Source organism: Chanodichthys erythropterus, chromosome 3 (genome assembly GCF_024489055.1).
Source record: "Chanodichthys erythropterus isolate Z2021 chromosome 3, ASM2448905v1, whole genome shotgun sequence".
Taxonomy (NCBI): domain Eukaryota; kingdom Metazoa; phylum Chordata; class Actinopteri; order Cypriniformes; family Xenocyprididae; genus Chanodichthys; species Chanodichthys erythropterus.
Genome location: NC_090223.1, coordinates 57,240,027 through 57,312,115, shown reverse-complemented (window position 1 = coordinate 57,312,115; position 72,089 = coordinate 57,240,027). Strand labels below are relative to the sequence as shown.

At 39.6% G+C, this 72,089-nt stretch overlaps 1 protein-coding gene across 1 annotated transcript; it reads right to left on the bottom strand.

The window, feature by feature from the left end:
- Positions 1 to 33,109: 33,109 nt before the first annotated feature.
- On the bottom strand, positions 33,110 to 57,721 carry LOC137013651 (B-cell receptor CD22-like). Its single transcript, XM_067377610.1, has 10 exons — positions 57,706 to 57,721; positions 57,489 to 57,545; positions 55,968 to 56,309; positions 55,623 to 55,871; positions 43,283 to 43,537; positions 43,076 to 43,169; positions 35,638 to 35,677; positions 35,346 to 35,423; positions 35,194 to 35,271; positions 33,110 to 34,525 (listed from the first exon to the last, which is right to left on the bottom strand). Exons 2-10 carry the CDS (start codon positions 57,541 to 57,543, stop codon positions 34,502 to 34,504), a joined length of 1,215 nt encoding a protein of 404 aa, XP_067233711.1. The 5' UTR covers positions 57,544 to 57,545; positions 57,706 to 57,721; the 3' UTR covers positions 33,110 to 34,501.
- Between the last annotated feature and the right edge of the window lie 14,368 nt (positions 57,722 to 72,089).

Here is a 72,089-nt window from a genome sequence, read left to right as displayed (position 1 = left end):
AAGAAATTTCAAGTTCGAATCTCTTTTCGTCAGTTTCTGGCATCGTATTAATGTGAAATATGAGCGGGAGTTTACTCAGGGTGATTATTTTGACTTTATTTTGTATTTCAGCTGCACGTCTTGGACGCGGCGTCCGTCAAAAATATCTTTAGCGAAGCGGCGCGGTGAGCCGCTTCTGGGACGCTTCTCAAACGCACCGCGGCGCGGCTGGTGTAAACACGAGCATTGACTAGAGTGGCCGCGTATCAGCTCCGGTAGCCGCGTCGCAGCTGTAACGCGCCGCACGCGTGTAGTATAAACGAGGCTTTAAACGAGGTTTTAAGCTACTGAATAGTACAACACGCTCAGCAGGTGTGATGCGTCACGCGTGCGAGACTGCGAGTGGACGAGACGCTGCGCATGACATGTGACATGCTTTATCAAGGGCCCGACCCGACCCGGCCCGAGGACGGTGGCGGGAAATATCGTCCCGACCCGGCCCGCGGGTCCGAATAGGGCTTATGACCGCTCTGAAGCAGGAAAGTCTCGAGAGAAGCCAGGTTATCCCTATTTTCTGTTGATATGAAAATTTTTGTAGATTTATCAATATAGTGAGTCTATTACGATGTTATGATGAACTATAAGCCTATCTTTGCTGACATTCAGAGTTATTCAAAGCGTTTGGGATACTAAGGATACTGATTGTTAGAAGGCAGCTGTCTGACTCTGTCTGAAATTAAGTACAGGAACGGTGTGTGTAACATTAAAGGGATAGTTCACCCAAAAATGAAAATTTGATGTTTATCTGCTTACCCCCAGTGCATCCAAGATTTAGGTGACTTTTTTTCTTCAGTTGAACTCAAATTATGATTTTTAACTGCAACCTCTGCCGTCTGTCAGTCAAATAATAGCAGTAGATGGGAACTTCAACTATAACAGTAAATAAAACTTGCTTAGACAAATCAAAATCAAAACCTGCGGCTCGTGACGACACATTAATGTCCTAAGACACGAAACGATCGGTTTGTGTGAGAAACCGAACAATATTTATATAATTTTTACCTCTAATACACCACTATGTCCAACTTCGTTCAGCTTCCTGTTAGTGAGGTCAAAAAACGCGTTCTGGTGACGGAAGTGATGTCTCGCCCATATACTTCAATAAGCGCGAGACATCACTTCCGTTGTCAGAGCATGATCCGACCTCACTAGCCGGAAGCTGAACGAAGTTGGACATAGTGGTGTATTAGAGGTAAAAAATTATATAAATACTGTTCGGTTTATCGCACAAACCGATCGTTTCGTGTCTTAGGACATCAATGTGCCGTCACGAGCCGCAGGGTTTAATTTGGATTGAAGTAAAGCCTATAAAGTCCATGTTTTTGTCCTTTTAAATATTTTAAAACATAGTTAAAACAATATTGCTCTTACCGTGTGCGTGTGACCGTGATTCATGTGCATATGTCAGTCAGTGTTGAATCGCACATCAAGTTCTGAGAGAGCTATTCAGTCCATTATAAATTCTGAGTTTGGCCGCCTCTGGAATGGATCAAACCATAGATATTAGCCTACCTGATGAGTTCAAATAAATATCCGTGCTCATTCAAGGATGTGCATTTACAAGGCACAAACAACAAATTGCTCGTCAGGCATCACTACAGCAACAGTAGCCTATATTCAGAGCCATAGAGAGAGAGAGTTGTAACAACGGAAGTTCAAAACGCTTGATTGTCACGTGATTCGCGCACACTTCAGCAGAGCCATAGAGAGAGAGTCTGCGTGCGAAATCGCATACTTCCCTACTATATAGTATGCGAAAAACAGTATGAGAGGCGAGTAGTATGTAGGCAAGAAGTATCCGGGTGACCTACTGCTTCCGCCCGAATTCTGTAGCAGGCATACGATGGATACAGGAGAGGTTTCTTCATATTCGAAAATGGCGGCTCTTTTCAAGAAAAACGTTTATTGTGGTTAAATTGCACTTGTTTAACATAATGTAAGTAAACAGCTGACTTATTGAAAGTTTAAACAATGTAAATCGATGAGAAGATTTTGAGAGTCGGCTGTTAAAAGATGTTTAATCACTATTACTGACAGCACATCAAGCTAATGAACAGATCGAGTTACATCAGCTTGTTAACACTGTTTTATTTAATGGAGACGTTCGTTGTTAAGCAGTTTAATGAGATTAGACAGCAACATTCAGGCAGCAGTAGTAGTGCTCAGTTTGCAAATAGTTTTTTTTAGAATATATATATATATATATATATATATATATATTATTATTATTATTATCATCATCATCACTGTATTTATTTATGTACTGTATAATATTTAGGCTATGATTTTCTCTCCCTCTCTGTCTATCTAGACATTATTTATAATGTATTGTTAAAGTTCAAAGTTTGTTTATTAAGTTGGCTTGAAAAAGCCAACTTACTGATCTACGTCTTAAGCTTATTAAGTTGGCTTGAAAAAGCCAACTTACTGATATTGTACTTAAGCTTATTAATGGTGCTTGCCAAAGGCAAAGCTCCATTCTTATTCTTCTGCATACTTATTATTAATGGTGCTTGCCAAAGGCAAAGCTCCATTCTTATTCTTCTGCATACTTATTATTCTTCTTCTTCTTCTTCTGGACACAATTTCTGCGCGCTACTCCTCCCGCAGTTTTTGTCATAGACCCATGAATGAGGTGTCAAATCGACCGGCTCATTGAGGACAGGTGTGCTATGACTTTTATAAGCGATCGGGTGTACGATGTTCGTCCGGCGGGCGAAAAAGTAGCGAAAAAAATCCCATAGACTTTGCATTGGGACAAACTTTGATGAGTAATAGCTCCTAACGAGAATTTCATAGAAACATGTGGGTTACCACGTTTGAAGAGCCTGATAGGCTCTCTCAGACCATACCTCAAAATGGGGTGTAAGTTGTACCCCTGGGGCGCAAGAGCTGCCCAAAGTTGCCCCATAGACATACTATGGTGAAGCCGTGCCCATGAACCAGGAAGTACTGTGTTTTTCCTACTATGGGAAATTACATAGGGATTTTGTATTGAACATAACTCTGGATCACAATGTCATAGAGACAAGGGGGTGGGCTCATTTTACTCAGGCAACCAATCAGTCTCTCAGGATCATTGTAAAGCTATCAAGCCACGCCCTAGCAACCATATAGAGAACCATAGCAACAAGTTCCATAGACTTCCATTGAAAAAGATCAAAGGAATATCTTTGGATAGGAGTGTCATAGAAACATGAGGGTGGGCTCATTTGACTCGAGGCAGCAAACCGCCAATCACAAATCACCTTAAAGACATCATAGCCACGCCTTAGCAACCATATAGAGCACCCTAGCAACCCAAAGCATAGGCAGATATCTTCAAATCTGAATATCATAGAGGCATGGGGGTTGGTTTATATCATTCATACTGGCAAGCAGCCTTTGGTGTATCATCATTGGTAGCTGCCAAGCCACTCCTTAGCAACCAAACAGAGTACCCTAGCAACCATTTTGCAAGATCTATATCTCTGCGTCAGAACATCGTACAGACATGGGGGTTGGTTTATATTGTCAAGCAGCCTTTGGAGTATCATCATTGGCAGCTGCCAAGCCACTCCCTAGCAACCAAACAGAGTACCCTAGCAACCGTTTTGAAACACCTATATTTCTGCATCAGAACATTATAGAGACATGGCGGTTGGCTCTTTTGACTCATGCTAGCAAACTGGACTTCCACCATGCTACACATGCTAGCAGTGAATAGCTACATGCTAATAGTGATTAGCTTAAGGTTTAAACATGACACAAACTAGTAAAAATGTGTTAGAATAATGCTAGTGGCATGTTAATTGTGTTAGCATGATGCTAGTAGCATGATAATCATGTTAGCATCATGTTAGCAAACATGCTAATCATGTTAGCATCTTGTTAAATACATGCTAACAACATGGTAATCATGCTAGCATCATGCTAGCATTATGCTAATGATGTTAGCATGTTGCTAGCATTATGCTAACATGATTAGCATCTTGTTAAAATCATGCTAGCAACATGGTAATCATGCTAGCATCATGCTAGCATTATGCTAATCATGTTAGCATGTTTGCTAAGCATTATGCTAACAGGATGAGCCTCTTGTTTAAAACATGCTAACAGCATGCTAAGGGTGTTAGCATCATGCTAGCAACATGCTAATCATGTTAGCATTTTGTTAAAATTATGCTAAGATGATTAGCATCTTGTTAAAATAATGCTTAGCAACATGGTAATCATGCTAGCATCATGCTAGTATTATGCTAATCATGTTAGCATTTTGCTAGCATTATGCTAACATGACTAGCATTTTGTTTAAAACATGCTAGCAGCATGCTTAGGGTGTTAGCATCATGCTAGCAACATGCTAATCATGTTAGCATTTTGTTAAAAACATCCTAGCAGGACGGTAATTATGTTAGCATCATGCTAATCAAGAGTGCCGAGTTTTGCCACTGCAAGCACCATTCACATTTTCTTCAGGAAATGTACATTCTAGTATTGTAATTACTATTCACCTAGACAAAACTTCGGCGCGTAACTCGTCCCGCACCGTTTGTCGTAGACCCACGAATGAGGTGTCAAATCGACCGGCTTATTGAGGAGAGGTGTGCTATGACTTTTCTAAGCAATCGGGTGTACGATGTTCGCACAGCGTACGAAATAACGGCTGAAAAAACTCCCATAGACTTAACATGGGGGCCAAATCTGTGAGATCATATCTTTGGTTTAGAAGGTCATAGAGACTTGGGGCTGGGCTCTTTTGACTCGGCCTATCACGCCGCCAATAAGTAGTGACTTCATGGCCACGCCCTAGCAACCAATTACAGCATCCTAGCAACCGAATGGTGAATTTTGCCACTGCAAGCACCATTCACATTTTCTTCAGGAAATGTACATTCTAGTATTGTAATTACTATTCACCTGAACAAAACTTTGGCGCGTAACTCGTCCCGCACCGTTTGTTGTAGACCCACTTATGAGGTGTCAAATCGACCGGCTTATTGAGGAGAGGTGTGCTATGACTTTTCTAAGCGATCGGGTGTACGATGTTCGCACAGCGTACGAAAAAACGGCTGAAAAAACTCCCATAGACTTAACATGGGGGCCAAATCTGTAAGATCATATCTTTGGTTTAGAAGGTCATAGAGACTTGGGGCTGGGCTCTTTTGACTCGGCCTATCAAGCAACCAATAACTAGTGACTTTATAGCCATGCCCTAGTAACCGATTACAGCACCCTAGCAACCGGGTTCTGAATTTTGCCACTGCAAGCACCATTCACATTTTCTTCAGGAAATGTACATTCTAGTATTGTAATTACTATTCACCTGAACAAAACTTTGGCGCGTAACTCGTCCCGCACCGTTTGTCGTAGACCCACGAATGAGGTGTCAAATCGACCGGCTTATTAAGGATAGGTGTGCTATGACTTTTCTAAGCGATCGGGTGTACGATGTTCGCACAGCGTACGAAAAAACGGCTGAAAAAACTCCCATAGACAACATGGGGGCCAAATCTGTGAGATCATATCTTTGGTTTAGAAGGTCGTAGAGACTTGGGGCTGGGCTCTTTTGATTCGGCCAGCCAATAAGTAGTGACACAGCAACTTCATAGCCACGCCCTAGCAACCAATTACAGCACCCTAGCAACCGAGTCAGGTGTTTTGCCACTGCAAGCACCATTCACATTTTCTTCAGGAAATGTACATTCTAGTTCTTCTTCTTCTTCTTCTGGACACAATTTCTGCGCGCTACTCCTCCCGCAGTTTTTGTCATAGACCCATGAATGAGGTGTCAAATCGACCGGCTCATTGAGGACAGGTGTGCTATGACTTTTATAAGCGATCGGGTGTACGATGTTCGTCCGGCGGGCGAAAAAGTAGCGAAAAAAATCCCATAGACTTTGCATTGGGACAAACTTTGATGAGTAATAGCTCCTAACGAGAATTTCATAGAAACATGTGGGTTACCACGTTTGAAGAGCCTGATAGGCTCTCTCAGACCATACCTCAAAATGGGGTGTAAGTTGTACCCCTGGGGCGCAAGAGCTGCCCAAAGTTGCCCCATAGACATACTATGGTGAAGCCGTGCCCATGAACCAGGAAGTACTGTGTTTTTCCTACTATGGGAAATTACATAGGGATTTTGTATTGAACATAACTCTGGATCACAATGTCATAGAGACAAGGGGGTGGGCCCATTTTACTCAGGCAACCAATCAGTCTCTCAGGATCATTGTGAAGCTATCAAGCCACGCCCTAGCAACCATATAGAGCACCATAGCAACAAGTTCCATTGACTTCCATTGAAAAAGGTCAAATGAATATCTTTGGATAGAAGTGTCGTACAAACAAGAGGGTGGGCTCATTTGACTGGAGGCAGCAAACCGCCAATCACAAATCACCTTAAAGACATCATAGCTACGCCTTAGCAACCATTTAAAGCACCCTAGCAACCCAAAGCATAGGCAGATATCTTCAAATCTGAATATCATAGAGGCATGGGGGTTGGTTTATATCATTTATACTGGCAAGCAGCCTTTGGTTTATCATTACTAGCAGCTGCCAAGCCACTCCCTAGCAACCAAACAGAGTACCCTAGCAACCGTTTTGCAAGATCTATATCTCTGCATCAGAACATCATAAAGACATGGGGGTTGGTTTATATTGTCAAGCAGCCTTTGGAGTATCATCATTGGTAGCTGCCAAGCCACTCCTTAGCAACCAAACAGAGTACCCTAGCAACCGTTTAGCAAGATCTATATCTCTGCATCAGAGCATCATAGAGACATGGCGGTTGGCTCTTTTGACTCATGCTAGCAAACTGAACTTCCAACATGCTACACATGCTAGCAGTGAATAGCTACATGCTAATAGTGATTAGCTTAGGGTTTAAACATGACACAAACTAGTAAAAATGTGTTACATCATGCTGGTAACATGCTAATTGTGTTAGCATCATGCTAGTAGCATGCTAATCATGTTAGCATCATGCTAGCAAACATGCTAATTATGTTAGCATCTTGTTAAAAACATGCTAGCAACATGGTAATCATGCTAGCATCATGCTAGCATTATGCTAATCATGTTAGCATGTTGCTAGCATTATGCTAACATGATTAGCATCTTTCTAAAAACATGCTAGCAGCATGCTAAGGGTGTTAGCATTATGCTAGCAACAAATGCTAATCATGTTAGCATGTTGCTAGCATAATGCTAACATGATTAGCATCTTTCTAAAAACATGCTAGCAGCATGCTAAGGGTGTTAGCATAATGCTAGCAACATGCTAATCATGTTAGCATCTTGATAAAAACATCCTAGCAGGACGGTAATTATGTTAGCATCATGCTAATCAAGAGTGCCGAGTTTTGCCACTGCAAGCACCATTCACATTTTCTTCAGGAAATGTACATTCTAGTATTGTAATTACTATTCACCTGAACAAAACTTTGGCGCGTAACTCGTCCCGCAACGTTTGTCGTAGACCCACGAATGAGGTGTCAAATCGACCGGCTTATTGAGGAGAGGTGTGCTATGACTTTTCTAAGCGATCGGGTGTACGATGTTCGCACAGTGTACGAAAAAACGGCTGAAAAAACTCCCATAGACTTAACATGGGGGCCAAATCTGTGAGATCATATCTTTGGTTTAGAAGGTCATAGAGACTTGGGGCTGGGCTCTTTTGATTCAGCCTGCCAATAAGTATTGACACAGCATCTTCATAGCCACTTCCTAGCAACCAATTACAGCACCCTAGCAACCGGTGCCGAATTTTGCCACTGCAAGCACCATTCACATTTTCTTCAGGAAATGTACATTCTAGTATTGTAATTACTATTCACCTGAACAAAACTTTGGCGCGTAACTCGTCCCGCAGTTTTTGTCGTAGACCCACGAATGAGGTGTCAAATCGACCGGCTTATTGAGGAGAGGTGTGCTATGACTTTTCTAAGCGATCGGGTGTACGATGTTCGCACAGCGTACGAAAAAACGGCTGAAAAAACTCCCATAGACTTAACATGGGGGCCAAATCTGTGAGATCATATCTTTGGTTTAGATGGTCATAGACACTTGGGGCTGGGCTCTTTTGGCTCGGCCTATCAAGCCGCCAATAAGTAATGACTTTATGGCCACGCCCTAGCAACCAATTACAGCACCCTAGCAACCGGTGCCGAATTTTGCCACTGCAAGCACCATTCACATTTTCTTCAGGAAATGTACATTCTAGTATTGTAATTACTATTCACCTGAACAAAACTTTGGCGCGTAACTCGTCCCGCACCGTTTGTCGTAGACCCACGAATGAGGTGTCAAATCGACCGGCTTATTGAGGAGAGGTGTGCTATGACTTTTCTAAGCGATCGGGTGTACGATGTTCGCACAGCGTACGAAAAAAATGGCTGAAAAATCTCCCATAGACTTAACATTGGGTCAAAATCCGTGAGATCATATCTTTGGATCAGAAGGTGATAGAGACTTGGGGCTGGGCTCTTTTGATTCGGCCAGCCAATAAGTAGTGGCACAGCAACTTCATAGCCACGCCCTAGCAACCAATTACAGCACCCTAGCAACCGGTGCCGAATTTTGCCACTGCAAGCACCATTCACATTTTCTTCAGGAAATGTACATTCTAGTATTGTAATTACTATTCACCTGAACAAAACTTTGGCGCATAACTCGTCCCGCACCGTTTGTCGTAGACCCATGAATGAGGTGTCAAATCGACCGGCTTATTGAGGAGAGGTGTGCTATGACTTTTCTAAGTGATCGGGTGTACGATGTTCGCAGAGCGTACGAAAAAACGGCTGAAAAAACTCCCATAGACTTAACATGGGGGCCAAATCTGTGAGATCATATCTTTAGTTTAGAAGTTCGTAGAGACTTGGGGCTGGGCTCTTTTGATTCGGCCAGCCAATAAGTAGTGACACAGCAACTTCATAGCCACGTCCTAGCAACCAATTACAGCACCCTAGCAACCGGTGCCGAATTTTGCCACTGCAAGCACCATTCACATTTTCTTCAGGAAATGTACATTCTAGTATTGTAATTACTATTCACCTGAACAAAACTTTGGCGCGTAACTTGTCCCGCACCGTTTGTCGTAGACCCACGAATGAGGTGTCAAATCGACCGGCTTATTGAGGAGGGGTGTGCTATGACTTTTCTAAGCGATCGGGTGTACGATGTTCGCACAGTGTACGAAAAAACGGCTAAAAAATCTCCCATAGACATAACATGGGGGCCAAATCTGTGAGATCATATCTTTGGTTTAGAAGGTCATAGAGACTTGGGGCTGGGCTCTTTTGACTCGGCCAGCCAATAAGTAGTGACACAGCAACTTCATAGCCACGCCCTAGCAACCAATTACAGCACCCTAGCAACCGGTGCCGAATTTTGCCACTGCAAGCACCATTCACATTTTCTTCAGGAAATGTACATTCTAGTTATTATTATTCTTCTTAGACTAAATTTCTAAATGCATCTCCTCCTAGACTGTTCAAGCTACAACCACCAAACTCGGACTAGACCTTCAGACTGTTCTGACTTAGTGTGCTATATCTTTTCAGACTGATCCAACTTACGGTTTTCCTAAAAATGCTGATTAAACCTGGAAAAAACTCCCATTGACTTTCATTGAACTGCCTTGGCTGATCTGAACATTCCGTCCAACTGTCAAAATTCAAATTCAAACACACAGACTCAATTAAACTGCCATTCCTATTTCCAAGCCATTTAAACTCATTCAAACTCATTCAAACTCATTCTATCTATCTATCTATCTATCTAAATCTAACTCTATCAAACTAAATCTATCTATCTATCTATCTATCTATCTATCTATCTATCTATCTAAATCTAACTCTATCAAACTAAATCTATCTATCTAAATCTAACTCTATCAAACTAAATCTATCTATCTATCTATCTATCTATCTATCTATCTATCATCTATCTATCTATCAAACTAAATCTATCTATCTATGTAAATCTAACTCTATCAAACTAAATCTATCTATCTATCTATCAAACTAAATCTATCTATCTATCTAAATCTAAATCTATCAAACTAAATCTATCTATCTATCTATCTATCTATCTATCTATCTATCTATTTCTCTTTCTAATCTATCTATTTATCTATTTCTCTTTCTAATCTATCTATCTATCTATCTATCTATCTATCTATCTATCTATCTATCTATCTATCTATCTATCTATTTCTCTTTCTAATCTATCCATCTATCCATCTATCTATCTATCTATCTATCAAACTAAATCTATCTATCTATCTATCTATCTATTTCTCTTTTTAATCTATCTATCTCTATCTATCTATCAAACTAAATCTATCTATCTATCTATCTATCTATCTATCTATCTATCTATCTTTCTTCTCATCTATCACTTTTCATCTATCTCTCTTCTCATCTATCTCTCTTCTCATCTATCACTTCTCATCTATCTCTCTTCTCATCTATCACTTCTCATCTATCTCTCTATATATCTATCTATTTCTCTTTCTAATCTATCTATCTATCTATCTATCTATCTATCTATCTATCTATATATCTATCTATCCCTTCTCATATATCTATCAATCTATCTTTCTTCTCATCTATCACTTCTCATCTATCAATCTATCTATCTATCTATCTTCTCATCTATCACTTCTCATCTATCTCTCTTCTCATCTATCACTTCTCATCTATCTCTCTTCTCATCTATCACTTCTCATCTATCTCTCTATCTATCTATCTATCTATCTATCTATCTATCTATGATCACCTGTCATAGCAACCACCCAAACCAACCTAGCAACCACCCAGAACACCATGGCAACTGCATAGCAACCACACAAATCACCCTGGCATCATCCTAGCAACCAGCCTGGATACAATAGCAACCACATAGCAACACCATGGCAACCACCCCGAGTACCCTAGCAACCGCATAGCAACACCCTAGCAACCGCCCCGAGTACCCTAGCAACCGCATAGCAACACCCTAGCAACCACCCCGAGTACCCTAGCAACATCATAGCAACACCTTAGCGACCACCCCGAGTACCCTAACAACCACCCAGAGTACCCTAGCAACCGCATAGCAACACCCTAGCAACCACCCGAGTACCCTAGCAACCGCATAGCAACACCTTAGCAACCACCCCGAGTACCATAGCAACCGCATAGCAACACCCTAGCAACCACCCCGAGTACCCTAGCAACCGCATAGCAACACCTTAGCAACCACCCCGAGTACCCTAGCAACACCTTAGCAACCACCCCGAGTACCCTAGCAACCGCATAGCAACACCCTAACAACCACCCGAGTACCATAGCAACCGCATAGCAACACCTTAGCAACCACCCCGAGTACCATAGCAACCGCATAGCAACACCTTAGCAACCACCCCGAGTACCCTAGCAACCGCATAGCAACACCCTAGCAACCGCATAGCAACACCTTAGCAACCACCCCGAGTACCCTAGCAACTGCATAGCAACACCATAGCAACCAAACAGAGTGCCCTAGCAACCAATTTGCAAAATCTATATCTCTGCATCAGAACGTCGTACAGACATGGGGGTTGGTTTATATTGTCAAGCAGCCTTTGGAGTATCATCACTGGTAGCTGCCAAGTCACTCCCTAGCAACCAAACAGTACCCTAGTAACCATTTTGCAAAATCTGTATCTCTGCGTCAGAACATCTTCCAGACATGGGGGTTGGTTTATATTGTCAAGCAGCCTTTGGAGTATCATCACTGGTAGCTGCCAAGCCACTCCCTAGCAACCAAACAGAGTACCCTAGCAACCGTTTTGCAAAATCTATATCTCTGCATCAGTACATCGTAGAGACATGGCGGTTGGCTCTTTTGACTCATGCTAGCAATCTGGACTTCAACATGCTAGCAGTGAATAGCTACATGCTAATAGTGATTAGCTAAGTGCTAAAGTGGGCTAAGAACATGCTAATAACTCTATAAAAACTCCATAGTATCCATCTGTGACAATTACCAATCTATCTATCTAATAAAACTTAAACTTTCAAACTTCAAACTTTTAAAACTTCTTCAAACTTTCTGGCTATGCTTTTTCAAGCCAACTTAAAGTTTGTCCTCAAACTTTTTTATCTAGTTATTATTCTTCTTAGACTAAATTTCTAAATGCATCTCCTCCTAGACTGTTCAAGCTACAACCACCAAACTCGGACTAGACCTTCAGACTGTTCTGACTTAGTGTGCTATATCTTTTCAGACTGATCCGACTTACGGTTTTCCTAAAAATGCTGATTAAACCTGGAAAAAACTCCCATTGACTTTCATTGAACTGCCTTGGCTGATCTGAACATTCCGTCCAACTGTCAAAATTCAAATTCAAACACACAGACTCAATTAAACTGCCATTCCTATTTCCAAGCCATTTAAACTCATTCAAACTCATTCAAACTCATTCTATCTATCTATCTATCTATCTAAATCTAACTCTATCAAACTAAATCTATCTATCTATCTATCTAAATCTAACTCTATCAAACTAAATCTATCTATGTAAATCTAACTCTATCAAACTAAATCTATCTATCTATCTAAATCTAAATCTATCAAACTAAATCTATCTATCTATCTATCTATCTATTTCTCTTTCTAATCTATCTATCTATCTATCTATCATCTATCTATTTCTCTTTCTAATCTATCTATCTATCTATCTATCTATCTATCTATCAAACTAAATCTATCTATCTATCTATCTATTTCTCTTTTTAATCTATCTATCTCTATCTATCTATCAAACTAAATCTATCTATCTATCTATCTATCTATCTATCCCTTCTCATCTATCTATCAATCTATCTTTCTTCTCATCTATCACTCATCTATCAATCTATCTATCTATCTATCTTCTCATCTATCACTTCTCATCTATCTCTCTTCTCATCTATCACTTCTCATCTATCTCTCTATCTATCTCTCTATCTATCTATCTATGATCAACTCTCATAGCAACCACCCAAACCAACCTAGCAACCACCCAGAACACCATGGCAACTGCATAGCAACCACACAAATCACCCTGGCATCATCCTAGCAACCAGCCTGGATACAATAGCAACCACATAGCAACACCATGGCAACCACCCCGAGTACCCTAGCAACCGCATAGCAACACCCTAGCAACCGCCCCGAGTACCCTAGCAACACCATAGCAACCACCCCGAGTACCCTAGCAACAGCATAGCAACACCTTAGCAACCACCCCGAGTACCCTAGCAACACCCTAACAACCACCCCAAGTACCCTAGCAACCGCATAGCAACACCCTAGCAACCACCCGAGTACCCTAGCAACCGCATAGCAACACCTTAGCAACCACCCCGAGTACTATAGCAACCGCATAGCAACACCCTAGCAACCACCCCGAGTACCCTAGCAACCGCATAGCAACACCCTAGCAACCACCCCGAGTACCCTAGCAACAGCATAGCAACACCTTAGCAACCACCCCGAGTACCCTAGCAACACCTTAGCAACCACCCCGAGTACCCTAGCAACACCCTAACAACCACCCCAAGTACCCTAGCAACCGCATAGCAACACCCTAGCAACCACCCGAGTACCCTAGCAACCGCATAGCAACACCTTAGCAACCACCCCGAGTACTATAGCAACCGCATAGCAACACCCTAGCAACCACCCCGAGTACCCTAGCAACCGCATAGCAACACCTTAGCAACCACCCCGAGTACCCTAGCAACACCTTAGCAACCACCCCGAGTACCCTAGCAACCGCATAGCAACACCCTAGCAACCACCCGAGTACCATAGCAACCGCATAGCAACACCTTAGCAACCACCCCGAGTACCATAGCAACCGCATAGCAACACCATAGCAACCAAACAGAGTGCCCTAGCAACCAATTTGCAAAATCTATATCTCTGCATCAGAACATCTTCCAGACATGGGGGTTGGTTTATATTGTCAAGCAGCCTTTGGAGTATCATCACTGGTAGCTGCCAAGCCACTCCCTAGCAACCAAACAGAGTACCCTAGCAACCGTTTTGCAAAATCTATATCTCTGCATCAGTACATCGTAGAGACATGGCGGTTGGCTCTTTTGACTCATGCTAGCAATCTGGACTTCAACATGCTAGCAGTGAATAGCTACATGCTAATAGTGATTAGCTAAGTGCTAAAGTGGGCTAAGAACATGCTAATAACTCTATAAAAACTCCATAGTATCCATCTGTGACAATTACCAATCTATCTATCTATCTAATAAAACTTAAACTTTCAAACTTCAAACTTTTAAAACTTCTTCAAACTTTCTGGCTATGCTTTTTCAAGCCAACTTAAAGTTTGTCCTCAAACTTTTTTTATCTAGTTGATTAATGTCGTTGCTCCAAATCAGCCTCTGTCGTGATGTTCACAATGTATTTTTATTCTGAGGTAAAATTTGCTAGTTAAATAGGTGATTATACTTGGACAAATATTTAACAAGCTGTTGAAGAAAGCATGATCTGCGAGCAGCTGACCGATGCCTCTTTTGAGCTGTAGATTGAATTGATATTAAAACGCAGATGAAAGCAGTAAGCATTAATAAAACATTGCCGATGAAAGCGGAGTAGAGCTGGCCCTTTAAATTTTCTCGCTGTTGTGACGATGCATGATACATGACAGCATTAACATGGCGGATGTAGTACGTCCGAATTCCATTCATATTACCCATATTCATATAATATACAACGTCCTTTTTTTAACGGTCGGGAAACCATTGACTTCAATGGAATGTTTTTTTACAGCAATGGCAGCTCGTGGAGCCTCTCAATAGTTCCTTGAAGTAGCAGCTGCGCCATAGAGTTACAGCAGAACAGACCGCCCACCCAACGCAAAACGTCTGCAAAATAGTCTCAATCGTTTGTGCTCCGTTTGTGCCGTGAAAAATGTTGTTTTTGCTGCTTTGGTTTTTTAGGTATTAAAAGAATATTTATAGTTCATTCTGAGGTCACTCAGCCCCCCACATGCTCCAAATTCGCTCAAAATAGTCTCTATTTATTTTATTCTTAAAACCTAATGGTGCAACATGTTTCACTCGTTATTACAAGCAGTTTTTTTGTTTTGTTTTTTGTTTTTATAAATAATAACATAATTTGTGTTTCATTGGAAAAACCTAAAATATCAGAAAACAACGGAAGGGATTGCGCAGGCGCCTCCATGGACAAGATGCTCTCTGATGAGTGATTGATTCCTAGATGTGTATGTGTTTTATGTTTTGTATGCTTTATATTAATTGTGCCTTTCTATCAATTGTACCTCCATTTTAATGTACAGCACTTTGGACAACTTCGATTGTATTGAAATGTGCAAAGACTTGACTTGAACCACTAACACTCACCAAACAACAGGTTACATAAAACAAAGCTAGACAAGATAACAATGGAACATGAGGGCTATTCATACAGGGAGACTAATGACAAACAAGGAACACCTGTGAACAATGAAAGACAATGGACCAATGGAAAGACAGAATTGAGATCACATGACAATAACCAATCCGAACATGATACATGAGACAGGGGAAGCACATGACATGAACACATGAGGGCAATGGAAATCACATGATACAAAAGACATGGCAAAACAAATAAAGCATAACAATGAAAACAAACCATAAACCGTGAACATAAAACAAAACCAAACCAAGACATGACATGACATTACAGAGGAATAAGAGTTTGATTTTTGTTTTGTGTAAAGAACCTGAAAACTGAAAAATAAAGCTAGATTTTTTGTAATTTTATTCATGGGTAAAAAAAAATTATTATTCTTTAATATTTGTTTCGCATGAGTGATGCCCTGAAACGCCATTCAACTTATGTCTTGCATGTCCCATCATGCAAGTTCATCTGATGCAGGCTACTGCTCTGCATATTAGTTCATTTTTTTTCTAATTGGTTGTTTCATATATTTCTTGCCAATGTAGCCTACATCTATAGTGCAGAGCACAACAATACCTCTATTGTTCGCGGAGGCGCCTGCGCAATCCCTTGCATTGTTTTCTGATATTTTAGGTTTTTCCAATGAAACACAAATTATGTTATTATTTATAAGAATAAAAAACAAAACAAAAAAGCTGCTTGTAATAACGAGTGAAACATGTTGCATCATTAGGTTTTACTTAGGCCATTTAAGAATAAAATAAATACAAATAAATAAAAATTTCCTCAATGTTGTTTTAGACCACATAAAGCCAAAATGAGTATTTTAGGGGCCACCCACACATTTGAAACGAATTTTAAAGCATAAACTAATTTGTTTAACCCATAAACCAAAAATACAAAAAAAAAAAAAAAAGTCTGAGTGACGTCATCGCCTATAATTCAAAATCTAATATTTTAAAATCGAAAGCAGCATAAACTAAACTTTTACCGGCACAAACCAGCACAAACGATTGAGACTATTTTCGGTGAATTTGGAACATGTGGGGGGCTGGGTACTATTGCAGTATGCTATATTCATTAACAAAGAGTTGTAAATACTATAACTACAATTTGCTACAGTATATGGTTCAAAAACACTATATATTTACTGTAGTATTTCAACTGGGCTGTACATTTAATAATATTCTCATTTTACCCACCAAAAGCCCCAAAGTTATATTTAACCCCGTTTAGAAGCCTTTTTCTCTAATTACACAACGATGGATAAAACTGCATAGTTTTTACAATACATAAGCTGTTTTAATCTATTGTCTAATCTACTATCTGATAACATCCCCTGAAACTATTTATTTAGTGAGCAATATGAGCGAGCATGCTTTAATACACAAGTTAATTTGATTCAGATGTACTGAAAATATAAAATCTTATAATTTGCTTACCTTTTAAAAGTACATCACAAGCGAGAAATGAGACTAGGGTGTAGAGTTACATTCGAACTATTTTAAGGTATAAAGAAATTTTTTTCACTTGAATTTTTTTTTTAAATATGTCATTTTGGTGATCAAAGATGAGTTTTAAGGGGAAAAAATAATTTACTACAGGGGGACTTTAAAATTAATTGCATGCCATTTATCAACACAAGACATCCAATATTTAATGATATTCTAAAATCGATCTATCTTACTGCAGTGTGCAACAGTGTCTCACAGCAGCCACCGAGCGAACTCACAGAGTAACGTTATAACACTTTCAACACTCTCAAATGTATCTAATATGATAAACGGAGCTGTTACCTCATACTCATGACCAGAAAAGTGGAAGCGGCGCCGGCGACTGTGTCATAATAAAAGTTCTGCTGCTCGTGAGCCGTGTGTTGTGCAATCGCTCCAGCAGCCTCATTCAGCTCCTCTAACACTCGGTCCTGCTCTGCTTCATACTACAGTAACGTTAATAATCGCATCCATGAACACGATTTCTTCCCGACTCCAATCCCTATTCTTTTGCACCGTCCGTTGAGATGGAGACCACATGTCCCAAGATTCCGCTTGTTGTTTAGAACCATTTTTATTAAGAGTTTACAACTATTACAGAGGCAACATTTAATTTTGAATGTAGTTTTCAGAAGAACAAAATTGACAGACATTTTCTGCAGGTTTGAACTGGCTATGTACTTCAGGGGTAATGCAAAAAAAAAAAAAAAAAAAAAAGTCTAGTCAATGAACAACAATTCGTCATTATATGAAAGGGAAGATACTGATAATTTTCTGCGGCTATGTAGTTCAGGCTTGAGATTTGTAACTGATCATGTTTTTTTTGTTTAAGACCCCCTGCAGCTTTGAACTGGATATGTAGTTTAGGAGCACAAAAACAAAATTCTTGTTAAAAGTCTTGCTAAATTTGGGTTTGAACAGTCTACTCAATGAACATTTACTCACATGAAAAACAAACTTGCTAGATTTGAGTTTGAACAGTGTACTCGATTGACATTTACTGACATGAAGAAAAAAAAAAGAAGAAAGAAAAAAACCTTGCCAGATCTGAGTTTGAACTAGGGCTGGAAAATTGAAAAGTAATCAAAACTCAAAACGAAATTCAGGACCTCTAACCCAGGTTGTTATTTTTATTTTTTTTTTAATCCTGTTAATACTTCCCCCTTAAAAACATATTACCGCGTGTGTAGCCACGTGACTCCGCCCTGTCCAGTGGCATAAAAGCAACATGTAGGTGAACGCCGGTTCAACCATGATGGCACGCGAGTGGTGAGCCTTGCGTCTTTACTAAACTTTGTCAGTTGTATTTATTTTATGGTTTCCCAGTTTGTACTTTAAAGGGATTTTAGATGATTGGATGTATATTATTTTGAGCTACCGTGCTTTGCAGTTTTGATTTTAGGCCATAATCGTCCTTCCCTAGTTTGAACAGTGTACCCAATAACCAACATTTAGTTACATGAAGGAGAAAAAGAAGAAAAGAAAAAAAAACACTTGCCAGATCTGAGTTTGAACAGTGTACTAAATTAATATTCAATCATTGCATGTAGAAAAAAAATGCATTTAAAAATTGATTGGCATTAAACACCTTGAACACCTTCCATCACTGTTATTTTTGCACCAATTATTTCACAGTCTTGAATCACTTACAGATGCCCATTATAACTTCATATTAGTAACAGGTCACTAATCCAGAGCTCAAATGCAATAGAAGTTAAAACTTATGGAAATCTGACACTGAAATCCACCACTAACAAAATTTTTAAAGCAAACATAGGCGATAGCATTGTCAGGACACTTGTTGATGTAAAACACAGCAGATCTTATGATGATGTTGATGTTCTGCTTAAACTACCTCAAATGACAGTTACAATACACAATTACTGTCATCATAATTGAAGACGTAAATTCATTTAGACACCGACACAACTGCAATCACTGATCATGACACTATATGGAACACATACTGAAACTGGTAGAGACACTACACAAGACATTGAAGATCTGGAGTTTGATCAAACTTTACTGGAAATAAATACATCACCACACATCTACACAAGTACAGAAACCTCTCCTTTTGTTGTCCATGAAACACCAACTGACACAGAGACATTTAAGTCACTAACGTCATCTCAAGGCACTGCATTCTTTGTTCCTTTAACAACTTCAGTCACTGAATACTGTGATATAATTGGCGCAAAAATAAACATGCATATGCCCATTAAAACACCTTATTGGTAACGTCACTATCCACTACAAGAATACTTTGTGCAAAAATGTCAATCCCACCTCAAATCTACTGCAATAGAAGTTAAAATTTATGGGAACCTCACTATGAATTCTGCCTCTGGTCAACTTTTCAAAGCAAGATTTGGAAATAGCATTTTGAGGACAATTGTAGATCTTAAACGCAGCAGATTTGCTATTGATATTGTCTCAATTTTCATTTGAGGAAGTTTAAACAGAGGATCAACAATGACTTATCAAAATTGAATATGTATATTGTTTCATTGGACATTGACAGCTGCAAACACTGATCATGACACTACAGAAGAAGATATATGGAAATTAAGACTTAAATCTACTGAACATGCCACTGAAGATCTGGGGCCCCATTTCAGAAAGGACGTTAAATGAAAACTCTGAGTATGTTAACCCTGAAATGAGGAAAACTCATTTCGAACTCAACTCTGCATTTCAGTACGCTTTGGGGAACGTCACATGTGAACCGATGTCTGAAAGCCAAGAATCAAACCACTCCATTGGCCGGCGACAGCCTATGACGTCATCACAGTGCAACCTGGAAGTATATAAGGAGTGCCTAGAGAACCAGTCAGTATCTTTTCGTCTTTCGGGTCTGTTCTGTCTGATCGCGTTTGTATCGAATCCGCTAACATTTCTGTGTGTTTTCTGTCTGGGAGAGGAGCGCACATAGACAGTGCTTGAGGGCGCTGTCTGTGTTTTTCTGTTTTTTTACTGTGAGCGTCTCCGTACCGGGACGCTCTGCTCTCGTTTGGCACTCTTTTCGAGGGAAGAGGTGCCCGCATCTGTGCCTGATGATTCTGGCCCCGTTTGTGCTGAGGCAAATACGGCGGCTGCAATCATGGGGCTTGCAGGTGAGCTCATCGTTGTTTGAGAAAGTTCTATTCTCTATCAGCTTCCTCTGGGCTGACAAGAATGAGTTGTTGGCAGTGAGCGCTCCTCTGGCTGCTTTATATGTGGAGCTGCTGGTGTTTGTGGGACGCGCTTCTGGCAGGCTGCGGCTGCCGTGAGAGTGCGTTAAAGGAGCCGCGTGCGGACGGCTTGACGAGCAGTTCCTTTCTGTTCATAAGCGCTGCATTTCCTGTAGGCTTTCCATTCCTTCCTGATCTCCATGTTTGAGAGCGGGAGGGCATGGAAAAACCCCTAACCTTTCAGATTTGAAGGGAGGAGGAAGAAGAGAGAGTGAGATGAGCGATCGATTGTAAACACCACGGCGTTTGTAATCGATCGCCCTTGCAGCTGGGAGATTTACATCTACCCTCTCCTTCTTCTTCCACCTCCTAATAAATAATATATATTAGTATGTTAAATATATATATATTAGGGGTGTGACGAGACCAGTATCTCACGAAACGAGACTCGAGACTGAGTTCACGAGACGAGATGAGATTTTTACACACTATTTTTAAGAAATCCTCAATGGTGAAATCATGACTATAAAAAATATTCTGCAGATATTCATCTTGTAATGAATGTCATTTCAGTTCTACTTTCTGAGTGTGAATTATCATATGCAGTAAAAGACAACAATACTCAAGCACTGTAAAAGGTTTTGCCACTAACTCAACTGACTGACTTCTCTCCTGTATGATTTCAGTCTCTTCAGACCTTACTGTACATGATTTATGACCTTTTACAACCTTTGACCTCCTAACTGAACTCCTTTCCACAAACTGATCATAGAAATAAAAATGTTAACACTTTACAATAAGGTCTCATTTATTAGCATTAATGTATTAACCAACATCAACTAACAATGAGCAATATATTTGCTACAGTATTTATTAATCTTTGTTTATGTTAGTTAATAAAAATAGTCATTCATTGTTAGTTCATAGTTTACAGTGCATTAACTAATGTTAACAAATGAAACCTTATTGTTTGTGTTTAATAAGATTAAGAGAAAACTGTTATTCGTTTTCATGGTAACACTTTACAATAAGTGCAACCATAATCACACTCTCTCAATATTCAAAGTGCAAATAAGACCACCTTTTTCTTTGATACAGAGCTGAGAGATGGTTACAACTACACTGCCCAGCCTAAAATAGCTTTCATATTGAGAGATATCTGTATTCATCAGGGAGCCGCTTTCAAAATGCGGGGTATTGAGATTGCGTTTGAATGCGCGATCCTGTTTACATTCACTTTCAGTGATTGCGTGTACTCTGTGAATATGGAGCGGCGGCGACCGTTATCCAACTGAATTAAATGTGTTTGTGGAGGCGTAATGTAAAGGTAGCGGTGGCATATTCTTTCCTAATCATCCTAACCACTCTGTCATAACAACATCACGAGACTACTCTCGTCTCAGTTTAGTCTCGCGAGATCTCGTGACACGAGATCTCGTCACACCCCTAATATATATATATATATATATATATATATATATATATATATATATATTATAAACATATCATGCTCAGATGCTTCTTATGGTCAGACTGATGGCTGGGTCCACAGTGGTTATTTTCTGTCGGCCCGCTTTTCCGGTTTGATAATGAAGAGGATCTTTTAGGCTTAAAAGAACCCTAGATTCCATCCTTTCATGTAGAGAAAAAGGAGAATCAGGAATCTTCGGTCTTAGAGCCGCAGGAAGGTAAGCTGGGTCTATATTTTTTTGTTTTAAAATATGACGACCTTGTTTTTCCTGTATGGTTTTTCCTAAGCATGTAGACAGCCAGGAGGCTGGTCCGTCTCAGGGCTCAGAGCTTGCTCCTTTTTGGAGCAAGTCACAGAGACGGCAGGACTCGAGGAGGTATAAGCAGGTTTTAGGGAGGTGAGTAATCACATACGCCAGTAGCATAGCTAATCGATTCCCTCTCGTTGCGAGGACGACTTTACATCTGCCCTCACCCCTTCCTCCGCCTCCTGGGTTTTTGGTTCATTTAACATACTAAGGCGTTTCTTTAACAGTCATGCTGACAGCTGGACCTTTGATAATATTTTTCTAAAGGCCCGCCTTCTGGCTTGATAGTGTAAGAGGCTCTTGTAGGCTTTAAAGAACTCTAGATTCCATCTTTCCTTGTTAAAGAAAAGGGAAGGAGGAGTCTTTTGTCTTCGAGCTGCAGGAAAGTGAGCTGGGTCTATATTTTGTAGGAACCGTGGACGAACCAGACAAATGAATCATTCAGATGACTCTTTCAAACATAATTTTAATTCAGAAACGAAATTCCAGCTCCAGCCATCTACAGGAAAATCCTTGCTTAATTACTTTTATAACCACCATGCTTTCTGACAGAACTCAGCTATTTGTGACACCAAATTGTCACCTAGAAGATAAAGAGTCTTTGATCATCAGATCAAAAGTAACAGAGACAGACAATGCAGACCTTTCGTTTCCTAACTTCACAGAAAAACCAACGAAGACTGTTCTAAAACTGTATCAAAATTGTTCCAAAACATTTTAAATGGACTTATCAAATATCTTTTAACTACATACATTTTACATCATGTGTCCACAAGTACTACTTGTAACCAGTTTTGCTTTAGAACACCCACAATACATGTAAATGTGATAACTCTTGAATGACTGACTGAAAGTATGCCTTATTTGGAATTGATTTCATTATTTTCCTCTTCTCTAAATCCTGGCTTGAATGAAATCTGTTTAAAATGTATCACATTCCATTTATTAGAAATTGTGGTTAAAACGGTACTCTCTGCTAAACCAGAGACAGGAAGTAACACCTATTTATGATTGGGGGCAGAGAAAAGACCTTTTTAAACAGGACGATATCTGAATGGCCAAAAAAAACTCCTTTCAGAGATGTGACAAACACAAGTTTAAATAGTCATATCGCAAGATAGTGAACTAGTCAAGACAAGAAAGACAAGTACCAAGAACCATGGAGTAACAAGAAGAACAGACAAGCAATCTGACTTTAACTCACTTTGTTTTTCTTTAACTTAGTTTTCTTTTCTGCTGAAAGTCTCATCGCAAATTTCAACCAACGACTTTTGCCACTTCAACCTTAACTCCAGTGACAAAGAGACTCCCTTTCATCTTTCCAGCAAGCTCAAACTTGATTGGGTTTTACCTAACTACCATCTGGACCTCAAAAGACAAATGATCAACTTCCCTGCACTCCGACGAGAAGATGCACATGTTTAAGTTGACTCAAGCAAGCGCCTCCAGATTCTAAAAAACTGAACTGGTGCATTTAAATGAATGATTCATGGTTCGTTCAGGTCAGGTCTTTGAAGTGCATATTTTGCTAGGAATTCATCATATCACTCTCTCTTTTAAAACTCTTTCTCATTTCCTTTCTTACTGCAATGTGTATGAAAGAATGTGTGTGTGTTTGTGTTAGATTAGTTTGTGTTAGAATAAATAAAGTCTCTTGTAGATTTTTTATTTTTTTTTAAAGAAAGTGTCTTGTATTATGTGCTTCTAAAATGTAATATCTTAAACTGTCGATCTTAAAATGATCATGCTCTAATCAGTCTTTTCACAATTGTTGGATATATATATCTGCTACAAGAGCTTTTTACAGCTCGAGCAAATGAACGCTGGATGACTGCTTGGTCGTAAACTAAACAACTCTTTACAATTTATATTTCTAAATATGTAAACCTTGTATTTCCGTATAGTTTTTCCTGAGTATGTAATCGGAAAAAGTAAGAGGGGTTTTTGGGCAAATTGAAGTTTGATAGATTGGCTAGAACAATATATTGTGCAGGCCTCTTAGCCACCTGTTGTTTAGAGTAGCTTCTCATCTGGTGTTTGCTGAAGTAATTTTGAGTTAGCACTTGTTAGTATCTGTGTCTAGGTCGGCCTTAATTGGCCGCCTGACATTGTTTGCTTGTTGAGCTTCACTTTATTTCGTCTTATCTCTGGAGATTCAGAGTTGAAGCCCAGGCATTGCTATGTGTGTGACAGACATAATTTTTGCTCTTTCTCCAATGACAGTTCCAAACAAGCCACAGCTTATGCAATTTGTGGCAAGCAGTTTTGTTACTGTGGTGTTTCGTCACTAAATGAAACCGGGGCTTTGAATGAATCGATTCATTAATTCAGTTGCCCAGTCACTGGCTTTGTTCCAGAATGAATCTGCCGTTTTGAACGAATCAGTTGAATGAATGCTTCTATGTCTTAATTTCATGATTAAAAGTATTTTTTAGTATTTCACATTTTTTTCTATATTTAACATTAAATATTTAAATTAATTAGGGATGGGCATTTTTGGCAATTTTTCATTTCAATCATCGATAGGTTTCAAAAACGAGTACTGGGGGGCGGGGCATGGCCATCATTGAGATAATGAACTTTAAGTTACGCGCTATAGCAAGAGTGATTATAATAATAAATGGTTTTAACAATTATAAAATTATTATTAACTATAATAAATTGTTTGTCTGGCTATCACCAGACCAAGCTCAATTTAAAATTGAACATTGGTCTGGGGAGTCTGTATGTATTTTCTACTGCACAAGAGGCATGATCAACGAGCATTATTCATGCAATTGGATAGTCCTTCAACCAATCAGATCAACGATCCAGGTGATGACTCCAGACAGGTTTACTTTGTATTGGTTTGTAACATTGATCAGTGGTTTGCAGAAGCAGCAATGGCATCAAGCGATTTTTGCAGGTTGTGCAAAAAAAAAAAAAAAACACATGAAAGTGAGTGGTATTTACACCCAGTCGAGCGATTTGTTTGCTAAACTAAAGAAGTCATTCAGCATTGTCGAGAGGTTAAAAGGAAAAGGAAATCCGATCTTTTTTTTTCACCCTTGTCTCAAGAAATATCTGCGTCCACATGAAACCACTGAAATGACTCAAAACGATGTAGTATACATGCAGGGGCGGCGCTAGGGGTGGGCTAAGGGGCTGGAGCCCCGAATGTTTTCCCAAAAGCCCCGAATCTTTCAGGTTTGAGCTTTCTTAACAGTGCTCTCAAAATATAATTTTTCTCTATTAAAATATGTTAAACAGTTTAATATCGCTTTTCTACAGTATTCGTCATAGGTATCCATACACCGGCAGCGCTTTTTTCTCTCCAACAGCACGTTCATGCACACCGCAGCTGAACACAGACGCGCCTCCTGTCACTCACTCAGAGCAACGGCAGGCCTCGAGACCCTCGGATATAACAGCTGATATTACAATTTTAGCACATTTGTCAGCTAAACATTCATTCAGTGTTTCCCAATGACCCTGTGCTGCCGCCACCGTTTCATCATAAACCGAAAATTTAAAACATACAAAGCTTAAATGGTCTCTACGTTGTATTTTACCAACGAACTAAAATCGAAACCGTGATATGGCTTTGTGCCTTTATAAAACAGCAAAATTTGCGCACGGGATCAGCTGGTGATCAAAATAAAATCTCAAGGATTTATCTTTTAAAAAGAAATTAGTACAAAAGTGTTGTAATTTCCCTATACTGTTGTGTAAAGTTAGTAATTAATAAAACTGTCATTTATTTTAGAGTGCATGTGTTACAATAGATATGGAAATTGCTGTCATCAATAATTATATAATATTAAAACATTATTATATTATTATTTTATTAATAATTATTTGGCATCCAAAAACAATGTAGACTGAGACTTTATATCACAACTATAAAGATGTTTGATGTTGATGTCTGTGCCAGACCATTATGTGGCGCTGTAATTCTGCCACAGAGATGCACTTAAAGCAGCGAACAAGACTTGGAGCATGTGCATAAACCTTGGGCGCTGTATACAAATTATAGTAAAGCTTAAAAATAACTTTATTTTGGCTCAGTAGCTTCTGCAGCACGAACACAAGCATCTAGAGTCTGCTATTGCTGTTGTTGTTGCTGTTGCAAAGGCGGCATTTTCAGATTTATCCACTCTAGGACCCGATTTAAAAAATTTGCGGTTTCACCTTCCGAAAACATGTGGAAATCCGTGTGGACGAAACACCTATCCGATACAAAATTTGAGCAAAAACGCATCTCCGCATGGACGGGGTCTAAATTTACCTTGAAAAAGAGCTGTAAAATAAAGTTTTGTGAAAATCACACTTCAATCCGATGGTTTACTTTGCTGGATATAGGCAATGATGTCAAAATGTATGTGTTAAACAAGATGTAGTTGTAATGGTATGATAATTACCAAAAAAGAAAAAAAAAAACCCGGTTTCATGGTATCACGGTATACGGTATTAAACAATCGATGATGATGATGATGATGATTATTATCATCATCAGTTAAAATGACCAATTCAGTTTTTTGGGGGTTGAACAAATGCTTCATTATACCAAATAAAATAAATTTATCATTAGTAATTTATTAAAGTTCAGAAATTCTGGTTTGACCCAGTTCTTCTGGATTTTATTATTTAATACATATATACACTATCAAAAATGGTGGTAATGAAATTAATGCATAAAACTTTAACTTTTTAAAAACTTTAACATTCAAAAACATAAGGATTGTCTTTGTCAATGCCCACTTTACTCCTGCTTTCATTCAGCAGGTCCATGGAGTCAACCATGTCTTTCGTGAGTAGGATCGGTACTTTCTTGCCTCTCTTCCCTCAAATCAAGTCAGCTCGTTGCACAACTGTTGTTCTTATTTTGTCAGAGATTTTCCCACATCTTCATTAGGAGTAGGGATGTCCAGATCCGATCACATGATCGGAAATCGGGCCCGATCATGTGGTTTCAGACTCGATCGGAATCGGACATTACCTCCCGATCAGGACTCGGATATATATGTATTAGGGGTGCAACGGTTCTCCACTTACAGACCGCACTTGCACTGCGGTCCATCTCGAATGACGACGCATCTATTGGTTAATATGGTTTGTTTAAAATAGCAACGTGGAATACAGACAGAGTTCAGATAATGTATGTTTCAGTCGATGGATGCACAAAACGTTACAACAACGATAATCAGAAAGCGTGGACAAAACAGTCACTCTTTGTAAACTGTTAACTGCGAGTGCCGTCTGCTCTCATGTCCAGTCATTTACGCCGTCATCACCCGGGTGTTGACACACGTTGCTGTCTGTATTTAAACTAACTCTTTTAAGCCTTGCTGATTTAAACCTTAAAGAACAAGACGCGAAAGAGAACTCGCGCGCGCTGTGAGAAGATTTGTGTGCGCTCATCCGAAGCGCGCACACGCTTATTCCAGTCAGCGCGCAAATACTGAGTTCTCTTTCACGTCTTGCGCTTCAGCAGACAAATTCATACAAACATTATGTCAACATGCCCGTCCTAGCGAGTATCCTAGCAAACATAGTCGGTTATGTCTTAAATGAACGTATATTAGTCGAGAAAGACAGCGCATGTGTAACAGTATATGAACTGGATCGTGCATGTCTTAAAGGGACATCAACTATTCCTGCTGCTTGTATTTAATGTTAAATCAAACAACAAAAAACAAAGAAATCACTCACTGCTCTTGACTGAATAGTTTTTGTAACTTCAATAATGATTAATCTTTATTTATTTTATACAGTAAAGATAATATGCAGTGATATTTTATATTTGATTACTATTTGAAAACCGAATACCTGAAAAACCTGAAAAGCACTGTTCCTGGATCTGTTTTTTCGCTCTTCTTTATTCTTTTTTATGTAGGCTATTAAGTATCGGATCGGGACTCGGTATCGGCAGATACTCAAAATCAAATGACTCGGACTCGGACTCGAGGGCAAAAAAACGTGATCGGGACATCCCTAATTAGGAGGCTTCACATTTCAACTCGCATATAATGCAAGGAGAAATATGGATGCTTTACCTACATGTCTCACATTAAAAAGAATGATTTGACAGAGCAAAGTCTCAGCCAAGACTTTCCAGTCAGCAACATTCACATTCTCTTTGAGTTTTTGTTTTGAGACCTTAAACATATTTAAATCTGGTTGATAGTTGCTCACTTGCTTACAAGCAGTGACAGCTAGCAGAAAGTTCTCAGACTTAGAGCTCTGTAAGGTTCCTCCTGAACCTTGCCAGTTTCCTCATTTTTTTAATTATGTAGTTGTCGCTTGTCTGTTTTGGAATCTTTCTTTGAGTTTTCATTGGTTCCTGTGTTCCTTTGTTAAGTTCCCACCACTCGGTTTCCATAGTCACCATTATTATTAGTTCATGTTTGTCAGCTGTGTCTCATTAATCACCTTATTATCCTCACTACTTAATGCCGCGTTCCATGGCCGTATCTACCATTGAGGACACCGAGGTCATGTCCTCTGTATTTTTTCCCTAAATTTCAAATTAGTCAAAGCTAAAATCCAGCAGTGATGGTCAATGCCAAACACAGAACCCGGTCCGTGTCCGAATCCATATGTCGTCTGTATTTTCCATGGGCGTCGGAACCATTGTATGTGGGTGGGACAAGACCCACCCACTTTTTAGGACCAATGATATTGGACCGACTCACTTTTACCGTCTCTAATCCCCCCCAGGTGTTGCTACTCCACAAACCACCAACAGAGCATAAAAAATACCAAAAATAAAAATATTTTTTAAAACATCGCCAAGTAAAACGCTGCGTTTATAAAGAAATGTCTCTTTACGACCACAACAAACGGGACAATTTCAGACGCGCATTCCACCTTCGGCTCAGCGCCAGGCGCAAGTCAAACGAGCGCGGAAAATGTAGCTTCATTTGAACAACAGTGAACTGTGGTCAGATGAGATGTTGTCAGGCTATGTCAGTAAAACTCCAATCAGCTGTTAGGCTATAGCCTACTGTGCTCGAAGCGTGAACTCAAGAATTGCTCGCGCAAATGCGCGGCGCGTGCTGCATATTACTGCATTATAGTTTAACTAAAGCGCTAAAGAAACTACGGGCATGCACCATCATTATTCTGAGGTAAATGAAGTCATGGAATTACCAAACATGCGATTAAGCTGCCTCAAAACTGTGCATGCATGTATGTATTTGTTGACATGGTTTTAAAGCTATTGTTATTCACTTTGTTGGCCTTAAAACGTCTTAAAATGCATATATGTACATCAAGGAAATCTAAATTTTCCCGGGGGCATGCCCCCGAACCCCCCTAACAAATTTTGCGACCTCGGTAAATATAAAACCCTGCGTACGGCCCTGCCGCGTTTCAGGCAACCCGCAACCCATGTTTTTCCAACCTTCTAACCGTGAAAGTGCACTGGAACAGCAGTCAAAGCCGTGACTTCCCACCCGTGAACTCGTACTATATCGATGTTCTCCTAGTTACGGGTTCTGATGTCACATAGACCGCGAAACAACAATAGCAGCCCCTACGGCTGCAGTGTTTATGCAAGTGCACTGTAAAAAAAAGGTTTAACAGCTTCACTTGCCTTATGCGCTGTTTTCCTCCTCTGTTTCCCTCAAATAAGCAAGGAGTAATAAGCACCTTTGGCGATAGAAATAATTGTTAATGAGCATAAGCCCCGTACGGTCCGCCATGTTGGTTTGTTTACATTTTTACGCAGTTTGGCGTGACTTTTCTGGAACGCTACAAAGTCGTGATTTGAAGTCATGACTTACGGGCTCAAAAACCTGCCTGGAATGCAGCAAAAGTTCCTGCCTTTCTGTAGTTCTTTGTCCGGTTCTTTGTGTGTGTGAAACTCTTCATGTTTTGATTTATGCCTTTGGATTTATTAAAGATATTATTCTCTTCATCATCATGTTAGTGCTGGATTATCTACACAGCAGTGTGACTGAAGTGATGTTGTGTGATTTATTATGACCATAATTTGTATGAAGCTATTTACCATAGAATCAGATCAAACAGTCCATTATTATTTGTGTGACTTGTGATCTAACATCTGCAGAACACTTTGCTGTCATTGGTATCAGACAGGCTGCAGCTGATCTCATTATCTCTTTTTTTTCCTCACAGCCCCCTACATCCCTTAGATGTCTTTGAGTGTTTCCTTCGGTCTTTTTTCATGACGAAGGCCAGACAATCTGGGCAGGGAAGGAAATCAGAAATTATTGCATCTTCAGTTGGTTGACGCCAAGTAACAATCTCGCCACGTCAAGTTTTCAACACTCTTATATTATGATAATTACCTTGGTTCCGAAGCTGTTCAAGAATTCTTCTTTAGAACCTTTGGGAGAACTCAAGACACAGTACTGCTTTTTGTTCCAAATACGTTTGCCTTCGGGATTTTGCAGACTTGTTTTGATTGTCATTTTTCTTGGACTTTTTTGCTTTGCCTTCTCAACCTCATTGAATGATTGAAACATTGTAGCTTTTATTATCTTTCGAATGGTCTTTTTTCATTTTTACTCCAATTTTGAGTTTGCTGTTATAATAATTGCTTTTCCTAGGCAGACTTGACATATTGGTCTAATATATGTATAAGAAGATTGCTCAAAAAGGACATAATGACATAAATTAAAAGCAAATAACATTTTGAATTTGAATTATTAATGATCCAGCTGTAAATTTTCACTAAAAAGTTTTCTCACTTTTTCTTCTTTATTTTGTCCGTCTTGGTCCTCTTTTCCTCTTGGTATATTACTTACTTAAAGGATTAGTCCACTTTCAAATAAGATTTTCCTGATAATTTACTTGTCATCCAAGTAAATTATGTCATCCAAGATGTTCGTTTCTTTCTTTCTTCAGGTGAAAAGAAACTAAGTTTTTTTTTTTATGAAAACATTCCTGGGTTATTCTCTTTATAGTGGACTTTAATGGTCTCCAAATGTCTGAAGGTCAAAATTACAGTTTCAGTGCAGCTTCAAAGGATTTAAATGATACCAGATGAGGAATAAGGGTCTTATCCCAGCAAAACGATCAGTCATTTTCGAAAAAAAATTAAATATATATGCTTTATAAACAAATGATCTGCATTTAACAATGCTCAGTCTGACCTTTGAAGGGCATGAGGGCAGTACGTTTGAAGGGCATGAGGGCATGGCCTTTGAAGGGCATGAGGGCATGGCCTTTGAAGTCTGAGTCCTTTGAAGGATGCAGCCTCTAAATTGGGACACAGCCCTAGTGTGTGGCTGTACACTCGCTTCTCATAGTTATGTGACATGGCCTGCTAAATATGTTGGGTGTTTTGGAGCAAACATTTAAAAAGATCTGATACGTGAAAGCTATGCAGAAACCATGTTATGTAATTAATATAATTTTAATATAGATATTTTTGATTGAAATCAAAACCAAATAAGTACAGGTGCTGGTATAATTAGAATATCATCAAAAAGTTGATTTATTTCACTAATTCCATTCAAAAAGTGAAACTTGTATATTATATTCATTCATTCCACACAGACTGAAATATTTCAAATGTTTATTTCTTTTAATTTTGGTGATTCTAACTGACAACTAAGGAAAATCCCAAATTCAGTATCTCAGAAAATTAGAATATTACTTAAGACCAATACAAAAAAAGGATTTTTAGAAGTCTTGGCCAACTGAAAAGTATGAACATGAAAAGTATGAGCATGTACAGCACTCAATACTTAGTTGGGGCTCCTTTTGCCTGAATTACTGCAGCAGTGCAGTCGTGGCATGGAGTCTACCAGTCTGTGGCACTGCTCAGGTGTTATAAGAGCCCAGGTTGCTCTGATAGTGGCCTTCAGCTCTTTTGCATAGTTGGGTCTGGCATATCGCATCTTCCTCTTCACAATACCTGTAGGGAAAACACCCTAGGAAGTAAAATTAGCTTAAATGAATAAAGAGTTGTTTAGATTACGACCGAACAACTGATTTGTCCAACGTTCATTTGCTCGAGCCGTAATAAGCTCTTGTAACGGATATAAATATCCAACAATCCTGAAAACACAGATTAGAGCACGGTAACTTGAAATCGCCAGTTTAAGACATTAAATTTTAAAATCACATAAAACAAGACACTTTCTTTTTAAAATCTACAAGAGATTTTATTTATTCTAACACAAACTAATCTAACACACGCACATACATTCATACGCGTTGCAGTAAGAAGGGAATGAGAGAGAAAGAGTTTTGAAAGAGAGAGAGAGAGTGAGTGATATGATTAACAGAATTCCTATCAATGCATTTAAAAAACCCGAACAAACCATGAATCATTCATTTAAATGCACCAGTTCAGTTTTCATCTGGAGGTACTTGCTTGCGTTGACTTTAATTGGGAAACCCTTCTCTGCACGACGAGGGAAATTCACAAGTCGATGATTGTTCCAGGGTCAGGTCCGTGTGGAACAATGAAAGGAAGTCTCTTTGTCGCTGGAGTTGAAGCGGCAAAAGTCGTTGGTTGAACTTTGCAGTGAAACTTAGGACACAAGACTTTCAACGGTAAAGGAAAATTAAGTAAAAGAAAAGAAAAGTGAGTGAAGGTTGGATGGCTTGAATAAGCGGCTTGTGTTCTTCTTGTTACTCCATTGTTCTTGATGCTGGTCTTGGCTTCTTTTCCCAGAACTAACCAACTCCTTCCTCGTTTACTAACCAACTCCCCCTTGCAATATGATCATAAACTTAGTTGTTTGTCACACCTCAGAGGAGTCCTGGCCAATCAGCCATTGTCCTGTTTCAAGAGGGCCTTCCTCTCTGGCCCCAATAAAACATAAGTGTTACATCCTGGTCTGTCTCTGCTTTAGCAGAGTGCCATTTTAACATAATTGCTATTAACTGGAATGTGATACATTTTAAACAGATTTCATTCAGGCCATGATTTAAGAAAGATGAAGAAGATGAAGAAATAAATCAAGTCCAAATAAGGCATACTTTCAGTCATTCACTCAAGAGTTAACACATTTACATGAATTGTGAGTGTTCTAAAGCCTAACTGTTTACATACATTTTGCATTATGTGTCCACAAGTACTACCTGTAGTTAAAAGATGTTTGATAAGTCCATTAAAATTGTTGGAACAATTTTGAAGCAGTTTTATTTGTTCAACAGTCTCTTTGGCTTTCCTGTGAAGTAAGGAAACAAAAGGGTCTGCATTGTCTCTCTGTTTCTTTACTCTGATGATCAAAGAAACTTTGTCTTCTTGGGTGACCCTTTGGTATGTCACTTCTCCTGCTATCAGGAAGCATGTGTTGTAAAAGTAATCAGCCTGGCTTTATCTGCAGACGGGCTGGAGCCGGAACCTTAATTCTAAATTAGAAATATGTTTTGAAAGAATCATCTGAATGATTCATTTGTCTGGTTCGTCCACAGTTCCTACAATACCCCATAGATTTTTTCTATGGGGTTAAGGTCAGGCGAGTTTGCTGGCCAATTAAGAACAGGGATACCATGGTCCTTAAACCAGGTACTGGTAGCTTTGGCACTGTGTGCAGGTGCCAAATCCTGTTGGAAAATGAAATCTGCATCTCCATAAAGTTGGTCAGCATCAGAAAGCATGAAGTGCTCTAAAACTTCCTGGTATATGGCTGCGTTGACCTTGGACCTCAGAAAACACAGTGGACCAACACCAGCAGATGACATGGCACCCCAAACCATCACTGACTGTGGAAACTTTACACTGGACCTCAAGCAACGCGGATTGTGTGCCTCTCCTCTCTTCCTCCAGACTCTAGGACCCTGATTTCCAAAGGAAATGCAAAATTTACTTTCATCAGAGAACATAACTTTGGACCACTCAGCAGCAGTCCAGTCCTTTTTGTCTTTAGATGCTTCTGCTGCTGTCTGTTGTTCAAGAGTAGCTTGACACAAGAAATGCAACAGCTGAAACCCATGTCTCGCATATGTCTGTGTGTAGTGGTTCTTGAAGCAGTGACTCCAGCTGCAATCCACTCTTTGTGATCATCAAAATTAAAAGAAATAAAAATTTGAAATATATCAGTCTGTGTGTAATGAATGAATATAATATACAAGTTTCACTTTCTGAATGGAATTAGTGAAATAAAACTTTTTGATGATATTCTAATTATATGACCAGCACCTGTATTTTGTGAGTATCTATATATGCAGTATCAATTTGCCTGTAAGGTTTGTACAAGCACATGCATATGAGACAATCACAAAGCAATCTGATCACTTAGATGGGAAGATACAGGAACACAAGAGACAGAATAACAGGACCTGATAAAAATGAGATACATTTTCCATTGTGAATGCACACAATTATGATTTGGTTCAACTATAATTTAAAAACAGGAAAGTGTTGTAAAATGAGAAAAACACAACTTTTTTGCCACAACTGAACTTTAGTTGTGGTGTTTGATCACTTTAGGTGTTTTGCTCTGCTGACTTAACATTATGCATTCACACACTGAAAGTTCACCAGTGTTAAACTTTCATTTAATTCCACTGTTACATCATGTTTCTTAAATTATACAGAATTAAAACACTTTAGTGACTCAACAATGAAGATTCCTGACAATTATCAGTGGCTCCGCCCACAAAGATCAGGATGGGTTCCTTTGTGCTCCACCTCTTACTGCAGCATCTTCCTGTTGATCTGGACAAACAATAAGATGAAGAGCGACATCAACAACATTATAAAACCTTTCACAAGATAAATAAAACAACCAAACTAGTACGGAAGATGGTTTTATTGATTTATTGAGACAGCTGAAAAGATTTGATGTTAGACAGGATATCATGGCTACAGTGTATCGGTCACTTTTGGAATCAGTCATGAACATTTATTATTGTTTCTTGGTATAGCCTACTTTCAGCTGGAAATAAGAAAAAATTATCAAAAATTATTAAGCAGGCATCATAGATTACTGGGGTATCGCAGCTTCACCTTTCAAACCTTTAGTATATGGCAGTAAAGAGGAAAGCAGCTTCTATTATTACAGATTGTACACATCCTCTTTATGATGCTTTTCAGCTACTTCCATCAGGTTGCCAGTTTAGAACTCCTTTGGCTAAGAAGAAGGCTTACAGAAATTCTTTTGTGCCCAATGCAGTAACTATTTTAAACAAGGTTAAGTAATTGTGTGCGGGGTTGTTTTTTAATTTTAAGATGTTTGTTTTAAAATGAATTGTGCGTTGTGGATTGTATACATGTATTATGTTGTATTGAATGAGAGCCTTTTAACCTATTGTCTATCATTGCTGATAGACAATAAATATTCTCTGAACTTTATATTGAGAAGAACTGCAGGTTCTGACACTTACTGATGGATTCTCATGTTTAGAAAAGCTCTGAGGACCAAGAGTCATGCAGGAGTTTTCAGGAGGTCTGGGATGAATGGTCTGTGTGAAAGGGAGTGAGAGATTGGTCATGTGACTATCTGTGATGGATTATCTGATTTTGACGTTTCACTTACTGTGAGTGTGTCGTACAGCTCAGAGGTCATAGACTTGTGATCAAGAGCTGTATATGTGTCTTCATTCGGATCAGAGATCTATAGGAGAGACAAAAGGAAGCAAACATTGTGAGTTCATGTTTTAAATCTGATTACTGTAATGTTTAGAATGTTTAGAAGATCTTGATGGAAATCAGTTTAACTGAATCTAGAAGTGTGTCTTTTACTCTTAATATCTCTGTATGTCTCATTGCATCTAGGAAACATCTCTGCATGCACGAAAACACTTAATAAATAATTGTGATCATCTCACCTCCTTCATAGCAGGTCTTCTTTTCATCCTTTTAGTAAGACTGTTAAAAGAAAGATGAATAAACAGCACATTTAAAGATGTGTGGATGTGTACACTTAACCCAGGGGTGTCCTGTCCTACCAAGGGGTCACTATCCTACCAAGTTCAGCTTCAACTGGCCTGTTATGCTTAGTATAAGACCTTGATTAGCTGTTCATGTGTGTTTACCCAGATAACTTTTTTTTTTGTTTATAAGATTATTGTCTAAACATTCAGTTTTGGTTATGGGAACTTTAAAATAAAAGTTATGATGTTAGAGGAACACTGTTTTAAAAGGTATGATGTTCCTGAAACATTCTTTCAACTTATTTTTGATTAGCAATTCAACATTCTAAGAATGATTTTTTTTCACCTTCCAAGAACATAAAAATGTCAAGTTTCTTTAATAGAATGTTATTTAAAGGTTAGTATGATGTTCCTGAAACATTCTTTCAAACATTCAAACACCTGCTGTGAACAAGCATAATCACTGAAGGAAACGGAAACATGAACAGAAACTAAAACTGACTTCCACAGCCTTAAATGAAATCAACTGAAGATAAAAGAAGACATTTAAACACTCAAGATCTGATTAATTAACTCCACAAGCAGTATTACTAGCTTAAAGCATTACCAACCAGGGGCCTGTACCATGATGGTAGTTGAACAAACTCAGGGTTGTAGGATTAGTTTCAAGTTGACAAAACCAAACCACTCCAATCCGGCTTTGTTGGTACCATGATGCTGATCATCAACTTTCTCTGTCAACTCAGGCTTGCATGACATGAACATGAATGCATGACATCAGTGGCAAACAGCCAATCACATGCCTTGCAACAGAGACAAACTATGACTCACTTCTCGCAAGAGAGCCAGTGCGATTCAAAACTCTTTTGCTGAAGGTTAAGAAATTGAAGAAAATTAAGACTTTACACTAAAGAGAGAATACCTGTCCATGAAAGAGGACAAATAAAATAAATTATCTTGTGAAGTTAGTTTATATAGTTGCATGATGATATATAGCAAGAGACTCATACATGTAAGGTCACATGTAGTCATTTTTAGAGTCATCTATTGATTCTACAGCTTATATGATCTGTATATATTAATATTCATTTAAACTAAATGCTTAAAGGGATAGTTCACCCAAAAATGAAAATTTGGTGTTTATCTGCTTACCCCGAGTGCATCCAAGATGTAGGTGTCTTTGTTTCTTCAGTAGAACACAAATTATGGTTTTTAACTATAACCGCTGCCGTCTGTCAGTGGTATAATGCAAGTCAGTGGGAACTTGGACTATAAGAGTAAATAAAACACGACAGACAAATCCAAATTAAACCCTGATCAGGAGCGCAATCAGACCTCACGAATCGGGTGATGAATGCCATTGGACATAGTGGTGTATTAGAGGTAAAAAATGATATAATTACTGTTCGGTTTCTCGCACAAACCGATCGTTTTGTGTCTTAGGACATCAATGTGTCGTCACAAGCCGCAGGGTTTAATTTGGATTTGTCTGTCGTGTTTTATTTACTCTTATAGTCCAAGTTCCCGCTGACTTGCATTATACCACTGACAGACGGCAGCGGTTGGAGTTAAAAATCATCATTTGTGTTCTACTGAAGAAACAAAGACACCTACATCTTGGATGCACTGGGGGTAAGCAGATAAACATCAAATTTTCATTTTTGGGTGAACTATCCCTTTAATAACTGTTAAACTAAAATTGCTTGTTGTGTAGTGGATTAATAATATAGATCATATAATAATTATATAAATCATAATTAGAATTATTTTATGACTAAAGCCAGACAATTTCATCTTTAAATATTTGTTTTTATATAGTGACCTTTAATTTGGAGGAAGTGAAACTGGGGATGTGACTTTAGTGTGTTGGATGTGTCACTATCAATTTGCTCACATCTGGTCCAATTTTGGTTTGAGATCTCTTATCCAGAACATAACCTGCCCCAGAGCAGGTTAGCCGTGGGGTGTAAGTTACTATGGTGATGAACACCGCTAAAAGCCAAATCACTTTCATGGTACCTAAAACCCAGGATTGGTGCAAACTAATCTGAAACTTACCTGGCTAGCCAGCTAATCCAGCTTCATGGTACAGGCCCCAGGGCTGCATTTCCCAAAAGCATTGTAAGCCTAAGTTGATCTTAGAACAATTGCCACCAATGGTCTCTACGATTAACTTAGGCTTACAGTGCTTTTGGGAAACACAGCCCATTTTTCTTTATTTTTGTCATATGTCTACTAAAGTTCTTATTGAGAATTAACAAAGGCTTAGATGTTGATGTTTTATTGTCTTCTTTGGCGTTACCATTATGGTGATCGGTGTTTGTTTAAGTTGCTGTAACTGTGCTTATAAGACATTTATTATGGTTAAAAAAAAGCAAGGAGTAAACTTAGATCAGGGGCCTGTACCATGATGGTAGTTGAACAAACTCAGGGTTATAAGTTTATTTTCGAGTTGACAAAACCAAACCACTCCAATCTTGCTTTGTTGGTACCATGATGCTGATCATCAACTTTCTCTGTCAACTCAGGCTTTGATCCTGAGTTTGTGAAGTGCATGCACATGAATGCATGAAATCAGTGGTGAACAGCCAATCACATGCCTTGCAACAGAGAGAAACTATGATTCACTTCTCGTGAGAGAGCCAGCGTGATTAAAAACTCTTGCTGAAGGTTAAGAGATTGACGAAAATGAAAACTCATTTACACTGATGAAAGAGGACAGATAAAATAAATTCTCTTTGCTCTATCATTGTAAGTTTATATATAGCAAAAGAGACTCAAGAATTTAAGGTCACATCATATTTAAAGTTTTGTAACGTAGGCGGGACTAAGATTAAATGTTGAGCGTGGTCGTACAGGCATGGTCAAACGGGGCGAAAAGGAACATCAGAGACAGGCAGAATCGTAGTCAGAGAACAGGCAGAGGTCAAAAGGCAGGCAGCTAACAATCACAGAACTGTAGAACCAGACAGGGATCAGCAACAGGAACCGGAACCGGAACAGACAGGGAAACAGAATAACAACGCTTAGAAATGTCACACAGGGAAAACAAGACCTAGCAGTGAGGTGATGTGTGTAAGAGTCTTTTATAGTCCTGGTAATGAGCTGCAGCTGGGTGTGGTGATAGTGATTAGTGTTAAGTGTGTGCAGGTGAGTGGCAGAGAGGATGATGGGAGATGTAGTCCGGGAACTGACAGGAACAGACGGTGATCATGACAAGTTTATTTACAGCTTATTTATATTACATATGATCTGTATATATTAATATTCATTAAAACTAAGCATTTAGTAATAACAAACTAAAATTGCTTGTGTGTAATGGATTAATAATATAGATCATATAATAATTATAGAAATCATATATAAATCATAAAATAATTCTAAGTAATTATCATTAAAGCCAGACAATTTCATTGTTTATTTTTTTTATTGTTATTATTTATTTGCTGCTATATAGTGACCTTTTATTTGGAGGAAGAGAAACTGGAGGAGTGATTTTAGTGCGTTGGATGTGTCACTATCACTTTGCTCACATCTGCAGGCATGAAAATTCGGCGAAATTCGCCGTTTGGAAACCAAAATAGGTGACCTACGTGAATCGTGTAGATTCGATGAGAAAAATTTTTTGAAGGAGGGGGGGAGTTCATATTCAGTGAACTGCGAACAGGTGCGCGTGCCAGAAGGGCGCGCGAGTGCATGGAAATATTAACGCGAAGGGCCTTGCATCACCAGTGCAGACCACCATCAGAAGCTGAAAGCACGCCTGGCCTCGGCGATTTACCTGACTGAATTTGGTGAGTGATGGCAGAGCTCGACAATAAGGACTGCCCGATGGCCCGGGGCCAGTGTGAACGACGCTCGGGACAGTAGACGCACCGGTCACTTGCCCGTTCGGGCTAGTGCTGTAGGGTGTGCCGTTATATATCGTCTATAATATCGTAGGCTAATTGTTGATTTAATGATCTGAAATTATCGAGTATGTCCCTCACTTTACAAAAACAGTCTAACGTTACTAGACACAGCATAGTTATTGATATAGAGTAGTGTGTGCTAGGCAAAAATGCCCCTGTATATTTCATATATAATTTAATAAAGTTAATCAATATTACACAAAGAGCTCAGTTTTTCTCCAAATATTAGCACGAATACAAATGTGATATTGATTTTATTCAGCATACAGTTTAATGAACAAGAACTTCATATCAAGTTCCACCGAATTGTTTTGCGTCTCTGAGCAACACTTCCTGAATGAATCAGCCGCTTGAATGAATCAGTTGAATCTCAATGATTCGCTCATTAACAGTGATTCGCTGCCACCTACTGGCGGGTTAAATTTCACATTTAAAGTGTCTTCATTTTTAAAAATTTCAAATAACAGTATTTAACGTTTTATATTTTGAACATTAAAAACATTTTTAGGCATCTGTAACTGCTCTTGATTAACTTTAATAAAGTTATCTATTCTATAGTTATACATTAGATTACAATTTCTGTACCTGAAAATCTTCTTTTTAAACTTACATGAAAAACTTGAAAAGCACCATTTAATTTATATGTTTGTTCTGTTGTATTTATTTGTGCTATTACTCGTAATTTGATTATTTGTTAATATTTTACTACTTACCGTTTATTTGTCTAATAATATTTATAATAAATCTAGTAGCTTTTGGTGTCATAACCTTATGTATTGAGGTTAAATTTATCAAAAACAATGAAAACAATAACTATGCTTATTTTATAGGCCCATTTTCTTGTCTTTTACTTTTATTAATTTTTTTGTTGTGGGGCCCGGAAAATTTTAAAATAAAAGTAAAAAGTAAAAGTAAAAATTTGTACCACTGGCCCAACTGGGCCAGCAGAAAAAATCCCTAGCGTTGAGCCCTGAATGGTTTCAATAATTTTAATATTTTCTGGTATATAAGTTACCCAGGAGCTCTGTTGACATAGACTTAGCTAACGTTAGCTACAGCTTGATGAATTGAGTCACTGAACAGGAGAGAATACAACGTTGGCCAGCTAGCTAAAGCTCCGGTGGAAATCTATTAGCTAATGCTACCGTTTTTGAGGAGGTAGATTTTGAGGTGAGGGGACTGACAAGGCAGAAGGTAAAGTGGTCCACCGTTCTAATAAGTAGACCTGCCAACCTGTACGCAATTTGCGTAGCGGATATGCATTTTGACTTCAAAGTACGCTGGTACGATTTGTCACTCTAAACTACGCAAAAACTTGGTGACGCCTCTGTGCACGTGCAGTCCACAAATCAAGCAACAGCAAAATAAGAAGAGTTCGACCAATCATAGCGCTAGGTTCTTCCCCCAAATATACTGTAAATGTTAGACCCAGTGACAGGCTGGCATGAAATGGCTTGCATAATACTTAGTAAGGAGGCCATAATAATTTTTGACTCATGGCTGAAGTTAAGTTTAACCAGCTCTCCACAGGTTGGCAAAAAAGCATCTCAAAATGCATCAGATTGATGCTTTAAAATGTGGAATATTTAAATTTTTCTTCCAGGGGAACATGCCCCCGGACCCCCCTAGAGGGGTAATATCCTTCTCACCGTTTTCACCCCTGACCCGTTTTCATGCCTGCATCTGATTGGCCCAATATCGGTTTGAGATCTCTTATCCAGAACATAACCTGCCCTGGAGCAGGTTAGCCATGGAGCGCAAGTTACTATGGTGATGAACACCGCTAAAAGCCAAGTCACTTTCATGGTACCTAAAACCCAGGATTGGCACAAACTAATCTGAAACTTAACTGGCTAGCCAGCTAATCTGGCTTCATGGTACAGGCCCCAGGTGATGCTGGTAAATGATTGATGACAACAACATTTTCATAATCTAGATTGAGTTTCTAATCTTTGATGTGTTATTAATTTTATAATTTTGATTTTAATAGCACTGTGATTACAGTACTGTGGCATGAGATCCAACAGTGTCATTCTAATCATTTATGAAGGTTTTTAAATTCATGATAAGAATTGATAACAACTGTAACGTTTAGACACACAGAGACATCAAGAATCAGCGTATGAATCTCAACAATGGTGACAATCAAAAGCTTCATGCTGCAATGCACGCTGGGTACCAGCATAGTACAAAACCCATCCATGACTCCCAACATGCATTGTACCATGAATTAATGATACAGCTGAATTGTCCTATTTTGTTTAAAGATGCCATCGAACGTTTTTTTACAAGACGTAATATAAGTCTAAGGTGTCCCCTGAATGTGTCTGTGTAGTTTCAGCTCAAAATACCCCATAGATTTTTTTAAATTAATTTTTTTAACTGCCTATTTTGGGGCATCATTAAATATGAGCCGATTCATGCTGCGGCCCCTTTAAATGCTGACGCTCCCCGCCCACGGAGCTCGCGCTTGCCTTAAACAGTGCATAAACAAAGTTTACACAGCTAAAATAACCCTCAAACTGATCTTTACAAAGTGTTCGCCATGCATGCGGCATGTATGCGGCGGATTATGTGAGTATTGTATACTGTTATATTGTTTACATTTGATTCTGAATGAATTTGAGGCTGTGCTCTGTGGTTAACAGCTAATGCTACACTGTTGGAGAGATTTATAAAGAATGAAGTTGTGTTTATGAATTATACAGACTGCAAGTGTTTAAAAATGAAAATAGCGACAGATCTTGTCTCTGTGAATACAGTAAGAAACGATGGTAACTTTAACCACATTTAACAGTACAACATGCTAACGAAACATTTAGAAAGACAGTTTACAAATATCACTAAAAATATCATGTTATCATGGATCATGATAGTTATTATTGCTCCATCTGCCATTTTTCGCTATAGTCCTTGCTTGCTTACCTAGTCTGATGATTCAGCTGTGCACATCCAGTCGTTAATACTGGCTGCTACTGGTTAATAATGTTGGGAACATGGGCTGGCATATGCAAATATTGGGGGCGTACATATTAATAATCCTGACTGTTACGTAACAGTCGGTGTTATGTTGAGATTCGCCTGTTCTTTGGAGGTCTTTTAAACAAATGAGATTTATATAAGAAGGAGGAAACAATGGAGTTTGAGACTCACTGTATATCATTTCCATGTACTGAACTCTTGTTATTTAACTATGCCGAGGTAATTCAATTTTTAATTCGAGGGCACCTTTAATTCTTACTATTTGCTTTTATTTCTGCTGTTTTTTTTTTGTTTTTTTTTTTGTTTTTTAACAAATTACTTTAGTTAAGCGGAAAGAACGTTTCAGGAACATCATACCTTTTAAAAACGCATTCCTCTAACATCAAGAAAACTGGACATTTTAACGTTCCCATAACCAAAACTGAATGTTTGGAGAACTTTCTTATGAAAAAAAAAAAAAATTGTAAGGAGGCTAATTCATGAACAGAGGAACATCTTACCAAATGTACATGATGAAAGCACCTGATGCTCCACCGAGTAAAACACCAACACCAGCAGCAACAACAACCACTACAGACGAGAAACGTCTGACTGCTGAAATACAGACCAAAACAGAGTAAATGTTTAAAAGGACTACATAACACAAAATATACAGACAAATAAGGAATTGAAGTACAAATATACAGAATATGATTAATAAAACTCACACTTTACATTTAAAGTCACAGCATCAGAGTATTTCTCTCCATGTTCATTGATGGACTTGCACTTGTATTCTCCACTGTCATCAGAGCTGATCTTTGAGATGCTGTAGATTCTTCCAGATCCTACAAACATTCCTCCTTTAAACCAGCTGATGTTCAGAGCAGGTGGGTTTGAATCACTGCAGCAGCTCAGAGTAACTGAATCTCCTGACACTATTTCAGATGGACTGATGAACACTGAGACGCTTTTTGGAGGATCTAACACAGAAAAAATACAAAAACACTTACAATCAAAGTAAATTTGATCACAGACTCCATTATTTCAGCAGACAAACTGATGGAGATCTCTGGATACACTGGAAGATCTAGGTATCAGGTAGTATTTAAATGTGACTGTTTCGATGATAGAGGTGTGCTAAGAATGACGCTGAAGACTGCAGTATTTACAGTATACAACTCTAATTTACAAACAAGAAAATTGCCATGTAAGATCATCCATGAACAAAGCCAACCAAATTGATTCCCCAATTAATCATTATTGAGTTGTAAAACTTAACCCATGGAACTAAACTGCTGAAAGGTGATGTCTCTCCCATGTCTGCTTAATTTCAAACCAGGGGTGTGTAATGAATAAGCTTGAATTCGTGAAATATATGTATAATTAAATGATAACGCGTTATGATCAATTATAAACATAAATCAACCATAAAGAGAATTATATATGGATAATTAATTGCAATGGATTATAACTTATTATGCATATTTTATAATATATATTGTAAGGACTGAGGATAAACCAGACAAATGAATCATTCAGATGATTCTTTCAAGACATAATTCCAGAAACCCAAACTCAGAGAATCTAATTTTCGGCACCAGCCCATTTACAGAAAAAAAACCTGCTAAGTACTTCTATGACACCCATGCTTCCTGACTGAAGGAGAGGTGACAAACTCAAGCTATTTGTGACAAACCAAATGGTCACCAAAAGATAATAAGTCTTTGATCTCCAGATCAAAAGAGACAGAGAGACAATTCCCATTCAGCAGGCCTGTTCCCATTCAGTCACATTTGACGTACATCGGACAGACCGACAAATAGGAATCTCACTAGAGAGGCCAATCTGCTTTGAGTGTAACTAAACGAGCCAATGCACATTGGCATGCAGTCATATGCAACGCGGGTATATGAGCAGCAGGTGCGTTGTTTCTTCAGCTTTTCGCTTCGGAGCCGAACATATGGTATCTACAAGCGTCTACAAAGACGAGTCAAGTCAGCTCTTCATGCTGCTTTTTTCAGTGCAGGAGGACAGCATAGCAGCGGGGTCGAGTCTCTATTTTTTATTTTGTTTGCCTGTATTGAGCAAAAGCTGTTCTCAGCTGTAAGGTCTGTTTTTACAGCTGGTAACAGTGCGCTTAGAGCACTAAAAAGCTATTTTTACAGCTGGTAAGAGCTGCGCCTTCAAAAAGAGGAGTGCACACGACAGGCTGCACATTTCCCTGTCTGTGTTGCCGCGACCGTTCCCCTGCGTGCTTCGGCACTTAAAGAGCAAAGTCCCTGAAAAAAATTTACACAAATAGACTCACGTCTTTTTAAAGATGACGTTCTACTTGTGTGTTTCTGGATGCGGTCATTACCTGGCACCACGGGATGGTCACGAGAGCTGCATCGCATGTCTGGGCTTAAAACACGCTGAGGCGGCGTTCGTGGATGAGTCGTGTACCCATTGTGGGAAGATGACCGTCTAGGAGTTGCGGTCTAGACTCCAGTTCCTGCAAAAGGGCGGAGTCCCAGTGCCGCTGCCTTGTTCCAACTCTCCTCAGAGGGTTGCTTCGGGTAGCGGCTCTGGTGATCTGAGGATTATGGTGAGCGCGCTTCCTTCGGGGAACCAACCCCCTAGGAACCCTCATCCCTCCTGCACTCCACAGCCAGTAGAGCTGCCGGGAGAACACGCTGGGCCATCTTAGAGGTGTGCACCAGCCGTATCCTTCGGAGCTCCCCCTGATGACCAGATGTTGATTGCTGCATCGGAGGGTGAGCCTGACCTTTCTGGGGATGATGATTCGGCACAGTTGCCTCCTTCGGGAGTAACAACTGTGCCCAATTCGGAACCGGAAATGATGGCTGTGCTTTCCAGGGCCGCCAACAGGGTAGGGCTCGTGTGGAACCTTCAACCGTGTCCCGAACCCTCGTGGTTGGATGAATGGTATCTCAGGGTGGCGCGTGCTGGTTCTCAGCCACCCACCCCATTTCCTTTCTTCCCGGAGGTGCATGAAGAGCTCATCAGCACGTGGACGGCACCTTTTACTGCACGAAACCATCCCGGTGGGTCCTCCTCCCTCACCACCCTTGATGGCGGAGCAGCTACGGGTTATACACGCATACCCCCTGTGGAACGGGCCGTTGCCATGCAACTGTGCCCTAACTCCACCTGGCGGGGGGAGCCGTCTCTCCCTTCCTGGGCCTGTAAGCACTCGTCAGATCAGAAAGGTCACGCCGTGGTCAGTGGGTCATGCGATGTCCACTTTGGTGGTCCAGGAACGCCATCTCTGGCTGTGTCTGGCTGACATGAGGGATACCGACAAGTTTCCTAATTCCCCCATGTCCCAGAACGGCCTCTTTGGTGACGCGGTCGAGAACTTCGCCTAACAGTTCTCAGCTGTACAAAAGCAGTCTGAGGCCATCAGCTACATCCTGCAGCGGGGGTCAGCTGCTGCCTATCATCCGCCACCCGCAGCACCTCAGCCTGCTCGTCGCAGAGGGTGTCCGCCTGCGGCTGCCACCACGCCACAGCAGCAGCCTCCTTCCAAACGGCGCCGTGGAGCCAGTCGCAAGTGGGATGCCCAGCCCGTCCTTTTCACTTCACTGCAGTGAAAGCTGTCGATGCCCATGTCTTGCGTACGGAGATCGCGGTCCTACTGGCGAAGGACGCAATAGAGCAGGTCCCTCCAGCTGATATGAGGTCAGGGTTCTACAGTCCCTACTTCATTGTACCCAAGAAAAGCGGTGGGTTACGACCGATCTTGGACCTGTGAGTTTTGAATCGGAGCCTCAACAAGCTACAGTTCAAAATGCTCACGCAGAAACGCATTTTCGAGTGCATCCGTCCCCGAGATTGGTTTGCAGCGATCGACCTGTAGGACACGTACTTTCCTGTCTCGATTCTACCTCGACACAGGCCATTCCTGCACTTTGCGTTCGAGGATCGAGCATGTCAGTACAAGGTCCTACCCTTCGGGCTGGCCCTGTCTCCCTGCGTCTTCACGAAAGTCGTGGAGGGAGCCCTTGTTCCCATGAGAGAACAGGGTGTTCGCATCCTCAACTATCTCAATGACTGGCTCATTCTAGCCCAGTCGCAGGATCAGTTGCGTGAACACAGGGATCTGGTGCTCAGTCACCTCAGCCAGTTGGGCTTTCAGGTCAACTGGGAAAATAGCAAACTCTCCCCTGTGCAGAGAATCTCTTTTCTCGTTATGGCCCCCAACTGCATTGGCACATCAACTGCCTCGAGTTGCTAGCAGTACGCCTTGCCCTGAGCAGCCTCAAAGGGCCGTTACGGGTCAAGCATGTGCTGGTCCACACAGACAACACTGCGACCGTTGCTTACATCAACCGTCAAGGTGGTCTATGCTCCCATCGCATGTCGCAACTCGCCCACCATCTCCTCCTTTGGAGTCAGAAGCGTCTGAGGTCGCTTTGTACCATTCATGTCCCCGGTGTGCTCAACCGTGTGGCCAATGAGCTCTCACGAGCTGCGCTGCCAGGAGAGTGGCGACTCCACCCCCAGGTGGTCCAGATGATTTGTCAGTTCGGCGAGGCTCAGGTAGACTTGTCTCTCCAGAAACCTCCTATTGCCAGTTGTTTTACTCCCTGTCCGAGGGAACTCTTGGGACAGATGCACTGGCACACAGCTGGCCCCAGAGCCTTTGCAAATATGCGTTTCCCCCAGTGAGTCTGCTTGCACAGACAAAGTCAGGGAGGATGAGGAGCAGGTCTTGCTAGTTGTGCCCTATTGGCCCAACAGGCCCTGTTCCCGGAACTCTCTCTCCTCGCGACAGCCCCTCCCTGGCGCATCCCTCTGAGGAAGGACCTTCTTTCTCAGAGACAGGGCACACTTTGGCACCCATGTCCAGACCTCTGGAAACTCCATGTCTGGTCCCTGGACAGGACGCGGAGGTTCTAGGTGACTTACCCCCAGAGGTACTTAACACCATCACTTCGGCACGTGCACCGTCTACGAGACATGCTTACGCCTTGAAGTGGAAGCTGTTCATCGAGTGATGCTCTTCTCGCTGAGAAGACCCCCGAAGATGTTCAATCAGAGTTTTGCTTTCCTTCTTGCAGCAAGGGTTGGAGTGTAGGCTGTCCCCCTCCACCCTCAAAGTGCATGCTGCTGCTATTTCCGCATACCACGACCACATAGATGGCAAATCCATTAGTAAGCACGACCTGGTCGTCAGGTTCCTTAGGGGGGCGAGACGGTAAAATCCTCCTCGACCCCCCTCCATACCCACTTGGGACCTTGCTCTGGTGCTGAGAGCACTCCAGAATGCTCCCTTTGAGCCCTTGCAGTCAGCAGACTTAAAGATTCTGTCTATGAAGACTTTGATGCTGGTTGCATTGGCCTCCATCAAGAGAGGAGGGGACCTGCAGGCATTTTCGGTCGACGAATCGCGTCTAGAGTTCGGGCCAGGTAACAGCCATGTGGTACTGAGATCCCGGCCTGGCTATGTGGCCAAGGTTCCTACCACTCCCTTCAGGGACCGACTGTACATAGACAGAACCCAAAGCTTCAGGACCTCAGACCAGCTCTTTATCTGTTACGGAGGCCAGCAGAAGGGAAAGGCTGTCTCCAAGCGGAGGATGGCCCACTGGATAGTGGATGCCATTGCCTAGGCTTACCAAGCTCAAGGCGTGCCCTGCCCGCTCAGGTTGCATGCTCACTCCACGAGAGTTGTTGCATCCTCCTGGGCACTGGCTTGTGGCGCCTCGCTGACAGACATTTGTAGAGCTGCGGGCTGGGTGATACCTAACACGTTTGCTAGATTCTATAGCCTTCAAGTCGAGCCGGTCTCCTCCCATGTTCTCACCTCAGATCAGAGGCACCGTGAGGCCCTGGCTTAGTGTCGGCTTGCTGCGCTTACATGCGCTTTTACTCCAGAGAGTCCCTACAAGGCAGACCCTGTTGAGTCCTCCGATCTCCCTTCGGCAGCCAATGTGGCGAAGCGTCTGGCGCCAGGTCTATACTCCGTTGTATCCTTGAGAATCGGGTTTAGGCTGTGTACCATATGTGTGACCATATAGGGATCCCATATGTTTAGTTCCACGGTTGCTCCTAAACGAAGCCCGTGTCTTTCCCTCTGGGAGAACCCACCCTTCATCGGGTTGGAGTCACCCCAGTTCTTCCATATGTAGTACAACCCTACGGGGTTAGTCCATATGTACTTCTTCACATAACTCCTTCGGTGAAGGATGTGGCTTCCACAGCATTCCTTTCACTGCGAAAGGGTACGCTTTCCCAGTGTTATCCAATAGTCTCATTGAGTGGGTTTTGGGGAACAGCTGTGATCGACACTCTCTGTGTTAGCCCTGTCTCACCCTCCTGAGGCAAGGGGGTTCAGGTGGCTTACAAAAGAGCGCTGGGAGGCAGCTCCTGTGACACTTTGGTAGGAATTCCTATTCATCGGTCTATCCGACGTACGTCAAACGTGACCATCTGAATGGGAATGTCTCAGTTACAAAGGTAACCCTCGTTCCCTGAAGGAGGGAACGGAGACGTACGTCCCATTGCCACAGTTGCTGTACCCCACTGATGCTGCCGCCTGATCTGTTCAGCTCCTCAGCGAAAACCTGAAGATGCAACGCACCTGCTGCTCATATTATACCCGTGCTGTGAGGCGAGCAGCTGATGCATATGATTGAATGCCAGTGTACATTGGCTCGTTTAGTTACACTGGAATCAGATTGGCCTCTGTAGCGAGATTCCTATTCGTCGGACTGTCCAACGTACGTCTCCGTTCCCTCTTTCAGAGAACGAGGGTTACCTTTGTAACCAAGATGTTTCTCGGAGTGACCTAACTTTACAGAAAAACTCACTGAGACTCTTTCTATAACTAAAAACTGAAAGTATGCCTTATTTGGAATGAATTGTAATCTCTTTTCCTCCTTTAACAGTCTGAGGTCTAAGGTATCGTCAGCGATACCACCGCGTTTTTTTTCTTACCAGTGTGAAAGAGACTCAAAATACTCTGTTAATGTTGCACATACAATTAAGAGTTATACACCATTTTAATCTGTGGAATATCCTCTTTTATTTGTGTACACTCAGAGTAAAAACAAAATGTTGTGCTTTTTGTAAAATAAAGAAAACTAACATGATGCATGATCTCTCGTCTCCCTCTGAAGGAAGTCCAATCTGATAGTTCTCAGAAAATGAACTGTAACTTAGTGAATACTAATCACAAAAAAATTAGACTTATGTCTAAAAAAACGTTGAAATGTCAGGTTTTAAATCGTGTAAGTCAAATCGAAAACAAACATTCTGTGTTTAGGTAATCTGTATGAAAAGAGAGCCATGTCAGAAATCCGTGATTCAGCTCATTATCCGCTAATGCGGCCACGCCCACGGAGCGAGCGCTATTCAGACGCAAAATCTGAGTCAATACATGCATTCATCGTCTCAATCGTGTATTTATTGTCTTGAAAAGTGTTTTGAATAGCCATAGTTAGCGATCTCTGTCCTCTGTTAGTTCGGTTAGTTCCTGGATTGCCTATTCTTCTTTAGTGCTCAGGCATTTGTGGACTAAAGGTGTACAGAGCGCCCTCCGGCTGCGAGTATGAATTGAAAACACAGTATCCAGCACTCACAGTGATGACAATAAATCCTGAACAAATATTACTCTTCTGTATAGAAAATTGACAAACATATGAGAATCCATCTCCATTTCTCCAAATGTGCATGCTTTTATGCTAAAAGCCTATATGAAATGCCATAGAGGTAACATAATTGTTCAGACACTTTGCATCACAGAAATACATTATATTTTAAAGAATATATTAGAATACCATTATTTTAAATTGTAATAATATTTCACAGTATTGCTGTTTTTTCTGTATGTTTGATTTACACCATGAGATTTGAATCATGATCACAGAGGGTTTTTTCAAAACCTACCTGTCTGAAAGAGCTCTTTATTTATGCAGCTCATTAGAGTTCTTTATGCGATTCTTTTGTCTTCTCAGGTGAGAATCACCCATTATTCATGAGGATTCACGCCTCCACGCATACTGAGTTTCTTGACCAAAGATGTTTTAGAAAATTTAAATCTCTCTATTGTTTTATAAGGAGTAGGAAGGACAAATTTTACATCATTTTGAAGCAAAACCTCTAGTCAACAACCTCCAATACCCAGAAGTCTTGTGAAGTCTTGTTTTTTGGCCTTATTTCAGTGAGTTAAGTTTTTTGTTTTTTCAATAACCACGCATAAACGTCATTCTTTCGAAAACGCAAACATGTACATACATGCTCCTCACATATTATGGTAGCCTAGTTTGTGCTGAATACAGTGTAATGACACTTTTGTCATTTATATGTTTATGAACAACTGAAAAAAGCACAAAAGTCAGGGCATGTCAAAACTCATCATAAACAGCAATACTGTGAAATATTATTACAATTTAAAACAATGGTATTCTATTATATTCTTTAAAATATAATGTATTTCTGTGATGCAAAGTTTCTGAACAATTATGTTACCTCTGGCATTTCATATAGGCTTTTAGCTTAAAAGCATGGACATTTGGAGAAATATTGATGGATTCTTATATATTTATGTCAATTTTCTATACTGAGGAGTAATATTTATTCAATATTTATTGTCATCACTATAAGTGATGAACAGTATAAGTACTGTTTTCAATTTATACTTACAGCCTGAGGGCGCTCTGTACACCTTTAGGCCACAAATTCATATAAAGAAGTACAGGAATCAGGAACTAATGTCTTCTAGAGATCACTAACCATGGCTTTAACATCCAAATAAACACTTTTCAAGACAATAAATACACGATTGAGACAATGCATACAAGTATTGCCTCTGAATTTATCTTTGAATAGTGCTCCCTCCATGGGCGTGGCCGCATTAGTGGATAATCTTTTCATACAGATTACATAAACACAGAATGTTTGTTTTGCACAATTTGACTTGCACAATTTAAAACCTGACATTTCAACGTTTCTTTAGACATAAGTGTCATTTTTTTGTCATTAGTATTCATAAGTTAGTTCATTTTCTGAGAACTATCAGATTGGACTTCGTTCAGAGAGATCACGCATCATGTTAGTTTTCTTTATTTTACAAAAAGCGCAACATTGTGTTTTTACTCTGTTATTATAATATAATGTAACTATAATACTATAATTCATAAACACAACTTCCTTGTTCATAAATCTCTCCAACAGTGTGTAAGTTAGCTTTAGCCCATTAGCCACACATAGGTAGGGTTGCCAACCGTTCCGTATAATACGGAATCGTCCCGTATTTGACACATAAAAGTCTTGTTCCGTATTGAACTGATACGGAACGCACTTTGTTCCGTATTTTTGAGAATCAATTCAGTGCAAATCCATGACAGACATTTTCACAGTTTTTTACTGTTAAAATCACAGTCATTTTTTGCAGTGTGCGGCAGATAGGCCTACTAATTTCTCCCCTGTTTGTCTATGATCAGCGTAGCGCTTTTACCATCTTGGAACATCATCAGAGAATGCCCTTTTAATTGGTCGTTTCAGTCATTGTGAGTCACGTATCGTAGCAACGATGACGACAAGTGACAACAGCGGGAAATGTAAAAATGACTACCTCCGAGCCGCCGGCGAAAAAGAAAAGAGCACAAAAATATAGAACTGAATGGGAAAATGACTACCCGTGGCTGGAATGCCTGAGGGACAATGAATACAAGGCCAATTGTACCATATGCCGTCGCGTTTTTTCTGTTTGTCACGGCGGAGTGTGTGATATTAAGCAGCACGCATCAAGCGATAATCACAAGAGGAGCGAGAGGCTGCGGGTACAGGAGGGAGCGATGTCAAGGTTCCTTGTCCGTCAGACGACTCCAGAGGCTGATATGGTAGGCTATGTAATCATGTGGATTTTTAAAACTCAAATATAGTTGATAAGAAAGTGATTATATTAAAAGAGATAGTATAGGTTTAGCCTAACATTCCATATACATCTCCCCTGTGTTCCCCCTTGTTGTGTTCCTGTCTCCCACTCCCTCATAATATGTCAATCATTTCTGATGGGTTTCTTAATAAGGTATCTGGAGGAGGGAAATAATTATGGATTTAGATAGCTCAAGGTTTAAAAAAGGGTGGGGTCTTTGAAGGGGGTTCAAAGATTAGCAAAGTTTATTCAAATAACACTTGAAATTTGTTTTTGACACTTTAAAATGCTATTTCAATATAGGCTATCTATTTTTTTTCTATATGGCTTAGGCTAATACTTAGGTAGGCCTAACCTAAAATAGGCCTATGTATAAACCACACACACACACACACACACACACAGAGAGAGACAGACTTTTACAGACATTCAGTCCAACAGTCCAACCACCAAATAGTTTATATAACTAAGCCTACTCAAAGCATAGGCTTACAAATAGTGAAATTGTATATCTCTTTCTTTAGGTCACTGCTGCTGAGCTAGCACATGTATATCATACAGTGAACCACAATTTGAGCTACAACAGTTCTGACTGTGGGCTTAAGCTCTGTCACCGAACACTGAGCGATTCTAATATTGTCAAGAAGATGTCCTGTGGGAGAACAAAAGCAGAGGCACTAGTCACAGAAGTCCTTGCCCCAAAGGCAGTACAGGAGGTGATCAACAAATTAAAAAGTGCTGAGAATCCACGTCCATTCTCTATTCAAACTGATGCATCTAACAAGGGCAATCGCAAGATGTTTCCCTTGGCTGTACAGTTTTTCACTGCAGAGTGCGGGGTCATGAACAAGTTGATAGATTTTGTTGAAAATCCAGATGAATCTGCTGAGGGAATAGTCACTACAATTCGGAGCTCTCTTGGAAACCTGGGCCTGACTTTGGATCATGTGTCTGCATTCAGTGCAGACAATTCAAATGTCAATTATGGAATCCACAATTCAGTATTCTCAAAATTAAAAAGTTCAAACAGTGATCTCCTCAGAGGCAACTGCCATGCGCATATTGTCCATAACACCATAAAGTATGCCCTGGATCAGCTCTCAGTCGACATAGAAAATGTAGTTCTGAAGGTCTACAGTTTCTTTTCCATCTCTGCAAAAAGGAGAGAGTCTCTGAAGGAGTTTTGTGCCTTTTGTGATGTCGAGTTCCATGAAGTCATGCGCCATGTGGTGACCAGATGGCTGTCACTCAACCCTGCAATCAGTCGCCTGCTCCAGAACTGGACTGCTCTCAAGTCCTGTTTCATTAGCATGGGTGTTGACTGTCCAAGGCACCTGCAAACATTGCTGAAATTAACAAACAATGCTGCTGGCGTTGAGGACGACGAGCCTGATCTTGTGGAGGTGTATCTCCTCTTTTGTAACAACATCCTGACCCTCTTTGAAGAAGTGGTCAAAAAGCTGGAGAGGAATGACACCACATCAGCTGACCTCTATGCCATCATGCACTCTTTTCTGACAAAACTATCTCAGAGAAGAGATGATGGGTTTTATGGCTACCTAACTAAACAAAAGCTTCAGCGTCTTTCTCCATCTGATGCTGATGTTGCCAGACAGGAGTTTACAGCCTTCTTAAACACTGCCATTACGTACATACAAAAATGGTTCAATTTTTCAGAAGACAACTGGCTTTTCCATCTACAGCCCCTCTCTCTGACATCTGGGAGGATCTCTTATGATGGCATGGAGAAGATCATTGAGCAGCTTCACCTGGTTAGCACGCAAAACATCTCCATGGATATGCTTTATGATGAGTGTGTTACTGCCAACAACATTCTAAAGCATCTCACAGAGCATGATGACTGGGTGTCCAAGGGAACAGCAGAGAAGTGGATGGCAGTTCTACAGGCAGCTGATCTCCCAAACATCCTTGCTGTGGTGTCCTTTGTCCTCAGCATCCCATCTTCCACTGGGTATGTGGAGAGGGTGTTCTCGGCAATGAAAAATAAATGGTCAGATGTACGAAACAAATGTTCAGTTGGACTAATAAAAAGTGAGCTGATCATCACTCTGAATTATGAGATGTCTTGTACAGAGTTCTACAGTGCAGCTCTACAGGACAGAACTACTCGCTGCTGCAAGAAATCAAAAAAAGTACACATGGAAAAAATAGCTGCACAATGTACTTATTCTGGAGGTTTATTTGTTTCTGTGAGATTTTCCATGTGCATACATACAGGCGTAGTATTGCTTGAATGCAGTATTTGAGTGCAATATTTTATATTTTCTTTATTAGCTGTTTTTTTATGTATTATTGTTTTGCACTGGAAAGAAAGTTAACTATAATGGAAGTATAATTATATAAAGATATTTGCACTACACTTCCTTAAAATGTTGTATAATTAAATTAAAAATATTACTTTTTGCACTGGAAAGAAGATTCTAGAAGTCTAATTCTATTGAATAAGTTTGCACAAGGCTACAGAAAACTGTTGTGTTTATTTTTCTTCAAATGCAGTCCAAGCCGTTGAGTTTTGAATGTTATATGTTCTATTTGTTTAAGTTAAAAATAAAACGTATTATAAACTTAACAAATCCATGGTTGATTGTTGGAAAAATGATCATGATAGCCTTTATAATTCACATCTATGTGGTTCAGTCTTGTATATTGATTAGGCCTGCTTTTCTATTATATATATATATATATATATATATATATATATATATATATATATATATATAGGCCTAATAAGTTGTATTATAATATTCTATAATGTATGAAATATATTATATAGAAGAAAGTTGGCAACCCTACACATAGGCTACTATCAAACTCATTCAGAATCAAATGTAAACATCCAAATAAATAGCCTACTTACATGATCTGATATGCTGCATGACGAACACTTTGTAAAGATCCATTTTGAGGGTTATATTAGTTGTGTGAACTTTGTTTATACAATGTATTATAGTCGTGAGCACGAGCATTTAAAGGGGAAGCGCAATGAATCGGCGGCACATATTTAATCATGCCCCAAAATAGGCAGTTAAAAAATTAAATAATAAAAAATCTATGGGGTATTTTGAGCTGAAACTTCACAGACCCATTCAGGGGACACCTTAGACTTATATTACATCTTGTAAAAAAGGGTTCTAGGGCACCTTTAAATGCATACTCACAAATAACATTGAGATAAACAGCGGGAGAGACGTGACTGTGTCCATGTACAGCACAGCTATATCTGCCTGCATCCTCTGCTCTGACTGACTGCAGCAGGAGTTCATTGTTTCTGTCTCTTCTCTCAGTTAATGGTTCTGAGTTTCTGTACCAGATGAATGTTGCTCTGTCAGTCAGAGTGCAGCTGCTTTTACATGTCAGACTGACTGAATTTCCCTCTGTCACTCTCTCAGGAGACTCCACCTGAAGATCTGAACACAACACACATTATATCTACTGCTGCTATTATACACTGATTATAATTCAACTTAATGCACAGAAGAAGAGCTAAACCTCATGAAAGTCACCTGTGACAGAAAGAGTCACTCCAGATTTACCAGTCCATTTGTCTTTATTAGTGATGAATCTGAAATAATACTCATGTGAATCCTTCAGTGTCACATGACTCAGCCTCATGGTGCAGTTCTGCCTTTTATCTCCCAGATACTGAAGCCTCTGACTGTATTCGGGGTCCTCAGATAGATCTGGAAACTCTTCTGTTTCCTTTTTTTCGATTATTTTGGTCCAGAACACTTTCATGATCTGATATCCAGTAGGGTATGTATAAGTGCAGCTCATTATCACAGATGAGTCCTTTAGTGCACAGATGTGTGAAGGACTGTAACTCACATCCCATTGGCTACAAACTCCTAAAACACATAAAGGGATATTTCACCCAAAATCGATTCCTTAATAATTACATTCATGTTGTCCCAAACCTTATTTTGTATTTTTAATTAATGCAAGAAAATATTTGTGAATGGGTTCAACAGGTAATCCAATGTAAATAACAATGAAAAAGTTTATTTATTAAGCAACATCCACATTTTTTTTAAAAGGAGCAGTGAGCAATTTCTGAGAAACACTGTTGAAAGTCAAGCCGAACGCCAAAACACACTTGTAGCCAATCAGCAGTAGGGGGCATGTCCACTCATGATGGAGGAGGAGAGAGAAAGAGAGTGAGCAAGAGGCAGGTTTGAAGAAAGACTGTAGAAAGAGAGATGGCTGAGAGACATTACAAAAGAGAAAAGCTCAGAGGAATATCACTGGAAAAAGAAGGGTTATGAACAGGCAAGAACTTTAGAATATTAGGAAAGCTTTCCAGCACTGAGAAATTGGGAAGGCCTGAAAATGGACGCTGAGGTTGCGTTGTTTCTGCTTTATACGTGAGTAACATTGGTTTTGCTATGTTTCACAGAACCAAGGTAAACTGTTGTTGTAATGTTAGCTGTAGTAATGCTGCGTTCCAGGCAGGTTTTTGAGCCTGTAAGTCACAGCTTCAAATCACGACTCACGATTTTGTAGCTTTCCAGGAAAGTCATGCCAAACTGCGTGAAAGTGTAAACAAACCAACATGGCGGACCGTACGGGGCTTATGCTCATTAACAATTATTTCTATCCCCAAAGGTGCTTACTCCTTGCTTATTTGAAGGAAACAGAGGAGGAAAACGGCGCATAAGGCAAGAGAAGCTGTTATACCTTTTATTTCACGTTATTTTACTGTGCACTTGTATAAACACAGCATCCGTAGAGGCTGCCATTGTTGTTTCGCGGGCTATGTGACGTCAGAACCCGTAACTGGGAGTAGATCGATGTAGTACGAGTTCACGGGTGGGAAGTCACGGCTTTAACTGCTGTTCCAGTGCACTTTCATGGGTAGAAGTTTGGAAAAACACGGATTGCAGGTTGCCTGGAATGCGGCATAACAGTACATTTTGAAGGAGGGGCGGAGCAATGAAGCAAAGGGCATGTTTGTTTGGGTTGATTTCAAATATCAGCGGTGTTTCTCAGAAATCGCTTATTGCACCTTTAAGTCTTCAATGACTCACCACAAATCATGAGCAGAAACACTAGAGGACGAGGAGGAGCCATTCTGACTGACATCACTACGAGAACAATAATACAGTATAACACAAATGTCATGACAATAATGCAGCCTTTCCATTAATCATTTTTCATTAAGAATATTGTATATTGAATAGATCAGTGGTTTCTACAACAGTATTAATCACACTATAGTCACATATTAACCAGCGTAACTCTTACCGTGTTCTGTAGAGTCTCTCCAGCAGTCGTTAAACTGATGAATTTCCTATGGTTGCACACTGTTTATCTTAAAACACTTGCACAGACAGAAAATGTCTCTTCCTCTTTTTTGACTCCTGCCTACACAAGCTATGTTAGACAGCTTCAACAACTTTTCATCATAATCCAAATTGTTTTTAGATTGGCATTTTTCATGATCCAAATTTAGATTTTTAGAAATTTAGCAATAAGAAATTTCCCCACCACTTTGATTTATCAGTGAATCATGTACACAGATTTATTAACAAATAGGATGCATTTGCAGTTTCACTTGTGTGTGCACATTTTAAGACTGAAGGGGAGTTCAGCTATAAATCAAACAAAAATACTGCATTTTATATTAGATTTTTACCATCTTTCTTCCTGTAAACTTTTTCTGAAGAATTAATGAGCAAGATACTCAATATAGGAACTTATATTGAGTAAGATTGGATGTCATCACTTTGACTGGGACAGAGAAGTTATATTTTGACATCCTTGAGATAATTTTTTTATTATTTTTTGTCTTCAGTTTATCAGTTATCACCATTATGGAGGTGAGTGTTTAGTTGGGCTCTTGATTCTAGACATTTTAACATTAGATTATCTCTGGCTGCTGTAACTGTGTTTCCAAAACATACTTATTATAGCAAAAATTGCAAGAGAAATTCTGATCAGATGAATCCTGTCCTGTTTGAAAAAAATATTTTTGTTTATTGTCACCATTATTGAGGTTCATACTATGAGATTACAAATTTAAGAATCTGTTTATGATCTGCTGATCCTATGTCCTGTCCTGTTTTCATGTGACATCACATGAAAATCTAAGGTGAACTACACTGTATTGCACATTCAAGGTGAACATCAGTTTACTGATTGAGTTTCCAGTGAAGGGATTTTTGTCAGTCTTTGATCTTCCGACTGAGAGTAAAACTATGTGTGAATGCTTACATAGTCGTAGTTCTTGTGACCAGCAACTGTTTATACCACTTGGGGTACCATCATCTGCACATTCGGGGGTAATTGCTTGTATTGTCTTTAGATGCTTTTGTTCTAGTGGTCACTGTAAGGATGTGTGTAAGGTCACCCTATAGGTAGTTTTTCAAGCACCTTATTACAACCTATATTTACGTTTTTAAAGACATGCACCCTCTAGCTGGCGTAAAAATAATGACAGCGTCATGTTACATCTGTCGTCATGAAATGACGTATAACTGTCGTTACCAATCAAAATGCATGTTCATTTAAATGCAATGGGTCTCATTCATGAAACATTCGTAAATATACGAGTAAATATGTAAGTGATTTGCACGTAAAGAGACCTTCCCGAAAACTCTTCTCCTGGGCCCTCATTTATCAATGGTGCGTACGGACAGATTTGTGCGTAGTGAGTGCGTAAGAACAGTTTCACGCAAAGTGTGGGATTCACCAACTTGTACTTAAACGTAGAAATGTGTGTAAATATAAGCACACCTCTGAGCATGCTTACGCAGATAATCTAGTGGTAGAATAGTGACACTACACACAAAAATCATTTAAGAGTGTTGTATGCATTACGCAATCCACATGTCCTGTGTTTCCTTTATTTATAAAACACTCAATTTATCAATTGTCTAGTTTTACACACAGTGCATAATTGGTGTCACTGTAAAACCAATATATATATATATATATATGGTTAAGTAAATAATACAGAAAAACAAAAACAAAAAAAACCCAAAACAAAACAAATGCAAGTTATTTAGTAGTACTCAATTTAAGCTTGTAGAAATGACAGTGTAAACATCAACATTATAAAATTAAGTTAAACTACTCAACATTTCTGATACTGGTGTTCCCATCATGCACTGGGCCTTGAATAATTAATGAGGTCAATTTTTTGCTATTTTCCAGCTGTTTTTACACTGTTTTATCATTGCCTTTGTGGTTAGGTTTAGTAACTTAACATTTTGTGACATTTGGAGCTCATTTTCTACTCAAAATGCCACAGTCACACTCAAAAATGTTCCATCGAATGTTACCGTCATTGTGTGTTGTGTACCAAGTATTGAGGTCTCTGTGTTCAACTATAGCATTACTTTTAATGTGTCGACATCGTGTCTATACAATATTTTTTGTATTATCTGTTTAGATGTTTCTAAGTAAAAGCATACACATCAACAGCTTGGTTTCATTCAGTGTTATATTGTTCTGTGTAAAATGTATTGCAAGAGAGTTTTAAACTAAATAGAAATTACTCAACTTTTTACTGATAAAGTTAAAGTTACTTATAATTTTACTTATCTTAGCTAAGTAGAGTAACTTAAACCCATATTTGAAATTTACTTAAATAGTTTGTGTGCAAAAACTTAAGTAAAAGTGAAGTAAACTTTATCTTTATTAGTGATGGGCATTCCGGCTCTTTTTCGTGAGCTGGCTCGTTTGACTCAGCTCCCTGAAAAGAGCCGGCTCTTTTGGCTCACAAACGGCTCTTTAAATAATACATGTTTTAACTATGACTTTGATTATGATAGGTGTGAAAACAGTTCTAATTAAATTATTAAATGAACTCATACTCACAATGTCTCACAATTTCTTTAAAAATGCATTGATTTGTTATAAAAAAAAAAATACTATTAAACATTTGTATTTAAATTACAACTTTTTAATGTATAGAACCAACATTCAAAACAAATAAAATCTGAACAACATAATAGAACCCATATTAAATATTAAAGAAAAATAAATAACTGAAAGGATTAAACTGGTCCCTCTTTTTCTCTTTTTTTATTGCCATATGAGCTCTCACTAGTTAGGATATATTATTCATAATGAACACACACACACACACTGCTGGCCATATTTTTATTTTATGAGAGATTTGCATTCAGTAATGCTGTTTTTCCTCTCCTCCGAGTTTCGACTACAGACCGTGAGGCTGATCAGACAGTCGAAACGAAAGAGTGCGTGTGCTTATATAGCCTAATTATAATTTTTTGTGTTGTTCTTTGAATTATTAGTCTATTGTTTTAAATAAAATTAAAACCATTCATTACATAATGATTTAATTTCTATAGGCTATATTTTGAAAAATAGAGTCGGCTCTTCAGATATGTGAGCCGGCTCCCGACGTTCACATAAAAGAGCCGACTCTTAGAGTCGGCTCGTTCGCGAACGACCCATCACTAATCTTTATTTTATATTATTATAAAATAAATTGGAAGAATTATTGGAAGAATTTGCAAACAATGCGCTCCAGAAAGCACGTTTTCCAAGATCATGCTGATCTGCTTGGCAAGAGCTCTCTTTGCTATTATTGCGGTGAGGAAAAAACACAATCACGTGACTTTTAAAGGGAAGTTTTGTCACCATATATGGTTCATTGGAGGCGTTTCCGAATGCTAATGACCGTGAACGTGAACGAGCATGGCACTTACGCACATGTGGGATTTATCAACAATGATTGCTTACTCATGTGCGTAAGAACTGCGTGCGCACGTTTGATAAATGCGGATTTTCTTGTACTTAGGCACATTCTAAATTTCATTCGTTGGACAAAATATAGAACCTTTTCTACGCACTGTTGATAAATGAGGGCCCTGACTCCCAAATACTTCATAAACGTCAGAAGTGATAGTGAAATGTGTGTATGTGTGTGTTAATGAATTCCAATCAGTCGTAAATGGGACGCGTGTGCACGCTCATTCTCAATTACCATAAATCCCGCCCATTAAATCCGACTGACAACCATATATGGGCATCATATTATGACAACAAACAAAGGATTTTGGCCATTTTATAGGAAACAATTTCCATAACAATCAAGGGGCCATTAGTTTGCCCAGCCCTATTGAAATCAATTAATTATTTGATTAAAGTGCTCCGTTTGCAGATGTTATTACTGGCTCTCACAATAAAAGTAAAACGAAAAAACGTATGTAATTACTATATATAATATTTTTTCAAAATGCTGTGTAAATATGTACCTTATTAAGGTGAATTAAAATGCAGCCTTATTAATGAGCAAAATGTTCGGATGTTAAACGCACTATTTATGCGTGGCTGGGAGCAGGTCTAGATTTCTTTCGTACCAACTAACATTTGGAAAATACAAACAATTTAATGAATCCGAAAATTTACGCCAGAACTTACACACGATTTACACAAAAATTCGTTCTGCTTGTGTTTCATGAATGAGACCCAATGAGTGGACTTTTTACACCATTTGTCCTATTTCCATTTAGCAAACCTAATTTTTTTCATTAACGACTACAATTACCCCAACCCTAAACCTACCCTTTGTGATTTATAGTGCATATACACTTCATGAGCACATGAGTTCCCTGGGATCGAACCCACGATCACGTGATCACATGGTTGCATATTGTTATATATTGCAATGCTCTGCCAATTGAGCTACGCATATGAGCGGAATATGACGCAGATAAAAGGGAACAATGCATTAAAATGAAAGTGTCCTGTTGTCGATAGGGGCGCAACTTAAACGCTCCTATGGGTCGTATTTCAGGGAAGTGACAAATGACCTATATAGGCGTATTGGTTGGAGAATATGTTGTATAATATACAACGTACAGCTCCCTTAGTCGGACTTGATTACTGCAGCGGCCAACAGCATGTGTTATCAATAAAGATTCCTGCTGAAGGTACAAGCAAGTATCCTGGGGCCTCATGTACAAAGACTGAATTCATACTAAAACACTGCGTACGGACAAAGCTGTAAATGTGCGTACACTAAAAAAAAACAGATGTATGAATCTCTGCGTACGAAGGATCCCATGCATATTCTCTTTGTACATCCCAATTAACGTAAAATTGAGCGTGCATGCACGAGCACAACACCCCACCCAGTCTCCTCCCCACAGGCCAGCACAATGCGGCACACCTTGTCAGGGCGGTATAACAGCATCCCCCCCAGTCCCTTCAAGGCAGTGCCACCAACATTTCAGCTGCATAATCACCCACTCTACAACTGACAGAGTGCGAGAATGGGCATCATTGTATCTGCGCTCTCGGTCAGTTTGTGGGCTGGTGAGGAGGGTTAACCCTCTGGAGTCTGAGGCTGATTTGGGGCTTGGAGAAGTTTTGACATGCCCTGACATTTGTGCTGTTTTCAGTTGTTCATAAACGTATAAATGATAAGTGTCATTACCAGTGCTGCGTTAAGCCTTCGCGGGGCCCTGGGCTAACGCAGCTCTGAGGCCCCCCCAACCCCCCAAATCAAAGAACACAGTATTAAGACGCGCATGTTATACTCGTGAAATGATAGATAAATACAAAGCGCACGTCGTAATTCCATAGTAGACTGAAATGTATATACATTAAACTATAATATCAATATTCTAATCAGGAACAGCCCAGCAAATAAAATTAATTCAGTATCACTCACCACTAAAAGGGCTTCTTCCTGCTCTTCTTCAAAGAGAATTCCTCAATTAAATCCTTAAAATCAAGTTGACGCAGAATGTCGTACTCACTTGACATTACTGTCAAACAGTTCAGCCTTTGTTCATGCATCGATGTCCTCAGTTTATTTTTTATAAGTCCCAATTTTGAAAATGACCTCTCTCCTGAAGCATTTGACACAGGGAGGATGAGAAAGATCCTTAACGCAATTTCAACATTCGGAAACGCACACTGGAGCTGCTTTTCTTTGAGGAGAAGCATTAAATTTCTAGGCGAGAGGTCGTTGGTCAAGGAGCAGCAAAACGCAATGAACTGCACAAGTTCATCATCTAAATGCTCCTGTAGATCTTCACAGTATTTCTGTACGAGATTCCGACAGGCCGCGCGCATCTCTTCAGTTGGCATGCCTTTTAGACGGGTTAAAAAGCCCCAGTAGCGGCAGGTTTCTTCATATGAATTACACCTTCTCTGTAACATACTGATCAGGTTGTCAATAATGACAAGAAACACATCAACACGGAACTTTTCACTGTCCGTGAGAATATGATCGGGAGTTGTGGATTCATCTGCTCTTGTTTTCCTTTTTATTTTGCGACTGGTTGCAGTTCTGTATTCTTGGTTGACAGACATTTGTTTAGCCATTATCTCAAACTCTTCAAACTGTTCATGTAAATTTTCAACAAAAGTTGCAAGTGACTGAAGCATTTCTACAGCTGTCACTAGATCCAGGTCTACTTTTTGAAGAATTGAGCTAGTTTTCTGAAAGTTTTGCAGGATCTTGTTCCATAATATGCATAAAAATGCAGTCTCAAGACGGCCCATTTTTTTCACAAGAGATTGAGCTTCATTTCGAGTAGCAGGGTTTTGACTGTCGTCTGCTGACAAGTTAAGCAAGACAACCATTATCTTTTTATAATGCAGTAAAAGGGCCTTGGTGGCCTGCGCGTGAGCGGCCCATCGGGTGTCGGACAGTCCTTTTAATGTCTCCAGGCGACAGTTTTCGTTTAATTCAAGTCCATCCATAAAAACTTTCCATCGCCTAGGGGATGCCGAAAAAAAATTAAAACATGACTGTATAAATCCAAAAAATGAAACTGTCTCACTGCAGCAAGCAACACTGTTCATTCCAACAAGGTTCAGTGAATGAGCAGCGCATGGTATCCAGTCTGCTAATGGGTCCACCTCCTGAATGTGAGCCCTCAAACCCCTATAAAGACCAGACATATTCGACGCATTATCATAGCACTGGCCCCTGCAGTTTTTAATATCAAGATTCATCTCATTTAGAATCCCTGATACTGACTTGAAAAGTGAATCTCCCGTGTGACTAAATATGGGTAGAAATTTTAGAAAGCGTTCGAATATTTCCCCTTCTGTAGAAACATAACGTACCACAAAGGTGAGTTGGTCCACATGTGCCAAGTCGGGGGTGGAATCGACTATTAGGGAAAAATATTTAGAGCTCTGTATTTGAAGAATTATTTCAGCTTGAACTCTCTGTCCCATCAGTGCAATAAATTCCTCGCATACTGTGTTAGACAGATAAGATGCAGTTCCCCTGCCCTTATTTCCATATGTTCTCATGTGTTCTGCAAGAAAAGGGTCAAACTTGCTAAGAAGTTCAAGTATCCCTAAATAATTGCCATTGTTTGGAGACCCGATCGTCTCAACGTCTCCCCGGAATGCAAGGCCGCGTTCTGAAAGAAACTGTATGACCGCAACCACCCGTTTTAGAACTTCTTGCCAATAGTTCTGCTCGTCTTCACATTGCTCTTTCAGTTCTGCATCTATTCCATGAGCCTGTGTCCGTGCCAACCATGTAAGCATGGCATTTCTATGAGGCTGACTTGATTCATGTTCCTCCGCACGCGCGCACGCATGTTTCCAAACACAAAAACCGGAGTGAGAAAAAGAACTCGACTGCCCAAATAACCGATAAAAGAAGCAATACACGTTTCCAGTCGAAGGAGAATAAACAAGCCATTCTCTTTGCACAGTTTCGCCATTGCGCATAGAGCGAGTAAACAAGGTTTTGCTTAAACACCTCTTCTGGTTTTTGTAAATTCGCTCTGATGCATGGAATGGCGCGTCTTTATTTTGACACAACATGGATGCTTTTACGCCCCTATTAACCCAGTAAGAACGCAATTCCTCGGTGACAGCAAGGCCCCAACAAGCAACATCAGTGGATGTAATGTTTTCTTTAATAGGAGAAAACTGCTGGCCTGTATCAGTTGCATCATCATCGTCACCTGATTCAGAAGTGCTGGCAGAAGGAGGGGGTAGGTAGTGGCCTATATTCGGCCTATCTGTGGCCGAGGCCGCCGATGTCTCGCCAGATTCGCATAGCTCCGCGGCTGATGTTGTAGCTGAATCTGATAGGGAATTAGTCTCGTTGTCTTTACCTCTGTCGGCAGTGTCAGCTATGGGTTCTCCTGAATTTTTTTTAAAGAAAGTCGTAAGCTTTGGCATTTTTCTCAGAGTTTCTTCATTTCTCTGTTTTTTTTGTTGCTGCTCTTTTCTCTTTTTAGCGCCACTGTCATATTTTCTTAGGCCTACATTTTCGTTCGACATAGTGATGATGTCCTGTATTTACTGCGTGTCCGCTGTGAATCTTGCTTTGTGTGTGGCAAAGATGCTCTACGTAGGCATAATTACCTCGATCATATCTTGTTTTAAAATGCAAAATAATTTTTTCTCTGGGGCCCCCTAGTGTTCGGGGCCCTGGGCTGCAGCCCATGTTGCCCATTAGGATAACGCGGCCCTGGTCATTACACTGTATTCAGCACAAACTAGGCTACAATAATATGTGAGGAACATGTATGTACATGTTTGTATTTTTGAAGGAATAATGTTTATGCATGGTTATTGAAAAACAAAAAACTTAAGTCACTGAAATAAGGGCAAAATAAGTATATTAAATCTGTGTTCACAATACTTCTGGTTATTGGAGGTTGTAGACTAGAGTTTTTGCTTCAGAATTATGTAAAAATTATGCTGACTACTCTTTCATATAAAACAATACAGAGATTTAAATTTTGTAAGACACTTTTTGTCAAGAAACACAGTATGCGTGGAGGCGTGAATCTGCATGCATAATGGGCCATTTAAACCTGAGAAGACAAAAGAATTGCATAATAATGACCTGAAATGACTTGCATGTTAATGAGGCATTTCAGTCAGGTAGGCTGTGAAAAAAACCCTCTGTAATAATGTCTCAGCTCATCATAAACAGCAATACTGTGAAATATTATTACAATTTAAAATAATTGTATTCTATTATATTCTTTAAAATATAATGTATTTCTGTGATGCAAAGTGTCTGAACAATTATGTTACCTCTGGCATTTCATATAGGCTTTTAGCTTAAAAGCATGCACATTTGGAGAAATATTGATGGATTCTTATATATTTATGTCAATTTTCTATACTGAGAAGTAATATTTATTGTCATCACTATGAGTGCTGGATACTGTGTTTTCAATTCATACTTGCAGCCGGAGGGCACTCTCTGTGCACATTTAGTCCACAAATTATTCTAAAGAAGAAGAGGAACTAGGAACTAACGGCATGTCTTCTAGAGATTGCTAACCATGGCTTTACCATCCAAATAAACACTTTTCAAGACAATAAATACACGATTGAGACGACGAATGCATGTATTGTATTGAATTTGTGTCTGAATAGCGCTGGCTCCGTGGGCGTGGCCGCATTAGCGGATAATGAGCTGAATCACAGACTTCTGACATGGCTCTCTTTTCATACAGATTACATAAACACAGAATGTTTGTTTTTGATTTGACTTACACGATTTAAAAACTGACATTTCAACGTTTCTTTAGACATAAGTGTCATTTTTTTTGTCATTAGTATTCATAAGTTACAGTTCATTTTCTGAGAACTATCAGAATGGACTTCGTTCAGAGGGAGAGGAAAGATCACGCATCATGTTAGTATTCTTTATTTTACAAAAAGCACAACATTGTGTTTTTACTCTGAGTGTACACAAATAAAAGAAGACATTCTATAGTTTCAATTGATATATTACTTATGTCTCTATGACAAGAAATGACGGAGTATTTTAAGTCTGTTTTGCTGCAATGTGAAAAAAATCCTGCAAAACATGCAGGCGCGTTTTCAGACCTCAGAGAGTTAATAGCTACGTCTTTAGTGGATAACCGCGGTCTCCTGAAAGGTTGTTGAATAATTAAATGCAAAAAATACAATTAGATAGAACCATAACTTTAAATGCATCACTCACCAAGAAGCCACCCATCGTGAGCGTGAAAGCTGGCGTACACAAAGTTTTTGTGCGTACGCAAGGTTGATACATGAGGCCCCTGGTCTTTGCTTCTGAGATTTCTAAAAAAATACGGTGATTCTTGATGTCTTAGTGAGTCAAAAAGGCACTGGTCAAAACACTTTCTGTATGAATGAATTTTAAAATCAGAACATTTGACTGTCAGAAAAAAAAAACATAAGTAATTCAAAACTAACAGTTTAAAGCAACAGCTTTATTATATTCAGCAATAATTGTAACCGTTTTAATGAAAATGCTATGAACAATGACTGGAGAAAAAGAACCATATTGCAAATATCAAGCTCAAATTTAAGTTTTCTCTGAGTGCATCTTAATTAATGCATAAAACAACATGGTCATGTGTGTAATCTAGATACCACTTTTTTTTTGGATAACTTCCTCATTCTACTCTTTACTACTTCCTTCTCTTCTGACCTATTGCACCTACCAGGTCCCCAATCTGGTTGCTCAACCATGTATCTTTCCACGCCTACATTTTCCCCTCCATGGTCACTTTGGACACATTAAGGCAGAACATGATCACGCACAGCTTAAAGTACTGTTGAGGCCCTGTTGTTGTTGTTGGCTTTCAGGAACATCATCTTGCAGCTAAACCCATCAAAGCCTCCATGGACAACTATTCTCCAAGTGTGTAAACAGGAAGGAAAATAAGAGTATATGCTGACATAAATCAGATTTTTCTTTTTGTGACAATGCTTAAATCAAAATTGAGATTTTACTTTTGGTAAAAAAAAAAAAAAAAAAAAGCTAGTGTAACTTCATTATTTGGTTGTCATCAACACTGCCTATGGAACAACCAAACATTCGAAGTGTGGTCCACTAAGCAGAAGTCATGGGCATCATACCTTTTTCCTGGACCTGACTTACTGGATGTACCTCTGCACTATTGAAAAGGAAGGATAGTTCCTCAACAACAAGGTTTAAAAAAATGACATGAAAAGAATGAAGTAAATGAGCATATTAATCAATGCACATATTTGGAAAATACACCAATTTGGACAAAACAATCAATAGATCAGTAGACTATGGTGCCTTATGAAGTTGTTTTATAATAACTACAGTGTTACGTGACGTGTATGCAAAGAAGATAAAGCTTAAGCGGATATCCACAATCAAAGGGTTTTAATGTAGAACACGGAGCCGAAGCATAACATCACACATAATATAACACTCCCTTCACTCCTTGTCTCTTCTGAAGGAGTCCATATATAAAGGGAGTGATAACGAGGAAGTCCAGGTGTGGAGAACAGGAGGATCATGGGAATTGGAGTTCTAGACACAAGGGATCTGTGACAGTACCTCCCCCTCCCGGTAGGCGTGTCCTAGCGCCGTAGATGTAACACCGGGGAGGGGGGGTGGGCGCCCTGGAGACCTCATGCCGGTGTAGGGAGAGGCATGGGTAGGAGTGGAGGTCTCCAGGGCGGGTCCATGAGCCATGGCGGGTCAGGTGCAACGGGCAGCCATGGCGGGTCGGGTGCAGCGGGCAGCCATGGCGGGTCAGGAGCCTTGGGCGGCCATGGCAAAGCCCCACCCACATGAGTGTCCCCCACATGTCCCCCACCCACGGGTACTAGCTATCCAGTTTTGCGATCTTAAAGAGCTTGAAGGATTGTAGGGCGATAGAAGATCAGTTAAGTAGACAGGAGCTAAACCATTTAGAGCCTTATAGGTCATTAGCAATACTTTATAATCAATGTGGAACTTAATGGGTAACCCGTGTAGAGATGATAAAATTGGTGATATATGATCATATTTTCTTGACCTGGTAAGAACTCTAGCAGCTGCATTTTGTACTAATTGTAGCTTGTTTATTGAGGAAGCAGGACAACCAGCTAATAATGCATTACAGTAATCTAGTCGAGACGTCATGAAAGCATGAACTAACTTTTCTGCATCAGAAACAGATAACATATTCCGTATCTTAGCAATGTTTCTGAGGTGGAAGAAGGCTGTTTTTGTGACATATGAAATATGATTTTCAAAGGACAAGTTGCTGTCTAATATAACACCTAGGTCTTTAACTGTCGAGGATGGAGTAACAGTACATCCTTCTAAATAGAGATTGTAGTCTGAGAGATTCTGTGTACAGGTTTTTGGCCCAATAAGTAATACTTAAGTCTTATCTGAATTTAATAGAAGAAAATTACTAGTCATCCAATGTTTTACTTCTTTAACACACTCTGTCAGATTGGATAATTTACAGATTTCATCTGGTTGTGTTGAAATATATAACTGAGTATCATCGGCATAGTAGTGGAAACTAATTCCATGTTTTCTTATAATATTGCAGAGTGGCGGCATGTATATCGAAAATAGCAGAGGGCCTAACACAGATCCTTTCGGCACTCCACAGTTTACTATCGTTATCTTAGATTTTTCCCCGTTTAGATAGAAAAAATTGTGACGGTCTTATAGGTACGACCTAAACCACCGTAATGCCTAGCCCTGAATACCAGTGCAATTTTGTAGTCGATCTAGGAGTATTTTATGATCTATAGTGTCGAACGCAGCACTGAGATCAAGTAACACTAGTATTGAGACACAGCCCTGGTCAGAAGCTAGAAGTAAGTCGTTTGTAATTTTAACGAGCGCAGTTTCTGTGCTATGATGAGATCTGAATCCTGACAGACACCACTTTTTCTAGTTTATTTTAGACAAATGGAAGATTTGAAATGGGTCTGTAATTTGCCAATACATTTGGATCTAATTGTGGTTTCTTAATGAGAAGCTTAATAACTGCTAGCTTGAACAGTCTTAGGACATGACCTAGAGATAAAGAGTTGATAATATTGAGAAGAGGCTCTTCTGCTACAGGTAACCATTCTTTCAGTAGTTTAGTGGGTATTGGATCTAATAAACATGTTGTTGGTTTAGACACAATGATAAGTTTATTTAGCGCTTCCTGTCCTATAGTTGTAAAGCACTGCAACTGTTCTTGAGGGGTGATAATTGAGGCTGAATCATAAAACTCTGTTAAAGGTTGTACATTTACAATTGTATTTCTGATGCTTTCGATTTTCTCAGTAAAGAAATTCATAAAGTCATCACTACTAAACTGCAATGAAATGTTTTGTTCTGGTGATGTCTGTTTATTTGTTAATCTAGCCACTGTACTAAACAAGAACCTTGGATTGTTTTGGTTATTTTCTATAAGTTTGCTGAGATGCTCTGCCCTGGCTGCTTTTAGAGTCTTTCTATAACGGGACGAGCTGGCATTCCACGCAATTCTGAAGATCTCTAAACAATTTTGTCTCCTTTTGCGTTCTAGATTACAAGTTTCTCTTTTGATAGCGCAAGTAATACTGTTGTACCAAGGTACAGTATTTTTCTCTCTAACCTTTTTAAATCTCATCGGTGCAACAGTATCTAATGTACTTGTGAAAATGGTGCGAAAATTGTGTGTTTAGGTACAATGAGCAGCTGAGACAGATCAGGCAGGTTATTTGTGAATTTATCTATAGTTGTCGAGACAATTGTTCTGCCTAGTTGATATCGCGGCACCATTTGACAAATATCATCAGTATGCAGTACGCAAGTTACGAATAAGTAGTGATCAGAGACGTCATCACTTTGCGGTAGAATTTCTATAACGGTTGAATTGATTCATGTGATATAATTAAATCTAGTGTATGATTAAAACAGTGAGTGGGTCCAGTGACGGAGTGTGGAAAGTTACTGGAGCGCGCACGTCTCTCACAAGGAACGTAATGGCAGTGATTGACAAGCCAGAGGGCCAATCATTTGAGTGATGATCACACAAACGATTGGCTGATGTTTTTAAGGCCCTACCTCATGCACAGATGATGGATATTAATATTATTCCTTTCAGTGCACCTAATAATTAGTCTTTTATCAGTTAGTAAAGACAGTTTCAAGTAATATTGCAAAAATGTATAAAACAAAACATCCTCTATAGCACCTTTAATCTGAATCACATAACTTGTTTTAAATGTCTTACTTAATTTGTTTATGATTGCCATCAATATGCCATAGAGAAAGAGGTGCTGGAACTGAATAAGGATGTCTTGGCACAATGTTCAGTTCAAGTCCGCGAACACGATCAACAGCTCTCATTTTGTAGACTCATCGTTTCAGTACCCTTTAGGAACAGAGAAGCTAAAATGACATGCAAAAATCTTACATAGTGCTATTTTCCTTTTTTCACAAACTGGACTAATACACTAACCTGGTTTAAAATGTTGAATTTTTTTTTTTTTTTTTATATTATTTTATACTTTTTGGGGATAACTTAATCTTTTATTCACCTAACTTTAGTGTACAAACTTTTGTATGCCACTGTATGACCAGGCCGACAAATAAAGCAATGTTTGATATTTACGGCTGAGAACGAGTAAGCGTCACCTACCGGAAGTTGTGCGCTTCTAAAACTGAAACTTTACAGCCACAATCATGCCAGGAATGTGTGATATTGAGAAAGATCACCCATATTCTTTTTTTATATTTTGTTTTTCACTGGAAAGCAGAACTTGTGGCAGGATAGCCAGCTGACAACATCGATTGCCCTCCATTTGTTTTATTTCTCAATTCACTTTTGATCTCATGAGTCTCCATAAGATCTCGTCTCACTGTGAAACCATTCCTGCAGTCAACAGCTTGGTCTCGCAGTCCAGTCAAATCATCT

Bases quoted from the DNA above. Each gene is read 5' to 3' on its own strand.
- LOC137013651 (XM_067377610.1), bottom strand. From the start codon at position 57,543: ATGTCAGTCAGAATGGCTCCTCCTCGTCCTCTAGTGTTTCTGCTCATG. The intron at 43,538-55,622 runs GTGAGTATGCAT...TTTCTGTGTTAG, and splicing joins TGTTTATCTCAATGTTATTT to ATCCTCCAAAAAGCGTCTCA. The intron at 43,170-43,282 runs GTGAGTTTTATT...TCTGTATTTCAG, and splicing joins TGTGACTTTAAATGTAAAGT to CAGTCAGACGTTTCTCGTCT.